This window comes from Cornus florida, unplaced genomic scaffold, assembly GCF_030987335.1.
Source record: "Cornus florida cultivar Cherokee Brave unplaced genomic scaffold, ASM3098733v1 CherokeeBrave_3.0.0_Hap2_Chr05, whole genome shotgun sequence".
In the NCBI taxonomy this organism is placed as follows: Eukaryota; Viridiplantae; Streptophyta; class Magnoliopsida; order Cornales; family Cornaceae; genus Cornus; species Cornus florida.
Window position 1 is genome coordinate 98,724,011 of NW_026775575.1, and position 54,761 is coordinate 98,778,771.

General features: G+C 35.3%; 3 protein-coding genes across 4 annotated transcripts; all 3 read left to right on the plus strand.

Moving 5' to 3' along the window:
- The first annotated feature begins 6,146 nt into the window (after window positions 1-6,146).
- Window positions 6,147-29,960, plus strand: LOC132307882 (ATP-dependent zinc metalloprotease FTSH 12, chloroplastic). Its single transcript, XM_059805753.1, has 19 exons — window positions 6,147-6,760; window positions 7,118-7,302; window positions 7,842-8,068; window positions 12,905-13,182; window positions 16,926-17,003; window positions 17,093-17,335; window positions 17,427-17,567; window positions 17,674-17,841; window positions 19,222-19,334; window positions 20,327-20,543; window positions 22,191-22,262; window positions 23,617-23,736; window positions 23,827-23,943; window positions 24,043-24,219; window positions 25,659-25,778; window positions 25,876-25,950; window positions 26,624-26,731; window positions 28,228-28,308; window positions 29,462-29,960. The coding sequence occupies exons 1-19, from the start codon at window positions 6,326-6,328 to the stop codon at window positions 29,543-29,545; spliced, it is 3,039 nt and encodes a 1,012-aa protein (XP_059661736.1). The 5' UTR covers window positions 6,147-6,325; the 3' UTR covers window positions 29,546-29,960.
- Window positions 29,961-33,505: 3,545 nt separating this feature from the next.
- Window positions 33,506-40,099, plus strand: LOC132307883 (uncharacterized). 2 transcript variants are annotated; one of them, XM_059805755.1, is made up of 5 exons: window positions 33,506-33,722; window positions 34,044-34,301; window positions 34,536-34,667; window positions 34,837-34,953; window positions 39,311-40,099. In XM_059805755.1, exons 2-5 carry the CDS (start codon window positions 34,044-34,046, stop codon window positions 39,656-39,658), a joined length of 855 nt encoding a protein of 284 aa, XP_059661738.1. In that variant the 5' UTR covers window positions 33,506-33,722; the 3' UTR covers window positions 39,659-40,099. The 2 variants fall into 2 exon arrangements, with proteins under 2 accessions (XP_059661738.1, XP_059661737.1); XM_059805754.1 differs by having other exon boundaries at window positions 33,510-33,853.
- A 5,626-nt stretch (window positions 40,100-45,725) lies between these two features.
- Window positions 45,726-47,872, plus strand: LOC132307884 (salutaridine reductase-like). Its single transcript, XM_059805756.1, has 5 exons — window positions 45,726-45,821; window positions 45,916-46,087; window positions 46,393-46,467; window positions 47,132-47,314; window positions 47,441-47,872. The coding sequence occupies exons 1-5, from the start codon at window positions 45,784-45,786 to the stop codon at window positions 47,816-47,818; spliced, it is 846 nt and encodes a 281-aa protein (XP_059661739.1). The 5' UTR covers window positions 45,726-45,783; the 3' UTR covers window positions 47,819-47,872.
- Window positions 47,873-54,761: the final 6,889 nt, after the last annotated feature.

Genomic DNA, 54,761 nt, shown 5'->3' on the forward strand with positions numbered 1-54,761 from the left:
TATAAAGAAAAAAATTTGGGGGCCCTAAAAAAAATAAAGAATAGAAATCTTTATCAACTGTCAAATTTCTCTATGCATTGAAGTTTAATAATTAAATAAAAAACTATAATTGTTTTAGGAAAGTTAGAATATATAAAGAAATAAAAAATTATGGGACCTTCTTATTGGCTGGGGCCTTAGGCAACCGCCTAACTCGCCTAAGGCTCAAGCCCGCCCTATATATATACACACATGATTTATTGGGTTTGAATTAATTTTTGGGTATTTGGCAAATTTAAAATTGTGGGTTTTTGGGTCTCTTAACTCGTAATAGCATATTCAAATTTATGGGTATTTGGTATATTCAAACTTGTGGGTTTTTGCCGATTCAAACTTGCCAATAGCAAGTTCGCAACGGCAGAAGACGATCATAAACAAGCCGCTAGATTGGAGACTCCGACCCCAACCGCGTCAGTAGACTCTTGTGTTACATTAGGCTGGAAGGAGAGAATAATAGAAATAGTAGAAATGATGGGTGAGGTGATAATTTTTATTTTCAGGGCAAAATACACTCACACCCCTCAGGTTGGGTCATATTTCACCTAAATTAACATTTTGATTTTAAATTTCACTTGCATTTGAATTAATGGTTTAACATTTCACTCACGCCCCAAATGTCAATTTTTGGGGGGTCATAGTACTTTTAAGGTGTTAAATGACTATGTTATCCTTTGACCTCCTGTTGATTATTTTTGTGACCAAATTACCCCAACATACATGTTTCATATTCTTCCTCCTCCTCTTCAGACCATCATCATCCCCAATTCACCCCTCCAGTGATCCACCAATCCCACAGGTTCCTCCTTAACTCCACCCATCAATCTTGGTCATCCATCACCTAACTCACCAACACTGCTCTCATTAAAAAACTCTCTTCTTCTCTCATTGTATATATATATACACACACAAGTTGTGCAGATCTGAGACAGAAGATTCAATAGTAGAGGTGAAGAAAAACAAAGATCAAGGTGACCGGACGCAACAGTAGTGGTAAATCTTTAAACAATTTGGATTTGGACGAGTAAAGGGTGAGGGTAAAATTGGGTTTTTGGTATTGGAAAGGTTTGAGGTAGACCTATCAATGGATCGAATTCTGACCGGATCATAGTCGATTCGATCAAAATTCAATAAACATTATACCTGATCCGATCTGATAATCCGACGAATTATTAGTTAATCAATCAATATCCTATTGTTTTGTTTATTGGATGTCCAATCCCTTTTTTTGTTTTTGTTTTTATACACTCCTACATAAATTAAAGAAATTAAAGAGCAATAAAAATAATTAAACAATTACCATCGCAAGGAAAACTTGGGAAAATAAAAAGAAAAATCAATTCTGAAGATGTTTTTCTTAAGGGATGGAAAAAACTAAAAAGAAGTTTAAGCCAAAGAAAAAAAAAAAAAAGTATAATATATTTTATGTACCCTTTGTTCAGTAACTAAAAAAACTTAGGGCTTGAATAATAATTCCGTAATGGTAATTTTAGGAATTGTAAGTAGGAAGAAAAAGAGGGGAAAAGAGAGAAAATCCTGCACAAAGAAGAAGATGGAAAAAGTGAGTTAAATAAGTTTTTTGTACTCTTTGTTTAGTAACTAAAAAAATCTAAGGCTTGTAAGAACTCATTAATGTCAATTTTATGGCATGTAAGGAGAAAAAAGATGATGGAAAAAGTGAAAAAATAAAAATAAAAAATAGGGCTTGTAAGAATAACATAAATTAGGACTTGAAATTTGTAATAGAGAAAAACAAAAGGAAGAATAGAAGAAAAATAAGAATGTAACGACCCAAATCAGGGGTCCGGATCGCTAACCAGGTCCTTACCCGAACCCAACGACATATTAGGGGTAAAATGGTCTTTTTACAATATGAAAGGATAATCCATCCTTAAACTAGTCAAATGAGGTTTAAAACAACCATTCTAGTCATTCCATGATGCTCGATGAGGTTCTACGGTTATCAGACATAAATTCCCAAAAGCGCCCTTACCGGTTTAAGGCAAATTCTGACACTGTTCCACTAAAATAACCATAACTCCCAACATGAATGTAATTTGAGGATGAGGTTGGTCTCATTGAAAAGCTAACTCAAAATCCTTAAAAATAGACTCAAGAATGATCCTATTTGGGTTTGGAACGAATAAGTTATGACCGTCCAAAATCAGGTGATCAAAGCTGGCAAACTGACAAGGCAAAAGTGGGTACTGGAGGTCTTGAACCGGTTCAAGAATCCTGAACCGATTCAAGATGGGCAATATGCCCATACGTGAACTAAATGCACCCCTTGAACCGGTTCAATGGGGCTGAACCGGTTCAAGATGGCTAGACCCTTAAAATCAGCCCAGAAAAGCTTTAAAATGTACACTTGTGCTTATAGGCACCCCTTTGGTCCCTTGGTGACCTTACCTATAGTCTAAACCTGTCCTAAATCATGCAATTAACAGTGTAAAAACTTACTTAAACTCAATACGAGTCCAATACATTATTTAAAGATCGAATTATACAAATTCCATTTTATACAATTTCCAAAGAATCAAATACAAAGAATGAGGCCTCCATGGCCAAACTTACATAACTTTAATACAATAAAAATGAAATGAATTCCTAACTAAATCAATGCCCACGGATGCATATCATTCACCGGCTCATCTCCGAATTCTTGAAATTTTTTAATAATGATAGGGTGAGCTCAACAGTTCAGTGGAAAAAGCCTAAAGTACATTCCTAAAAATCCCGTAAGCCACAACCAAAGAAAGGGAATCAAAGAAAAAGGATCATGGAATTGTGAGGCATATCAATCGTATATGAATTTCACAAATTCACAAACCATACCATTAAACAAGAAATGCAAATGTCCCCTTCTTCCTTTCCAATCCAACCTCACTAAAACCTTTCTAACCATCACCTTAACTTACCATACAAACCACCACCTCATCTTCTAACCTTCTTTCCCACGTCAACCTTCATCCTCTCAACTCAACCCCATGCCAAGAATATACATGTCATACAACCATTCATCAATACACAAGTCATAATTTATATCATAGTTATCATATCAAACATTCAAACATAAAAATTGATCACATAAATCACACTTTCACATTTTCTCATGGAAAAATAGCATACTTGGCTCAAATACAAGAAAAACCATCATATTCTCAACTTAAATAATCAGATCAAAACTATCTCATGCTTAATATCACAACCAAAAATTTACAACTAAGTATGTTTTCACAATATCAAGAGATTCATGTAAGAAAATATATAGAACTCACTAAAATCATAGGAATTTATACTTTAAACTTCCCCTACCTCAAGATAGCAAACCAAACAAGGCCTTAGCAAGCCCTAGCTCCAAGCCCCAAACTCAAATCTCACCAAAAGCTTGTAATACCGGTACCAAAACGTAGTCCTTGCAACGATCTACAATTTGCTAACTCTGGCTTAAACCAAATATTTTTCTAACATGAAGAAATTTTAAAAAGAAGGGAGAGAGTAATATAGAGAGAGAGAAAATGTATAGAGAGAGTGCATATGGTCCGAAAATGAAGGAAAAAGAAAAGGAATGGGCTAAAATGAAGCAACCCTTTTGGTCTCTAGAATTTTCTAGATTGGTCCATGAAACCAAAATGACAAAATGCCCCTTGAATTTCTTTATAACTTCAACCATGCCATAAAATATTACCCTCCATTTAACACCACTAATACAACATATATACATGTATATATACACACATACACATGTGAAATGCCGATGACGCCCCTCACTTAAGATGAGAAAACTGGGAGAACTTCCTGAGTTTGAAAATCATCTCCACTTCTGAAAAATTCTAAAAATGAAACCGTCACTTCTAATTGACTTAAAATAATTAAAATTACACTTCTAAAACACTCGGCTCAAAAAATGACCAAAACACCCCTCGGGGCCCGCGTGACATGCAAAACGAGGCAAGGATTAAAATAATCCAGAAAAATCAAATAAATTCCCGAAATTAGAAAATAGGGAAAATCGGTAACATTACAAAGAGAATAACAAAACTCACCGAAGGGGATTTACGTTATTGGCTAACGATCCAACAATTCACTCTTTGAAGCTTGACCAAACGGTGAAGAGAGTTTTTAAGTTTTTAAAAGCTTGTATGGGTGGAAAGATGCTAACAAGTAACTAAATAATTAACATATATGGTCGGATCGGGTTGCTATCGGATTGGATCATTCTTAATCCATATCCGATTTATTAAGCTAACGGATTATCGGATTCGGATCATTATCAGGTTATTGGATTTTTTATTCATTCCAGTTAGGTCTTGCTTAGTTTGATACATATTTTCTACGTAGTAAGGATGGAGTAAGTGGAATCTAGGCTCCCACACGATTATGCTTTGCGAATTGGACTACCCAACTCACTTCATTGGTTTGAGATTTGAGGCAAAAATCCAAGGAAAAATCAAATCCCAAATCAAATGTGAAAGGAGCTAATGGACCCATTAGCCCCTCTCATATCATACCTTACACACTCGGTTTCAAACTTTTGTCTCGATCTAACTTACCTCGCATTATATTTTGGATATTCAGTTTGTGCGTCATTATCAATCTACTAAGTTAGGACTTGTTTGACAACTATCTCTGTTTTGTATTTTTTTTTTGGAACAATGTACTGTAGCGAAACAAAAGCACGAAGTGTGTTTAGTAACATTTACTGTAATTTGAATAGTACCGAAGTGCTTCTAAAAAAATGTCAAAATCAGAAGCACTCCAGTTGCTTTTGCAATGTAGCAAAAACACTATTCACCCAACAAAATAAAAAGAAAAAAGAAAAAAAAGAGAGAGGGTAAAGTACAATGAAACCTCTTGAGTTTTACCATATTGACATTCATAAAGAGTTGGCTTTTTTTTTTTTTGACAATGACACTTCCTAAAGTTTGAAAAAGTTGACAAAGATATCCATGTAGCCACCTGCCACATATGACACAAGGGGAATTGTTAACTTTATAACTTAATGAATTGGACAAATCTACTCCTCATTAACATTTGATGCAAAAAATTGAAGTGTTAAGTTAGAGAAAAAATCCTGCACAACAATGAATAAAAAATTCATAGAAATTTTGTTTGAAATCGAAACGAAGCAAACAAAAATGGTTTGGAAAGTAGACTCACGGAAGTATAAAACATAAATTTTGGTGATGTTTCGATATCCAGAAAGCTGTCAAATAAATAAATTAAAAACATGATTTCAAAAAAGTGGAAAATACCATACAAAAGCTATTGTCGAATTTTTATAAAAATATCTATTGGGCCAAAAATTACAAAAATTTTCACCGAGTAACTAGACATGCAAAGGAACCTTTGGTAAAAATTTCATTGCAATTGGAATATTACAATACCTTGGAGAAATTAATGAATTTCAACACAATAAATTGACGCCATTTTGTTGATCATATTAACTCAAGGGTTCGACATTTCAACATATATCATATTTTACAATAAAAATGGATTTAATACTAAGGGGTAATTTCACCTTTTTGAACTATCTAAGGTCTTATTTGGATGATAATTTTGATAGGGGGTGTCATTGTCACAAAAATAGACAACATGCATATGATTATCCATATAACAAACATTAGGGGTGTCATTATACTCTACCAAAAAAAAAAAAAAAAAAAAAAATTCTAAAATGACCTTTTTAACAAGTTATTTAATTTTTCAAACTTTAACATTTTTTACCAAACATGCTTTTGCTCCCAAAAATCTTGCAACAAATATACTTTACCAAACAAGTATCGAAATAGTATTGAACACACTCCAAAGTGAAAACATTGTTGTGGTTGCAAAAAATGCCCTTAATTAATCAATATCATTTTTGATGTCGTTTTGATTCTTTGCTGGTCTTATACGTAACACAACAATTTTACATCGTGACCCAACGACTTTACATCATTAATGTAATAATTTTAAATTGACAATAAGACAACTATATAATCAATATAAATTTGTTACATCATTGTTGCATAAGTGTTTTATTTTGTGATGTTAATTTTTTTTTAATGATTACATCATTGTTGCATAACTTAATACCGTATGATTTTCATGTGAAAAGAACAGAAAAATAGAAATATACAGAGTAGATAGTATGTCTTGTCTGGGAGTTAAAGCGATAAACCCCTAAAACCTCCATGGACAAGCCCAAAGACAACTGCTGCTGAAGCAGCAGCCGAGTCGCAATCGTTTCTTCCATTTTTTCTCTTTCAGCACTTTCTTCTTTGAAATTTCTCCGCATTCTCAAAGAATGGCCCTAACAATTCAATACACGCCAAACCCATTTCACTCATCTTCAGGAACACTGTTAGTCAACCAAACACATCCAATTCTTGTTCAATTCAAACCACTCTCAAAACCACCTTCATATCACACACCAAAGCGTACCCTCCGGAAGCGACCCACCATTCGAGCCTTCGCCTCCGCGAACCCGAATGGTCCAGAAGGTTTCTCCTGGCAGAGCCTGTCCCGGTCGATTCGCAGTGGTTCGGAACGATTCTTATCAAGATTCGGTGAGTTGGTGAAGAGAGAAACTGGCTTCGATTTGGAAGATGCTAATGTTAGGGTGTCTGGGTTTGTGGGTCGGGCTCGGGACTTCGCGAAGAAAGGCGAGTCTGAGTTGAACAGGTTCAGGTCTGAGTTGCTTCCCGAGTTCATCAATTGGAATAAATGGGACCGTTGGAAGGTAATTCATTTTATTTTATTTTATTTTATAAATTAATACGTGAATTCAATACGTTTATTATAGCCCTAACTGTTGTACTAGTTTGAGGATTGTTTGGATTTCCACTTAGAATGAAATTGCCTCATTTTGCTTTGTGTGTAGAATTTATGTCATAGTAGGAAACTCAAATTAGACTTGTGATTAATCAAATCGTAATGCCCTCATAAACAAACTGTTGATAAAATGCTATGTAAAGCATCATAGGATGTATTCATTTTTACGACAATGTAGTTTATTGAACAAACTGTAGATAAAAATGCTATGCAAAGCAGTATAGGATGTATTCATTTTTATGACAATGTAGTTTATTGTTCTCAGGACATCAAGAGTTGGGAACCCAAAAGAGTTGGTGCCTTGATACTTTATTTTTTTGTTGTAATATTTTCTTGTCAAAGAGTATATATGGCATTTCGAGCTCCTTTCATAGATCGTCAAAGAAAGGAATTGGCTGAGGCATATATGGAGGCATTGATTCCTGAGCCAACTCCCACTAACATCAGGAAGTGAGTGCATTTCTTATTTCATTTGTTATCGAATCTGTTTTTATATATATAGACACATATATCAATGAATACACACGAGCACATAAGGAATAGTTATCAGGTTTTTTATTGATTTAATATATTTTTATAGAATAATTTTTAGTGCAATATTGTGTTTAAATGGAATAATGGATAGAAAGTTGTGTGCAAGTAATGGTAAACAATGGCATGTAGATATACTTACATTTAGTAATGGTAAACAATGGCATGCAGATACTGACATCCTCATATGATTGCTTAATAATGTTTTAGAAATTCAAGAACTGGTGCCTACTAATTATCACTATTCACCATTTAGTGGGTAGAGAATTGGAAGAAACCCGTCATCATTAGTGTTAAATTGTTGCTCCTTCGTGGTTGATAACCTCATATGTAATCATTATGAGATGATACTGCATTCTATGTTCAGATATGTGATTATCTGTCTAAATCAACCTGGATTAACATTCTATTGGTCCAGAACTTTGGGATTCTATTTAATATTTTCCCTCTTACTGTAGGTTTAAAAAAGGTATGTGGAGGAAGACAACCCCCAAAGGCCTAAAACTGAAGAAGTTTATCAAAGGACCCGATGGAACACTTATTCATGATAGTTCATATGTTGGGGAAGATGCATGGGTTGAGGATCCTGAGCCTCCTCAGGACAATGTAAAAGAAATTATAGAGAGTGATGTAAGATTTAATGCAGAAGAGAAGAAGATTCTGGAAGAAGATTTGGGAGTTTCAGGTTAGTGTCCAGAAATGTGTTTGTTGCGCCTTGCTTTACATACTTGGGTTTTTAGTTTCACAGAGTCAGAAAAACTGTCAGCTGTTTGCATATTCCATTAGCAAAAGTTGTATTGTGGTTGGGACTAGTCATTGGAGATGAAATCACGAGTTGAAGAGTAGATTGTGAGAGTAGTGGATTTTTTGATTGAGAGTAACGGAGATTGTGGTGGATCGCTTGGCGTGAATCTGGGTCAGAGGTAATTAGGGGATTCTTGGGTTAGAATCTAGTTAACCTAATTGTAAACCTTTCTTTAGTTTCTGGATTTGACTTGTTTGGAGCAGGTTTTGTGATTTTTCTTCCTTGGTGTTTTTCACATAAATACTCTTGTATTTGATTTACTTTGCTTTAATTCTTTATGCTTTGGATTATTTGATTATATGACGATTTGCATAATCGTGTTTAATTAATTGGTTTAAAATTGAATTTTAAGTAAAAATTATTAAGGTGTGCGGAAAACTTGTTCCATTCGCTTGTAGGTCTAATTGAAGCAAACAGAAAAAAAGAATAGAAATATTCTTACAGCAGTAACAGAGAATAGGGTTATTCCAATTACCGTTGGAGCGTAGATTACTGAAGGAAAATTTAGAAAAAGCCTTACAGAAGTTTAAAATCTGATAACATCTCAAAAGTATATTGATAAAGTCTTGGTTTCAGCACATAATGAGGGCTGACCTTTTATAATATAACTATTAATGAAACTTCACTTTTTAGACTGACTTTTACGCTACCCACACAGATTAATAACAACTTTTACCATTCCCATGACATCTTCAGATTCCATACCATAATTAATACTTAATAAACTTTGACTAGACACTTTTCACTACACTATTAATTACTTGCATCAAACCCTTCTCCTTGAAGAAAACTCGCCCTCAAGTTTGAAGCAATTTACCATAATCTATTAAAAACCCGAATAAGGGCATCTGTCCTTTCTTTCTTCTTTTCCTTACTCAAAGAAAACAAAATAATCTTCTTTCACCAACAAAGAACACATTTTCACGAACTTCCCGAGCGCTTTCTTTAAATTTAGAAGATTTCTGACACTTGCTTGAACACATATCATGAATCAAAACCTGAATTAATCTGATTTTTGAATCAGAACAACTCCTAGTTATATGTTGCAGCAAGTGTCCATCCCAAATAGGGTCATGAATATGAAATTCATGATTTTCCAGCTCCATGAACAAAGAAGCTTACTTTCTAACCAAATTATTAAGCAATTCAATGGTGTTATCTTCAACATTTCTATCTGTTTGTCTGTCAACAAGCGTAAGTTCTGAAATTTCTATAACTTTGGAATCAACTTGAGATATTTGCTTCAATTTCTTTAACAGTTCCCACTTTCTCACATCAAATCCATGATATGCATACTGAATAATGACAGCTGCCTCAGCTTCTGAGAAGTTCTTGGCTGCTTCTTCAGACTTCTCCTCTTCCGTCTTCTTTTTCCCTTCATATTCCTCTTCATTGTTGTCAAATTTTGGAAGTGATGAAGTTGAATGTACCCCTAAGATTTCATCTTCTTCATCTACACTTCCAAAAGATTCATCAAAAGACGAGTAGGTGTCAACATAATTCCTAAGATCTTCCTCAATCAAGTGTTGTTTTTGGTCGATGATGTGACTGTTTACAACTCTTGGGCACTTGGCAGACTTGTATACTGAATCTCTGTATGTTTAGGACCAAAATTCAGGTTCTATAGTACTTTTTTCCTTTGCTGTCCACGTGGTTTCTATCAAGTTTAACTGATGTGGCATCGCTTTGTTTTGCACTTCTGAATTGCTTATGCCACTTTGTTTTGCACTTCTGAATTGCTTATACTGCTGATTTCTTGCTCTAGCAGGCTGTTCATTCCAATTTTCATTTTTGAACCGTTTATGCTTCTTAATTCTTTCTCTAGTAGGCTATTCTGTCCAATAATCACATTGATATGCATCCATTTGCTGATCCCTTTGTCTCCTACTGTCCAGATTCATTTGGAGAAATGATTCCATACTGTTCTAATATGTTGCTCAGTTGAGAAATTTGATGTTGACCAACGGGCCAGTGGCCTAGCGGTATCAGGCCCTTACCTCTCAAAGGGAGGTTAGGGGTTCCAGCCTCCATGGAGGCATGTGTGTGAGTACCAACTAAGAAGAAGAAAAAAAAAAAAAAAATTGATGTTGCAAATTATCAAAGTATTCTTTTGTGGCTATCTTGCTTCCTTGACTAGCCATAGATTCGCAATAATCACAGATCTTACTGAAAGGCTCTGATACTACTAGAAGCAAAAAAAAAACTTTTTGTAGCAATAAGAAAGAATAGGGCTACTTCAATCACTATTGGAGCCTAGATATCTGGGAAAATCCTTAGAGAAGTTTAAAATCTGATAATATCTCAAAATATATTGATAAAGGCTTGGTTTCAGCATATACTGAGTGCTGACCCTTTTATGATATAACTATTAATGAAACTTCACTTTTTTGGACTGACTTTTAAGCTACCCACAAAGTATTATTAACAACTTTTTACCATTCCCATGAGATCTTTAGATTCCCATACCATAATTGATACTTAATAAACTTTGACTAGACACTTTTCAAGATACTATTAATATTTGCATCACTATTTGAGCATAGCATACTCTGGCACAACAAAGTCTTGGGTAACAGTCTGATTCCTTACACATGTTAGTCTGATTCCTTACACATATTTCTATTTTGAAATGTTTGCTTTTACTGTTGTGCTTGTTTCTGATAGAAACTTGTGCAAAGGAAAGTATGTCGCCCAATATTCTTTATTTTTTTAAATTAATGCTTACCTGTATTCTGTATAATGCTACCAAATTATGATTTCTCGAAGAAAATGGGCAAAATTTGCAATCTAATGGGAGATGAAGGACTACAGATCGTGATCATAAAGATCCAATAAGTTAGAGTACGTACAGTAAACTAGACCTAGAGGAGGGGAGGGGAGAGGAGGGGAGGGGAGGGGAGTTAATTCATTTTACGGACACCAAATTGTAAATACTAACTTTTCAAAATTTTAGCTGGTCGTTCAATTTTTAGTTAGTTTTGTCATTCACTGCCTCAATCACAAACACTTAAACACATCAAATAGTAAATAAAGTAAAAGCAAACCACGTGGCCTATTCCAGCCATGAATAATTCACTATAGATAAGGTTTTACAACTAAGTTAAAACATCTTTACCCCAAGAATCCCCTAGTTAACTTTGAGCCAGATTCACGCCAGATGGTCCTCCACGATATTTGTTGCTGCTAGTCAACAAACTCCCAGGAGCTTTCTCTCCATAGTTATTTGATTTATTTATTCTTAACAAAAATACCCGGTTAATGAATCACACTGATATGCTCCTTGCTTTGCTTTCTCATTCCCGTTTAAGATGGTGTTCTAAATAAATAATAAATCTCAAAGCTTTCTTTCTCTCAAAGTATAAATTCTCTCAACTGTGTAGTGATATATCTAAGAGATGCTGTAGGCTGACTGTAACTCATATTTATAATCAATGAAAGAGTCCTATGTGAAATTGTGAATAGGGAAAAAAAATCCTTTCAAAATTCAGTTTTAAGAGAGTTTCCAAAAATCTTCTATACCTATCAATCAATCAATCGTAGCATTCTGTCCAGTTTTGTTCGATCTAGTCATCAATTGAAACATTTAGTTGACATTTTCGATCGAATGAAAATTTTGATCAATCAAAGCTTCAAGCAAAACTTACTTTTTTTTTTTTGTAAAGTATTTTCTTCAAAATTTCAATCAATCTTTGTACAATTTTAAATATTCAAAAACCATAATTTTGAAAAACAAGTTTAAAACTCAAATATCAAACTTAGGTTATAGATGTTCATTTTTTTTCTAAATTATTTAAAATCTATCTTTTACAATTTTAACTATTCCAAAACCATAATTTTGAAAAACATGTTTAAAACTCAAAGATCAAACTTAGGTTATTGATAGTCACTAAGGTCTCATTTCACTTGGCCTAGATATTACGAAGGTCTCATTTCACCGTAGCCTAGATATGCGATTGAGTTTGTGAGATTTTCGGCATGTTCTTCGCTATTGTTCATCTCCATCATCTTCTTTTGGATATAGACAAAGGATTAATGTCATTTAACACAAGTTAAAACCCTAGTTTTAAGTAGTAAATTGCCATCATGAGTCAATTAATCTAGTATGAGATAGAATGTTCAAATATTTTTGTTGTTCTTTGATATTTCAAACAAAATATACTGTCCTACTTCATTTTACTTTTTGTCTAGTATAAACATTTTAAGCTGCATTTTTTAGGGGGGGACTATGATAAATCACCCAAAGCCTGACCGAAATTTGAATTAAACTTTGTGGAGTAAAAATGAGTTGTTTGTGTGGTATCTCTGATTGAACATCAGTTGATGTAAAAAAGAGAAGTAAGAACCGAAAAAGAATTCCTGGAAGTGAATGTTGCCTTTGCTAAGTCAGAATGTTGAGGAAAAAATATATCTATGTCAAATGTGCATCTATAATAAATATGTACCAAGGCCTGCGGCCTAGTGGTATCTCCTCTCCTTTCAAAATGAAAGGTAGAGGGTTAGAGTCTCCCCAAGAGCATTGTGGGAGTTCTTTGCCAGGACCAAAAGAAAAAAAAAAAAAAAATCTATAATGGATATGTATCAGTATATCTGCATGTTTTTCTGAAGGTTCTTTCTTGAAATACTCAGAAAATACATTATTGGTTATAGAAGCATGCCAACTTTGTTAGCCTATTTTGTTTGTTTCTAACAACCATCTCGTCATATGCTTTTTGGCAGTTGAAAATAAAAAAACTAGAGGAACATGGCGTGATAGGCTTCATACATGGAAGGAAATTCTTAGGAAGGATAAATTAGCTGAGGAATTAGATTCAGTAAATGCTAAATATGCTGTCGAATTTGACATGAAAGAGGTTGAGAACAGTCTTCGCAAGGATGTGGTGGAAAAGGTGACAAATACCCAAGGAACCAGGGCATTGTGGATTTCTAAAAGATGGTGGCGCTATCGTCCAAAACTTCCTTACATCTATTTCCTTCAAAAACTTGATTGCTCTGAGGTAAAGATTATATTAGTTGCTACATGTTTTCTTATTTAGAGTCTTGTGGCCAGGGTCTTTACTTGGTAAAGTGATAAAAAATTAGACTGCATGCAACAGATGTGAATGGCAACAACTCTCTGCAAAATATTTCAAAAAGTAAAATCTGTATTTAGTTTACCCTTTCCCTGCACCTGCATATACTGGACCAGCATTGGTAATAGTTGTTTCTAGGCTAGTGCCCTGTTGCCAGGGCCGGCTTGATACAATTTGAGGCCTAAAGAGAAATCACTAAATTAGGCCTTCTCATATTAACTATATTGATACAATACTAATAATTTTTATTTACAAATTATTTCTCTCCTTAACTTGCAATTGTTAGAGAATATATGTTTTTATTTATTTTTGGTTCTCATGGGTTGGTTTAGTATTTTCTCCTTTACATGGGTAGTTTAGTGTTTTTCCTTTTAGTTTTAGGGCATTTGTATTGTATTCTGCACAATTGGTTTACAATTGAATTATATAGTAGCAGCTTCAAATTTTTCATGGTATAAGAGCTGTTGATGACCTGGTTCAGCCTCATTACGATCACAATCTTCGTTCATCCACTTTGACTGCTTCGCAAACCCTAATTGCAGCATCTTGAATCTCTCTTTAGTCAAATCACAACCCTATTTCGCATCATCGCATCACATATTCTCTTTTCTGTTCATCATTGTAGAGATCAGCAAACCCTAATCAAAATAAATTGGAACAATCACATGGCAACAGCAACCATTGCATCGCAACAGTAATTGACTTTCTTTCTCTTTCAGTTCGACTTACCTTCATCTCTGTTCGCATCTTTCACTCTGTTCAACTACAGCACCCAGCCAATTGTAATACCATCAAACAGTCGTGACGTGACGACATACCAATTCTATTTGATTCTTTACAATCAGTTGACAACATCTCAGTCTTTTTACAGCAGAGTCTGGATTCTCCTTTCTTTTGTTTCTAGACCAGTACAGTTGCTGCTTGGTTGCTTTCGTTCATCTCTGATCATTGATTCTCTTTCAGTTTGATTTTGCACAACATTGTTTTTGTCTTCACCAAACGACATCTTGGACTTCATCGTAACACTGTATCGACTCACATTCACATCACGATCTTGCATCTTCTTCTACAGTGACTCACTGTTCGCAGCAGGACCTTGCAGCTTTGGGACCTTTGCTTAACCGTAGAATAGCAGCGATCTGTTTGGAACCTATTTACATTGACTTTGGGCAGTGATTATACATATTATTGGTTGACTATTTCTTTTTAAGATGGCCAGTGGTAATACAAACTCTCTCCAGGCTATTAGTGTGAAATTGACTGGTGAAAGTTATGTGTATTGGTCATACGTAATGACAAATTTTCTTCTGGGCAAAAACCTGTGGGGTTATTTTGCTGGGTTTGTGACAATTCCGTCTGATAAAAAGGCTGAAAATTATATTGACTTGTTGACTACGTGGGAAGTGAATAATGCCTAGTTAATAACTTGGATAAATAATTCTATGGATTAGTCGATTGGTTTGCATTTAGCCAAATTCTCTACAGCGAAAGAAATATGGGATTATTTGTCCAAGTTATATGTTCAATCCAATTTTTCCAAACGATATCAGTTGGAGCATGAGATTTGGTATGCTAGACGGAGTGGCAATTGTTTGCACTTTGATTGCTGTAGCAGCAGTTCATCGGTGGGGCCTTTCACAGATGGACGTAAAAAATGCCTTCTTGAATGGGGATTTGGCTGATGAAGTTTATATGATTCCTCCCCCTGGTCTTTCTCGTAATTCTGGGGAGGTATGTGAACTTAAGAAGGTGTCATATGGTCTCAAACAAGTTCCAAGGGCTTGGTTTGAGAAATTCTCTACGGTGATATGTGACTCAGGCTTTCATTCCCGTGATCATGATTTAGCTCTCTTTTTTTGTTCTACTTCTGCTGGACGTATCATTCTTCTCTTAAATGTTGATGATTTGATCCTTACCGTTGCCAATAGAATTACTTATTTGAAGTCATAGTTGCAACAGTAATTTGAGATGAAAGATCTTGGTACTCTCGGATATTTTGTTTGGCACTGAAATAGTCTCTTCTCCCAAATACTATCTTCTTTCTCAGTCCAAGTATGCAGTGGAGGTTATTCGCAAAGCTCGTCTCACAGATTCCAGGACAGTTGAGATTCCTCTAGAGATCAATGTTCGGTACACTGCCTTAGATGGTGTTCCCTTGTCTGGTCCTACTTTGTATCAAGTTGTAGTTGGTATTTTAGTGTATCTCATAGTTACACGACCTGATCTTACCTATGCAGTACATATTGTCAGTCAGTTTGTGTCTTTTCGTACTACAAATCACTAGGCTGTCATTCTTTGTATTTTGCATTACCTCCAGGGTAAGTTACATCATAGTTTGCTGTTTTCCTCTACATATCCTTTGGAACTTCGAGCTTTCTCTGGAGACTCAACCGATCGTAAGTCCACTACTGGCTTTTGTGTCTTTCTAGGTGATTCTCTTATGTCCTGGAAAAGCAAGAAGCGGACAGTTCTTTTATGGTGTTCCCCTTTCTGTTCCCACTCCTATGCATTGTGATAACAAGTGTGCCATCCAGATTGCTCATAACTCTTTTTATCATGAGCGTGTTCAACTTGACGCTATCTCTCTATCATATGTCTCTTCTACTATGCAGTTGGCTGACTTCTTCACGAAGTTCCCCACGCTATTATATGTTTTCATTTTTTTCTTAAACTCTGGATGCTTCTCACTGTCACATCGTGAGTGAGATTGGTGTTTTGGGGGGGGTGTGTGTTACATTATTTTTTATTTATTTTGGTTCTCATGGGTAGTTTGGTCTTTTTCCTTTTAGGGCATATAATACTCATGTATTGTATTATGCACAATTGTTATACGATTGAATTATACAGCAGCAGCTTCAAAGTTTTCAGGAATAAGCTCAAGGAAATATAAAAACACTATTTACATTTTTTAGCTTAAGAGAGAGTGATTTAATTGTGTTGGCAATTGATGTGTAAGAGAGTCAAATCAGTCAATTATGATGTTAGACAAGTATTGACATGTAAGAGAATTTTACAATTACAAGAAGTCCAAAAGGTGTGATATTGGTGAGAGAAAAAATGAAGTAATAATGAGGTAAAACTTTTTGGTTAAAGAAACTTGTAGTGACATGTATTTATTGGTAATTAATATAATAAAGAAGCATACTTAATACATTAAAAATATACATAAGTAATATAATGAGATCAATTTTATGGGCCTCTTCTCCCGTTGGGGGCCTTAGGCGGTCACCTTAGTTGCCTTAAGGTTGAGCCACCCGTGCCCATTGCTACTCTAATTTCCAGTCCTCCTAATTTTCAATCGGGGACACTTTAAATGTGTTGGAAAATGCAACCATTAAGAAAGTGCTATGGATATATAATTGTGTTATTCTGTCTTTTAAATTTTAGGGTCTTACAACAGATCCAAAATATGGTTCATAACACAAAAAATTGAGTTGGTACAGTGTTCAAGTTTGGAGCAAAGTGTTTTCTGATTTCCTGCAATTGATGCTATACATGCTTGGAAACAGAATTATTTCAGATGCTCCAAACAGGAAATGAGACTTGGTTCCAATGTTGTTTTAAAGATATTGAAAATACTTAATGTTCAGTAATCTGTAATTCCTTAATGATATATATACCTGTAAGAACTTGCCAGGCAATTTCTAATACCTTGGATTTGTGGTCAGGTTGCTGCTGTTGTCTTTACAGAGGACCTGAAAAGATTGTACGTGACAATGAAAGAAGGGTTCCCATTAGAATATGTTGTAAGCCTGATATCTCAATGTTATATGTGCCAAAACTGAAATGAATGTCTCCTTGATTAAAATTGCTTGATAGTATTTTCATTTTGTAGGTTGATATTCCACTTGACCCTTATTTGTTTGAGGCTATCTCAACTTCTGGAGTTGAAGTAGATCTCCTTCAGAAGCGGCAGATCCATTACTTTCTAAAAGTTGTAATTGCATTGCTACCTGGTATTATGATATTGTGGTTTATAAGGGAAACGTTGATGCTTCTACACATTACTTCGAAGCGTTTTCTTTATAAAAAATATAATCAACTTTTCGATATGGCTTATGCGGAGAACTTTATCCTGGTAATTTATAGGATCCTCAGATTGGAAATATTACTTTCTCGTGTTTACTTAAACTCCTTTCAATCTCAATTGTGTTTCACTTCCTGTTCAGCCAGTTGGAGAAGTTGGTGAAACAAAATCCATGTATAAAGAAGTAGTACTAGGAGGTGATGTCTGGGATCTTCTGGATGAGTTGATGATTTACATGCGAAACCCAATGCAGTACTATGAAAAGAGCGTAAAGTTTGTTCGGGTAATCTTTCTAGATTCATGAAAGAATGAAGCAGTTGTTTTCTTGGAGCCATCCATTGTGCGTTGTAGTGTGTGATTAAATCATTTGATGTTTATGTGCATGACAGGGTGTTCTTCTGTCTGGACCACCAGGAACGGGAAAAACTCTTTTCGCACGGACGCTTGCAAAAGAAAGTGGAATGCCTTTTGTTTTTGCGTCTGGTGCGGAGTTTACTGATAGTGAAAAAAGTGGTGCTGCTCGAATTAATGAGATGTTTTCTATTGCGAGGAGGAATGTAAGGATCCTCCTCTCCTTGGATTTGATAATGCTATGTCTTATAATAAAGAGAGGGTGGGCCTTGGCGCATGGCAAGGGTACTCCATTGTGATCTGTAGGTCATGAGTTCAAAACCAGAAACAGCCTCTCCATGCGGAGGTAAGGCTGCATACATCTGACCCACCCTGGACCCCGCAATGGCAGGAACCTCGTGCACTTGGCTAGCCCTTTAGCCCTTTATATCTTATAATTGTCTACTGGATGTCTCTACTTGTTTCATATATATAATTTTAAATTTAGCTATTTGTTCATTGTAGACTTGAAAAAAACCAGATGCCTTCATCAGTTTCATATGCAATATATCTGATGCTATCAGGAAAATTGCCCTCGTGTGTCTTAGAAAGAAACTGACTCACCAACGGGCAAGTGGCCAAGCGGTACCGAGCCCTTACTTCTTAAAGGGAGGTCAGGGGTTCAAGTCTCAGTGGAGGCATGGGTGTATGAGCACCAAACTAAGAAAAAAAAGGAACCGACTCAGAGCCATATTAGTGCCTGTACTCAGATGGTTGAAGAAGCTAGGAACTTCTTGCTGCCTTCTAGTTGACTTTTCTGATTTGTAGAATTTACCTCTTCCCTTATGTGTATTATTGTTTCAAGAGTTTTAAGCTTCCTTCTTGCTCCTAATTTTTGTGGTGAGTTTCCTGTTGTCCAGTTCTGTGAACTGTGAAACTTGAGAACATTATTTTTATTTTTATTATTATTATTTTCCTTTAGATCTTTGACCTTACCTTTAAGGAGCATAAGATTTTACCCTTCTGATAAGGGACTGAGGAACTAAAATGAGGACAGAAAGATGTTTTTGTTAGAGTAGGAACACAAACCAAGAATAGGCAGATCGATTACTTGTAAAGTGCGAACCTCTTACTGACATAGGAAAACTTGTTCCTGTTACTGGACAAGAAGCTACATCAATGAATTCCTGGTAAGCATGAAGTGGCATCAAGACAGCCAAATATTCAAACCTGATACCAAATTAAATATGTCTTGGAATTTCTATGTACACTTGGATTCAGACATTCTGTCAACCAAAATCCTAGAATTACAGAGCCCTAACTGTAATAAATCATTTTATTCTATCAACAAGAACCCATAGTTCTCCATAAAATTATTGTCTTAATTGTAATGAAGGGCAAACCAGCTGAACCTCACTTGATATCCACATAATAGAAGACTTATAACATGGTATGCCAACTATAACAATTAGTTTGAGCACAGACTGGCGGTGTTATCTGGCTGCAAGTAACTGGAACTTTATGGTAGTAATTTAAATGGATTGAACTCAAATTTTAATTTTAGGGAGAAAATAAATAATAAGAAAACTCACATATCCTCAGTGCAGGCTCCTGCTTTTGTGTTTGTGGATGAAATTGATGCTATTGCTGGAAGACATGCAAGAAAGGATCCACGAAGAAGGGCAACATTTGAAGCTCTCATTTCACAGCTGGATGGAGAGTAAGAATCTTAGTTTTATCCTAGCGTCTTCATACTGCATGAAAGCCTACAATGTGGCTCACATATAACTGTGGCTTTGTATGAAAATTTTCATATTTCTGTAAGACAGCCTTATGGTACAGTTACTTTCTAGAAGATCGAGATTCAGCATACAATAGGGCCTTCATAAAGTATATACATGAAAGTATTATTATGTGGTGATATGATTTTGGATCAGAAGGCTTTACCATGTTACTTTTGAGGATCTTATTTTGAAGGACTTGCTAGCAATCTTAAACGGCAACACTCAAATTTTTTATTTTTATTTTTTTTTTAAAAGAAGGAAAAACTCAAAGAAAAAGAAAATCTTGGACGTCAACACCGTAACTGTTGGTTATCTAGTACATGGCAAAGCAACATGATAATCCTAAACATGTATACTTCGTTGGTTTTTCAACTTTTATTTTTCGATTGAATATCCCAGATATTTATCTTTTTAACATATTCGAGTAGTGCCTGTAAGCCTCTAAAATAGATATCTGAGATCACCAGATGCAATGATAATTTGGGACTGACAATTTATTGATTTGACAGCAATAAACAAATCCCACATGTCCAATCATGGACCCATGGTGTTTAAAAATCTTTACTTTTATAAGTGTCATTTTGTTAGAATACTGAGTAATTCATCAAGAAAAAGGATGGATGTAGTTTCTAACTGATCAGCTTCCTCTTTTGGAAGGGTTAGAGTGAGATAACGACACAAATGAAGCTCTAATGTCAACACAAAACCTAATAAATTTTCGTATCTTCTCCATTTCTTTTCATGTTCTATATTTGATGGTATGTTAGATTGATGTGGTGCAATTTCAAAAATGAGAACTATAGAAGGAAACTACCTTTAGCCGTTACATTTCCATTCGTATTTCAAATCAAAATCACTTGCAGTTGTCCTTCCTTTTTCATAATCTTGTTTTTAAAATGGTTGTTGATATTTAATCTATCATATGTAGGAAAGAGAAAACTGGTGTTGATCGATTTTCACTGAGACAAGCTGTTATATTCATCTGTGCTACGAATAGGCCAGATGAACTGGACCTAGAATTTGTTCGCCCTGGACGTATTGATCGTCGTTTATACATTGGTTTACCTGATGCAAAGCAGCGGGTGCGCATTTTCCAGGTACACAGTTCAGGAAAGCAACTTGCTGAAGATGTTGACTTTGAGAAGGTATCTCTTTGTTCACACGCCCCCCCCCCCCCCGAACCCACCCAAAATGAGTTATCTGTTTTTAGTTTACTGCACTTATTATCATCATTAGTTATATATGGTTGTTAGTATTTTATAGGTTATTTCTTATATATTCTGAATTTTATTTACAAATTCCATATTTCATTATATGCATGTTCTATCATTTGGTTGGCGTGCCTATCTCTGCTTCCTAAGCCAAGTTGTGTCTTGAAATTGTCTGCTTGTTTTAATAAATCTTTTCTTTTTCATAAGAAAATTAAATATTATATTATATCTGCGAGCAAGGGGCCATTGCTTGATATGATGGTACAACTTGGCTAGGAAGTGTGAGAAATGCGGGCATTATCTTAGAATGGCACTTCAAAAGAAATAATACAAAAATGTTAGGTCTGTTTCCAGTCCAACCCTCCTAACGCTTTAACGGACCAAGTCTGGATAATGACACCACCATATATTACATGTTGCCGAAGTGTAGGGGACATGCTTTATTAAAATCTTGCCATGGATGGTGCTTGGTGTTGATGTTGTTTGTTCTTTATAATGAAGGCATTATTTATTTACATAACTATGGTCGTTTTAGAGGTGTGGGTCGGTCCTTCCATTATTGATAACTAGTGGTAGAAAACTACTAGTGAGCTTAGTGAATGTCGATATTGTGTCCTCAAATTGCTCAAGTCTGAGAGACTGAAAGCGCAGTTATACACACTTCTTCAGACTTTTCACTGGAAATGAATAAACCAAAGATCCAACGTATACTGGAGTGGATTTAATTATTATATATTTGAGATTTTCTAGACTCCAGCTTATTAGGTAAAAAGTTAATATTTGAGAATTAAGAGAACACAATAGCATAACTAGAATCACTAAGCTTGTGCATACTGTGTGGGTTGTAGTTGTGCACGCTTTTTTTTTTTTGGTTCCTTTTTCTTTTTCTTTCTGGCCAGATGATAAATATTCAACTTAGATTATGGCATCTAAATGTTGAGCATCAGTGGTTATTGGCTTGTTTTGTTATAGGCTATTCAAGTGGGTTACTTTTTCAGAACTTTCTTTTGGGAAGGTGAGGGTTCAAGTTCCTGTAGGGGCAAATGGGTATTAAATTGAAGCTGAAGACAAGGCAACACTCTGTGTGCGTGTGCGCACGCGCGCGTGTGCGCACGCGCGCGTGTGTTTTTTGCTGCGCAGCAAGCACATAGTCTCTCTTTATAAGTGGGCACTAGAACAGCAACATGCTGTTAAATTGTGACATGGATTTTTATTATCCCTGTTGGGATGAGATAACAGAGATGCCTATGATTAATCACCTTAGTAGTGTTTTCTATGCTGAATTTGGACCGTTTAGAACTCAATTTGAGCTGTGCAGTTTACTCAGATTGATGACAGATTTTCTTGTAAAAATTGTCCTCTATGTGTTCATTTTGCTAATCTTTTAACTATCTTTCAGTGAATGCTATGAAATTGCAGTTGCATTATGCTTTTGTAATTTAATAGTATGTAATTTCTGGCAGTTCCAGTGATCTTTTATTTCTGTTAAAAAGCAAATGTTGAGTTCTTTACATTTATTGCTTATCAATGTATGGTACACTTTAAATCTTTGGGCTTACTGTTATTTTTTCCATTCTACAGTTTGTTTTCCGCACCGTTGGTTACTCGGGGGCAGATATTAGAAATCTTGTCAATGAATCTGCTATAATGTCTGTAAGTTCTTTGTACTCTTTCCCAAAAAGTTGATCCTGTATTTTTTCTGTCATATATTTGTCTTGATTTTGACTCTTAGAGAGCTGTATGCTTATATGGAAGCTTCTTTTGAGAAGGAAAAAAGTGTAAAAAAGTGAATACTTTTTGGCTCTTTAAACATATAGAAAGATTCTTATTCTATCATTCACAATAAAAAATTGCAATTATGAAGTACTTGTATAATGCTTGCCAGATTGCCATTGCAATAATTTTGCTTAAGCATTAAGTAACTGCAATAATAGCAAGGTGCAAAGAAGTTTTTCATCATCAGGATTAGAAGATGCATCATTGGAAGAATCATATACGGACGAAGATACATTTGTTGCTTAAGAAAGTGGGTTTTGCTGCAAAAGGATCCTTTTCGCGTAATTGGAAGAATCATATTCAGACTTAGTTGCATTTCATTGCTTTCGAAAATCGATGTTGACTCCTAAACCCTAACTTTCAAATGCAGTCTTCAACTCTTCATTCGACACTGTTGGATCAAATTGCTGTTTACTATAGATGCAACTTTTCAACCTACTTGTGAGCCAAGTAAAAGTTTTGTATCCTCTTTCACTTTGCAGTTAGCCCTTTTTCTCCAAACACCTTGCTCATTTAATTTTACAAAACTGGCCTTCCTGCAAATGCATGCAGACGCACACTCATACGCATCCCTACAGGCACACAATCAGAAACATCTGTAAAATCTTCTTTATGTTCATATGCATGCACTCTGAAGGTGCTCTAATCCTTAGGGACCCTGAGGATTATGTTGTGCATAATAGAAATTGGGGTTTGCTGCAAAAGGATCCCAGTTTGCATTCTGGCAGAGAGGTGACAAAATCTTCAATGGTGTCTTGCAATATCGTGAAAATGCCTTTTGCAACACATTGAATTTTTTTTGGGCAATACACGCTAGACATCTTGTAATACAGGCTGAGACAACACAGTATCCCTATTTTTTTGTACTAAGCCGTGACCGTCTAAAAGCCTGTGATAATAAAATGAGACTGCTTAGGGTGTGGGGATTTCATTTTCCAAGACTGAAATCCCTGATGCTTTGGTTGTCACTCTTTTTCCCTGACCTGAACACTATGAGTGGGGATTTCATTTTCCAAGAATGTTGAGTTATTTAAGGATTTGTGGATGGTAAAACTTGATATACTAAGGATGGAAATGAAGTTCTGCACATTCATATTTTATACATGTGCTGTTCAGTAATTGTTATTCTCAGGTGGAACTCTAGCTCAGTTGTACCCTATAATAGTTGTTCATGCATTAGAAGTGAATGACTGTGTTGGAGATGTCTTTTACGATTTTCTTGAATATGCAGGTGAGGAAAGGACATTCCAAGATCTATCAGCAAGACATTGTTGATGTGTTAGACAAACAGTTACTTGAGGGCATGGGAGTGCTCCTCACGGAGGAAGAGCAACAAAAATGCGAACAAAGTGTATGCTTTGGCAGTACTTATCAAAGTGAAAAGCTGCTTATTTTTCCTTTTTCTCCCACTGAATATTCAGTTAATGTAATCATATGTTAGGTATCTTTTGAGAAAAAGAGACTTCTGGCAGTACATGAAGCTGGTCACGTATTGCTGGCACACCTGTTTCCTCAATTTGATTGGCACGCGTTTTCTCAGCTCCTGCCTGGTGGCAAGGTACCATATCTGATCGTAGAGATGAATACTAAATGAATTTCGTTGAATCCTATTTGATGGGTTTATCGTCTTAACATGGTTCTTTCCCAACTTTTGTAGGAAACTGCAGTATCGGTTTTTTACCCCAGAGAGGATATGGTAGACCAAGGATATACAACCTTTGGCTACATGAAAATGCAAATGGTGGTAGCTCATGGTGGGCGTTGTGCTGAACGTGTTGTCTTCGGCAATGACATAACTGATGGGGGAAGGGATGATCTTGAAAAGATAACAAAGGTAAGTAGAGTAACCTCAATCTTGCCCTAACTGTAGGATTATTGATCCTGATGCTATCTTTGCTTTGATTTTTTTATCTGAAGCATTAGTGTTTTTGTATGTCAATTTTATCTTCAGTAGGATGGTTTCCTTTTCTTACTTTCCTGTTCTTAAGTGATGCTTGGCAATACAAAGGAGAAGTGGAGGGATATATGAGGCGGAGGTAGAGTGTCATATCAATACCACTCTACATCTTGGAATTGGCCAACTTGTACTAATCTTGTATTGCAAGAGATTGAGATACTCATAGCTGCTTTCCATAACTCTTGTAAGGCTTATGATTTGAAGTGAGCCTGAAGCAAGTCCTAAAAACTAACAGTAGGCACAATCTGGAGATCAAAATCCTGTACTGCTTATGCCTTGGGCATATTCAATGTTTGAGGTTTGTACCTGAAACATTGTCATTGAAACTGGCTAATGGCTACCTTGGAAGTCATCCTTAAATTCTTTTCTTTAATTTGTTCTTGTTAACTTCATATGAATGCAACATTACATTCAAAAGCTCTTTGAGGTTCTATATTATAACGACTTTTGAATAGCAGATTGGGTTCAGCCTTCCAATTTTGTTGTTTATCTTAACTACGTTTGAACTGTCATCACAGTAAATGAATAAATGTGAATTGTGAGTCAACATGGTTATGATATTTATAGTTCTGCTACATGAATTCTATTTCTTTCTTCACTCTATCCAAATCCATATATTCTTTCAAATTATTGAGTCATACTTTTTCTCACAACGTCATCTAGTCTGGTCTTTCTCGTCCTTGGAGTGCTTTCCTTTGAACCATAGTCGTCCCATGTATTCATTGTTATATGCTGGGCAACTAAACCATCTAAGAGACTTCTTCTCATGGTCCCAGTTGTTGCTAACCCCATCTTCTTATAGATCAGTTATATATTTGGTAAAATTATTTTCTTATTTTGCAGTTTCCCCTTGCTGGGTCTTCATTCCCTTGTGCTCATTTTATGGATAGCTTTTGTTATAGCATATTTCTTTGATCAACCACGGAAACTACAATCTTTTTTACTCACCACTGCCCTAAAAGCTGCGCAGGGCACTTGTTAATAGATATAACCAAACTTATTCACTTAAAATTTCTTCTCATTTAAGAATTTGAATTTAAAGAAATGGATGTGTGGCCTTGGTATGCATGAAAGATCGACCTCCTTCATATAAGTACCAACAAGTAACAGCCTCAAAGAAACTGGAGTCCAAGGCATTCTTTGTAAAGTGTAGAATGAAAATTTCAAGTACATCGTATAATTTTCTATATTTTGGAAACATGAGATTTTACCTATCTAACATGTATACCACTTCCTATCAAATTGTGGGTGCAATTGAGTTGTGGATACATTTTAGTTCAGATGCTTGTTCAGGAACTCACTTAAGCTGTATACAGATTGCTCGGGAAATGGTCATAAGCCCAAGAAATTCGAGGTTGGGGCTTACTGCTTTGACAAAAAGAGTTGGACTGATGGATCAACCAGATAGTCCAGATGGTGAGCTGATAAAGTATAAGGTGTATCTTTTTTCTCCTTCGCAACTTTAGTAAATTTGTGTGCCTATGTTGTCATTATCTTTTTGTAACTTAATATTTCTGCCCTATTAATTTTTAGTGGGATGATCCTCATGTGATTCCTGCCAGTATGACACTTGAAGTTTCTGAGCTATTCACTCGAGAATTGACAAGGGTAAGTATATAATTTGCCTTTTATTCACAGTTGTATACCATATAGCAAGGACATTGATGGGTTAGGTGCCTGCAATTTATACATGCCATTGACATTATTAGCAAAAAGTTACAGTTATTGCTATGTCAATAGGTGTCAAATACTTAAATGCACAAGTCTGTTTTAATTGTGTCATCACACATATGAGATCATTATTGACAAGAACACTATTTAAGTATTTATTATCCTTTAAGACTAGCGTTCATAGTTTTCACAAGGAGATGATAATCCTTCTTAATGAAATATTTTCCTTGCGTTAATACTTTTTCCTATTTTCTTAATAAAATCTTAGTTTATTATGCAAAATCTATATATGTATATAATTGTATATACATACACATATCCTTTATGTCCTTCTTGCTAAACTAATAATTGTCTTGTCACCATCAATATTAATTATTATCACGACTGAGTGGGGAGATGAACTAAAGGAAACAGTAAATAAAGGAAGAGGATACCACTCTTACCATTAATATACTGCAAGTGGAATGGGTATAAGAAAAAGAGAATAGTTATCTAGTTTCTAAACAACACATGCTAAAGTTGATTCAGTTTTACTTGGAAATCCCTTTACTCTTACGTTTTCTATAATAATTATATATTCTCATGTGATGAGGTTTGATATTGGTAACAGTACATTGAAGAGACAGAAGAACTTGCAATGAATGGATTGTTCAACAACAGACACATACTGGATATGATTGCAAAAGAATTATTGGAGAAATCCAGGATAACTGGATTGGTATGCATTTACATTTATTATCATGTAATTCAGAGCAAATATTGCATCTTTAAATTGAATTTAATCTTCCTGATATGAAAGTATGTGCTACTAATTGAATAATCCTTACGTCTTTAATTCATATGGTGATGTCTACTGTTATTTATCAATTAATCAAGTGCCACTTGAAATGGTACCATAACATAAGCCATTAGTGCATAGGGTCTTTGTACACTGGCGTTTGCGCATGCAATCTATATATGTCATGAAGTGGAGATTCACTAAATATCGTAAAATAAGGAACTAATTTCTGTAAGTTAGAATAAAAAATTTAAATGGTGATTTGGAAGCAGAATGACTCTGTTATTGCCTGTATCAGATGTCTATGTATATAGATAGACTTACATTATTACATATGTAATACTTTGACTAATACTTTGGAGATAAGAGAGACTGCGGAGAGACAAACACAAGAAATTATGAAGAATTATTTTTATAGGGTTAAAGAAAAAGTGTTTTTTATTTTTTTTTGGGGGGGGGGGGGAGGGGGGGCGCGTGTGGTTGTTTGCAAACACAAGAATTTGGCACCTTGCAAGGTCTTTTCTATATCAGGTCATTATTTACAAGCAGGTCTATCATGCCATCTCATGTTGGTGTGGAGCTGGGCTAATTTTTTGGCCAAATGAATGGTTTGGGTGGGACTCTGCACAACTTAAAGGGAAAATATTATACTCTCTTTGGAACAAAACATGTTCCTTGAAAAGGATGCTGTCTCCATGTATTCTAGTTAAAATTTTGCAGTAATTTTGTCCCTGCATGCTGTATACCTGTTACTACATTAAATCTTAGGACAACTACATAAAAAACAAAGTTTGACCCAACTCCAGGAGCAGTTTACTTAATCTTTTTATTAGAAAGTACCCATTACTAAGTAGAGACGGAATCATACATGTGTACAAGTTCCAAAAGTCCAAACCATACGAAATGGAAAGGCAAAAATGGCCTCAAAAAATGGTGGAATAACATTTATACGAATGTTTACATATATAATATATGTGTATGTATATATCAAGATTGTCGGATGTTGCTTCTCTTAGATACGTTTGTGTTATATATGGCTTGTGTTGGCCTAATGTTCGGGATTCTTGTCAAGTGTCTGGAATATGTCATCTAAGCTCTAAATTATGGACATGTCCATGTAGTGTCGGACATGCATCTATGAGTGTCTGGGAAGTTTGATGTCTGACATGTGTCCAACAATGTCATGACACCTTCATAGAACCGTGCTTTGTAGGTTTGCTGTTAGATTGTGCTACTTGACAATATTATGCAAGTTTCAAGTTTTTGTGCTACTTGACTATATTCTGTAAGTTTCAAGTTTTTTGATAGGTTTGTCAAAAATGTCTTATCTAGTAGATTGCAATTGGGCCTCATTTTATTTGATTATTTCTTCAACTATTGCAAGTTCTATTATGGAACTTGGGACTAAGTCATGCACCTTTGCCATTTCCTTTTAGGAAGTTGAAGAGAGAATTAAAGGACTTTCTCCAGTTATGTTTGAAGATTTTGTGAAGCCTTTCCAGATAAACTTGGAAGAGGTATTCTGCTTAGCTTTCTCTCTTACTCCTTCTTATTTTATTTTATTTATTTATATTTTGACCACTAATATGATCCAAATATATGAATGCAAAAGCAAATTAGAGCATTACCATGATTGAGTCGAAATATGTTTAAAGTAATTTCCAAATGGAATGGTCTTCTATATGCTGGTATATTAAGATTTTTTGTAGACATCAACCGTCTGAATGCTCCTTGTGATTCCTTTATTGGTTTTGTCACACTTTAAAGTTTCCTTTGCGGATAATTCACAAATGTTATGTTAATGGTTTCCGCTTAGTTTCTGCATTGTTGAACTAGTAATGATCCAAATCTTACAGAATTGTCTACCTTCTAACTACTTTGTGCTTAGTTTAGACTTCTTTAGTTGCCGGTAACTCTTTATTTATTTATTTACTAAGCAGATTATTTTGCTGGGCACTCAGTTTGGATGTCCTACATGTATTTACTTTTCTTGAACATGAGAATTTGAGGTATAGTGTACATTCAACAGACTTAACGCCAGACATTAACTGCATATCTGTCTTGAAGATAACACTGTAAATATTGAAGTGTGAAGCGGAAGCCATGATCGTGGCCTGAGCTTGGCACCATATTCAATGTAAAGTCGAGCACATGATTTGTCTAGCTTTTGTGGACAGCTATCCATCTGTCGAGTAATTATTTTTTGAAGACTTCGGCCAAGCATTGGATGCATTTGGTGGGACACGGAAAGTGGATCCCACCATATGCATCATACTGATGATGTGTGGCTCGGCCAACGTCTTCAGTTGAAGACTTTGGCGAGAATAGCATTGTTCATGTGTCACAATAAATAGCAACTTTGGAAAATGCATTATCCAGCACATGTTGAAACTATTTCCAATGGTGGAGTGTCTCTATGAGTGAATAGATATTCACTTGCAATCCTGGAATTTCTACGGTGGTACAAACACTGATTGCACACATGCACGTGCTTAAATTTGTTGGAAGGCTGTACCTTGAGTTGAAAACAGGATAATTGTCCTGAATGCATTTGCATTTGGCTATGGTTATCTTGGTCAACTATAAACATCTTCTTTTCTAAATATTGCTGTGAAGAAATTTGCCTGGCTTTCTTGTTGAATCCGAGTTTTGTATTTTGAATTCTTTAAGGTGGGAGATGGACCGTTGCCTCACAATGACCGCTTGCGTTATCAGCCACTGGACATATATCCTGCACCATTGCACAGATGTTAAGACACCCTCTTTTGATTTCCTTGCTGAATTTTTGTTCCCCAAAAGGGGTATATTATGGTTGCTTTGGTTGCCACGCATCAGTGAAGAAAGATGATCTCGTTTCGGCAATGAGCCAACCAACCAGATTGCTTACAGTGACGGTTGAGTTGTTATGGTTGAAGCTTGTTCATACCTGAAGGGCGGCTAATGTGATGAGGCTAAGGAAGTATGCTTGTTTTTTTTCTTGAAATATAAAATTAAAAAATCTGATGTTGTATTATAACTTTGATATAAGAAGTAAAGGTTTCATTTTTCTTCTGTTTCTTTCTTAGAGGTACTGTCTTCATATTTATATACAGATTTCATGGCTTGTATTATACTTTCTTCATGAATGCACCAACAAATAATAATAACTCAACTCAATTCAAGCAAATAATTATAACTATTTGGAGTTTGTTATGTCATACTTGTGCAACGGAGTCTCTGTGACACGCAAAATTAAGTATCTTTTACATGTTTTTTTTTTTTTTCGGTTTGGAAGAAACTCACATTCCCACATACCCTTGTGTTAAATCCTAGACCTCTCACTCTGGGAGATAGATGAAGTATTATTAGGTTATAAATATTTTTCGCACGTGAGATTAAAAAAAAAAAAAAAAAATCAATGACCTGGGGGTAATAAGCAACGTTCGCACGGTTGAGGGGCTGATTTACATCATTCAATAGTTCACGAGTTTTTTTTAAAGAATTGCATAGGACGATTTCACACCCACAAGAACTAATCAATTAGTAAGTTTTTTATACATCAACTGTCAAAACATAGCTAACTTTTGGGCTTGGATTTTGGGCAAAAGTTGTATCATCTATAAATCACCATTAACTTCCAGGCATTCACCATTAACTTTACTTTTGGGCTTGGATTTTGGGCAAAAGTTGTATCATCTATAAATCACCATTAACTTCCAGGCATTCACCATTAACTTTTCTGTAAATAACACACACGGTAAAATGCCAAAAAAAAAAAAAAAACATTAATGATGGGGGTTTTGCAATTAACTCTCCTGAACTATAAGAAATCCTCCTCAACTATGAATTTGTTACAATTTACCCACTCAAGTAAGCGGAAAAGTAAAAAGATAAAGCCGCCCTTCCAATAAAACGACTCAGTTTGGCAAACAAATATCAAACCAACTACAGACTTCTTCCTATTTGCAATTTTGCAGACCCAAAAACACCCTCTCTCTACTCATCTATGCCCAGCCGTGTGCTACCACCCAATTTCATCGTCTCACCAACAGCAACTTCGTCATTAAATCAAACCTTGAACCCCCTCCACGTCATCTCTCGTCCCCCTCTCTTTTCCCAAATTACAGACACTGATGGTGAGCTTGGTTTTGGAGTCGACGAATTCGGCCATGGACTCGGCCAATCGAGAGAAGTCTCCGGCGTCCAATCTGAAGCGAATCATCCTCGAGGTTGCGGGAGCGGTTGGAGAGGTGATGAAGCGATTGAGGAGTTGGATGTTGAGGTAGATGATCCCGGATTCAGATCGGGATTGGAGGTTGAGGAGGTTGGTGACTCGGTCCGAGTCCAACTCGGAAGTGATGGTGTTGAAGAGAGTGGTGAGAGTTATGAGGAGGAAGATGAGATGGGTGACAGACGATTGCAGATATGTGAGAGTGCGGAGAGAGAAACTCGGTTACTGTCGTCCCGGCCGAATCCGGCCATTCAAGAGTCCAGCACTGGGTCAGTCGAGACTCACTGGAACTAGATGAACGGAGCTAGCTGCTGGGTCAGTCCAGGCTCACATCGGATTTCATGTAAGTCAAAGCCCAAAGCTCTCGCCGGTTTTCATCGACGTCGAAGCTCAGAGCTCGCCGGAACAACACGTTAATTTGGGTCCTTGAAAATTCGCCGGTGAAGTTGCTTAAACTCTTAGTCAATCTGGTTGTTGATGCTCAAGCTTCTCGCCTATCTACCAACAATCTTCCTCCTATCCAAGAAATTTATCCATCTCTCTAATCCCCTTCCCCTTTCTCTCTTTCTGTTTTTCTTTTTTTCTTTTTTTTTTTTTTTCCCTCCCAAAGAACTGTCTATATTAGACAGGTATGGTATACTGATTAAGAAAAATCAGACCTTCTATATGTATTTTAACTGATTAAGAAAGAATTATATTCCAATTTGAAATATGGGATATTGATTTGTTCTTAGTCCAATTTAGGCGCCCCGGTCATCTGTCTCCATTGACGAAACCCTTACCAAGATGCACAACTGATTGGCACGAAAGCACGATGGCTGATTGAAAACGAAGACAAACCCTAGCAGTGACAGAGTCGTTGAGTTGGGAAAATTCTGATAAAAGGCGAGTTTGTGTTGGTGTTCCATTTGAAGAAATTGGAAATTAAGGGCATTATTATCTTTTTATGCTTTTATGGGTAATATGGTTATTTAAATTTAACAAACCAATTTTAACGGTCATATATATCACTAGAACTTGGACGTACGGAGCCTACAATAATTTTGCATAGTTCAGGGAGAATATTTTTTAAAATTAAGGGGTTAGTTGCAGGTTTCTCCGGGCTTCTTGCGTTTCACCCTAGCACACAAGGTCGTCCATTGCCAAGAAGTTGTATTATGCACTCATATAGACATATACATATATATATATATACATACATACATATTAGTAAAATTGTACAGAGCAAAATCTAATTTAAAATTAATATTTAACAAAATAATTAAATAATTATAAATTTTAAAATATTCATTAACATAAAATTGACACGAGGTAAAAGATTGAAATTTACAATTTATTGATAGGTGTATTTTCAAATTCTTAAAATAATATTAAAATCAAGACTATTTTTTTATTACAATTTATTAATATTTTATTTATTTATATATTATAAAATTATTTATAAAATTAGAAAAGATGTGGAGACTAAATATACTAAATTATTTATATTTTTTTATATATCTCCTTGTCTAATTAGAAAGACTAAATTGTTTATTTTCATTATATATTTCTTAATCTAATTAAATTTCATTTTATTAAAAAAAACTCATAATAAATAAGTAATTTGAGCTTGAAAAAAACTCTTCTAAACAGCTTATATTAATTTTAAAATAAAAATAAATAATAAATAGGTAATTTGTGTTATTTCAGAAGGAAACATAATTTGTGTTATTTTAGAAGGAAACATACATACGGGACATATACATTTATTATTAAAAAATAATATACTGAAACACATTAATGTACTGAAACTACTTTTAATAATAGTATAGATATAGATATATCATATATATAGAGGATGTGTTGTATATGTTTGTTTTGCTGTAATTTTTAATGGGCTTCGAGCTTGGCTCGAATAGCTCCTGAATGACTTTGAGGCGAGCTTGAACATTATATTGTGAGCTCGGCGCCTCGGCTTAAGGCCAGCTCAAACACAAATTTCTAATAGTTAAGCCTAAACAACTATTCAACTCGGCTTGTTCAGATGATGTATCATTGTCTTTTTTATTTTTTTTTTATTTTTTTTTTATTTTAAAGGGTAAAGTGAGAAAAACAACAATGTTTACATTTTGAACAAATAACACCCATATCCTTTATGTTGTGTATATTTATTAATTCGGAAAAAATGAGCAAATAAAGGCGTTAAGTTTGAAAAATGAGCAAAGGAAGATTTGAAGTTTAAAATATAAAATTTTAAAAATACTTTTATCTCTTCTAATAATGCCCTTATATATTATATTAGGGAATTTTTAGAAGAATAATTTAGTTATTTCATATTTAATTAATTTTTTTTGACCTTTTTAATTCAAATTATTCAAGTCCTTGTTCAAGGAGTATACCCTATATGCGTGCCTGATGTTTTTCGCCTGCCGATCTTTTTAAAATCAGTTTCGTATCCTTGGGACCTCTTCACTCTTCTTCGACTGAGTTATCGAGAAACCCAACAACTGCTTTTTACGGTAATTCGTTGTAATTGTTACCCAGCAACAACTTTTTACTGCTTAAATTGCCAAAATAAAAAAAGAAAAAAGAAAAAAAGAATGGGTCGCAAGGGTAGTAGTTCAGCATAAGTAATAATTGGGAGGGCTCTCTAGTTAAAGTCAAAATCTAGGGAGCGAGGAGAGAGAGACGGAGAGAGAATCCAAACCCTAGCGAGCGAACGAACGAAATCCATTGGAGCAGGTTGATTGACTTTTCTTCTTCCCATGTGATTGAACTTTTGTATCATATATGCATATGTATATGTGCGTATATGCATCATAATCTACGTTCGACTTCTTAGCTTATCGATTTGCCTTTTGATTTCCATAAAGGTTTGATTCTTGATTTCTGATCCTTTGTTTTATGTCATTACCCGATCTTATTCCATAAAAAGTTAGCAAACTCATAAAATTAGGGTAGAGAATTGGAATTCTATGCCTTTTGTTTTGATTACAGATATGCTAGTTTTTGTTTGGGCTGCAATTTTGGGTATAGACTATTGAGAAGGTTGTGTTTGTTCAGATGGGTTCATTGCAAGAGAGTTTGAACAGATTCAAGAAGCAACAAGAGAAGTGTCAGTCAACCCTAACCAGCATTGCACCCAGAGCAGGGACTTCTTCAAAGCAAGCAGTACCAAATTACAAGTCCACACCGGCCAAATCTCCTGCCCCTGCAGCTGTCAAATTCTCAAACGATACAGAGAGGCTTCAACACATTAACAGCATACGCAAAGCCCCGGTCGGAGCTCAGATCAAGCGTGTTATAGACTTGCTCCTAGAGGTATCTATTTCACTTCTCAATGTAGTGATGAGAAGGAAAATTTCATACAATGAAGTCAATTTTGGTTGGATATGCCTATTTTGAGTGGACATATGTATTATTGCCTCTGTCTCTCTTCTTCCCTTGTTAGATTTTAGAGGTGAATGTGCATCCAATATATGCCAATGGAATTATTGTAGTCCCAGTTGTGATGTTCTGATATTTGTTGTGCAACTTATTTCTCTGTGTCTGCAGACAAGGCAAGCTTTCACACCAGAGCAAATAAATGAAACATGCTATGTTGATGTGAAATCCAATAAGGGTGTCTTTGACAGTTTGAGGAATAACCCCAAAGTGTATTATGACGGAAAGCGCTTCTCTTACAAGGTAATCTTTTATCTTGCTCTTGTGGAATCAATCAGACGCAGACATCTAGTTTTTTAGCGGTGTGAAAATTTATGTATAATAACATAAGGCCTTTACATTTTTTCTTTTTTTTTTTTCCCTGTGACTTTCTTCTTGTTGGGGTAGTTACTTGTTTTTTAATTTGTTACAGTCCAAGCATGATTTGAAGGACAAGAATCAACTGCTTGTCTTAGTACGGAAGTTTCCAGAAGGCATTGCTGTCATTGATCTCAAGGATGCATACCCAACTGTCATGGAGGACTTACAGGTATATTCAATTTGATATATTAGTTTTTTTCTGCAAGAAATGAATTTGGAGAAAGTTTTAAAAAAATTTAACTTTGCAAATAAATATGCCATTGACCTTTACTATGTAACTTTGTTCATTGGGTTACATTGCAAGAAACATGATTAACAATTGGGGTTTGATAAGCATGTCTGGTTTTAGTTTTCTAGTTTTCAACAGTCCAAACCTCAGTAATGAATGCATGTGGGGCAGTAGTGACTAAGGCTAAGAGAATTGTTTTCATTTGAATCTCTAATGTAGTTAGAGAATTTTTGACCCTTTTTGGATGGGGTTAATCCTAATTAATTATGATAAGGAAAAAGCAATGATCTGGTAGTCTGATAGATTGATGCTTTCTCTATCAAATCCTACCCCAACAGTCCAATTCGATTGGAGATTTTGGGAAATTGTTAGAAATGCAATAATCAGTATTGGACATAGGTAATTCCCATATGATCATTTAGCAACACAAATTATAGTAACCCAAGATTTTAGTGCAATGCCACCATGACTCCATTGTGCTTGCAACCTGATCATTCTCTCATTGTGCATATTACTACATGAAATTGTATAACAATATGAGAGAAATGACAATCAGAGAGAACCCTTGCTTTGATCTCTCATCATGCATATTAATAAATGAAATTGTATTACAATATGAGACACCCAGCCGGAATCCTTAAATTTTTAACAAGAATGGGTTGTAGGTAGAGGGTTGAGGTAGAATGAATGAAGGAATGAGAGGGAGGGAGAGGGAGAGGGAGAGGGAGAGGGAGAGAGGAATACTGAAATGACCATCAGAGAGAAACCCTTGTTTTGAACTACAGTGCACTCACACACACACAAATGGCTTGTACATTCTACTCTCTAGTTAATAATAGGTAAATTACCTTGACCTCCTCTGTGGTTTTGTGAAATCACTATCAGGTGAAGCTTTGCAATAAATTACATTGACACCCCTTCCAAGTCAGAAACCCTTTCCAAAACGTGGTATATCCATTTTGTGATTTTACCCTTACTAAATCATCATATTTTCTTTCTTGTACCCTTTTCTTTCCCATTCTAAATTTTTTCTCCACCACCGTTCCTCTCTCTAAATTTATACTTTTCTCCATCTTCCACCTCTCTCCCTCTCTCTCTCTCTCTCTCTCACACACACACACACACACACACACTCTCAATCTTAAACTGCTAACTCCATACCTCCACCACCACTGCCACCAGTCAGCAAATCCCTCTACGGATTCCTCTACCTAAATCCCTGTTTACCATATATATTATATATATATACATTTGTGTGTTTGTACGTGTGTATACGTGTGCATGTGTATTGATGTATATATTTGTCTATTAGTATGTGCATCTATGGTGTTATGTGTATATGAGAGGGTGTGTGTCCATTGGTGGTTTGTGTACGTGTGCGTACTAGAGTTTGTGTTTATATACAGAGAATGAGTAATTACATCAATTTTACCTTATGATCAATTTCAATTCTTGACCTGGTCAACTGTTGACATAAATTACGGGGCGGTGAAATATCGGCTATGGTGTATGTGTATAAAGTGTGGTGCAAGTTCCCTCAATTTCCCTCTCTCTAGGATGAATTTTTGGTACCCAGTTGGATTGATTGCTTAGAGAAACTGGGTCAGTCTTAGTAAAATTTTGCGTACCAAATTGTTTGACTATATTGGTAAGAATGTGGGAGAAATAGAGAGGATAGAGAGAGAGCCAAAGGTGCGAAAATATATAGTTGAGTAGGTGGGCTGGTGGGAGAAATAGAGGGGAGAGAGATCCAAAGTGGTGGAAAGAGAGCTGAGATGGTGGTAGTGGCTATGGAAGGAGGCAGCAGCGTGTAATTAGTGGTGGTTCTTTTATACATATATATATATTTGTGTAATATACATATATTATTGTTATATATATAAGTTAAATGTGTTTAAAAGGCATTTTTGGTATATAGAGAAAATTTGTTAAGCTGACTTAATGTTTGTTAACTGATTGGGGAATCTGTATTTTCACTTAAACTTTAGGGGAGATTGACCATTTTCTACCAATTTTCGTTTGTTGGAAATTTCTCAAAACTACAGGGGAGGTCTGGAAATTACCCTATGATTAAATATTTAATCATAGGATTTATTAGGTAATAAAAAATTTCAGCTATGATGATCAAAGCTTTTTTAGCTTTATAAATATGAAAAAATTATCGGAGGAATAAAAAAGAATCACATTGCAATTTTATCTGTTAAATGTAAAATAACAACTTAACATTAGGGAGAAGATATATAGATTACAAATTAATACGGAAGTGAATCACGATACTCAATCATGAACCAATCTATAAGAATCCTTTTTCTTTTTATGTTAAAAAATAATATAATAATAAAAGGCGTATGCAAGTAAAAGACTACTAAACAAAAATAAAGCAGCAGTACCACCCTCTTGATCTTGATAGAACAAGAAATTGGTTATTGCTCCTTTACTTTCAAGAACTCTCGAGGAAAGAGTATTCCTTATTTCTATTTTCAAATAATTCCACATTTTTGTAATAATATGTATCATATGTGAAATAAATCTATTCAAAGGTAAAGGGAAAAAATATGTATATTATTATATAAATTTATTAACTTAAATGTTATCTACCAAAACCCTAATAATAAAAAAAAAAGAAAGAAAAAATAAAAATAAACGAAAAGAAGAAAAAAGAGGTTTAGTGAAGAAGGAATTTGGGGAGAAAATCTGTATTTCAGTTTTCGATAATATCAATGTATCATCAAACTGTAAAAGCCAAATATTATGGTTTGATAATTGATTGATATTATTGAGTATTAGAATTTGGATTTTCTGCCCCACATTTTTTTTTGCTAATCTTCTCCTCTTTCTTCTTTCTTCTCTTAGGGTTTTTCATCAAGTGGTATCAGAACACTGCATGTTCTACATTAGGTTACATGTATGTCCTGCATCAGTACGTGCTTACATTATTATTATGTATTTATATTCTAATACTTAGTAACACAATAGGTTTTTTTGTTTCATCAGCCTACTAATATGATACGTAAGCAAAGTATAATTATATACATAGCTTTCGAAATTTCTACACAAATTATGATCCAGTTGAGGTTGTTTCTCTAACATGTACTCAAACCCATTGTTGAAAACTACCAATTGGAATATGGAAGTGATGCTTGCATCCTCTGTATTACTGCGGCCGCTGGCACAGAGTTAGCCGTAATGGGGAAGAGGACCGAAACATAGGCCAACTACTATCATTAAACCGACTTATTAGGAGATTAATAGATCACTTTTAAATGACATACCTTCTTAGGGATGGCTACTTCAAGATGCTGAACAACAAAGTTTGATTTTGGAAAAATACCATCATTATGAGAATGTACATGCAGTGGAATAATTGCATCAGTCCATAAGTTATGGTATCCTATTTAACTTTTGAATGACTGACCCTTCTAATCCAGTCCACATAATGTTTAATCTGGGAGTGAGAAAATGCATCTTATATATATATGTGTGTGTGTGTGTGTGTGTGTATATATATATATATATTTGTATTAAGTATTAAATAAAGTTATTAGTTATTCATTATAGATCCATGTTGGTTATTCTAAATTTTTTATTTGTAAGTGTTACTGAGTTATTAATATTAATTTTTTGAGGGGTTAAGTTGGTTAACTTTACTTGAAATGGAAAACCAAAAGTCTTAGTTTTTATATCTAATGTTGCCACAGTTAAATTACTAAAGATCTACTGTGGATGTCAGATATACATATAATATGATATGTAGTATTATATAAAGCATAATTGGGTTGGATCATAGTTAATCCGAAACCTGAATTTAGTTAATGAATTGACCAATTCGGGATTACAATCGTATTATTGGAAAGTTCCTTTTTGCCAAATCCGAAAAAGAGGATTGGATGCGGAACAAAGTTAGCCATATTTAAAGACCTACCCGCTTTCTTATACATATTGTTTTGAAAAATATGAAATAGTAGTATGTATACTTCTCTTTTATTCTATGTTATCTTTTATGCATCTCTTTTATTTATTTTCCTAGTTGGTACTCTCATCTGGATGCTATGTTTAGGTCAGACAGCATATCCGTGGTTGTACGTGAGAGTACGTTTTTTCTGAAGTGTTATTTTCTTGGGATACATAATGTATTTCATGTGGTGACAATCAAATCAATCACGTTTCCAACTTGCGTTATTTGTTTGAACACAAATATAGACGAAAAAGTTGAAAGTCATCATAGAATGAGCATCTCAAATTATTATTTATATATCTCCAGAATTTTGTGTTAATGTGTATCTATATATTTTTGTAGGCTCTTAAAGCTGCCGGTCAAGTCTGGCTGCTGTCTAATTTTGACTCGCAGGAAGACATAGCCTATCCAAATGACCCCAGAATACCCATCAAGGTTGATGATGACCTAAAACAGCTCTTCCGGGGAATTGAACTACCACGTGATATGATTGACATTGAGAAGGATCTACAAAAGAATGGGATGAAGCCTGCCACGAACACTGCCAAGAGGAGGGCCATGGCTCAGGTTCATGGTATTGGCTCCAAGGCCAAACCCAAGAAGAAGAAGCATGAAATCAGCAAGAGGACCAAGTTGACCAATGCCCACCTTCCAGAGCTCTTCCGGAACCTTAATGTTCCTGGTTCCTGATGGGGGATTTAGCTGTGACACAGTGCTCTCGCTTTATGTTGCTCGAATGTTGCTGCAATTTCCCTTTAAATATATATATTCTCGTGATCTGGCAACGATTATTGCCCTCGTAGTTCTTCATTCCTTAAAGCCTACAGCTGATCAGAGGAACTTCACCTTATTATGGGTAATGAGAAAGAGCCCCAACTACTCCCCTATGAAGATATACAGTGGGATCATATTGACCCGTCCATTTTACTTTGGTGGAGTTATGCTACTGTGTGTCACCATCCAATGTGTTTTTGGTTGTGTAGTATAAATAGCTTATTCGCAAACAATGTGTTATTCATGGGATGGTATACTATGTGATGTGTGTAACATATACATGATCAAATATTTCAAATAATTATAGATTGGGATGCTTAAATTGGACAATCTCTAATCTTCCTTTTTTTTTGGTCCCCCCGGCAAGTCACATACTCATTTTGGAGTTTTCAATAATGATAACCATCTGGTCTTGTGCTCTTTATACGTGCTTCTCTTCCAACATTACCTGATTTGATTGCTGTGTTTTTTGTTTTTTGGGTGAAGTAATTTGATTGCTCTGTTGTGTTGTGAATCACAACACAATATTAGAGACTGATTAAATGCTGTAGATATTGTATTCTTTGGCATAGAATCTACTGTCAAAATTTTCTTCTAATTTTATGTGAGTGGAGACTAATATCATGATGGTGTTACGAACATTAATGGTATCATGATATCATGATGATGTCAACCTCCATTGTTCAACTTTTAGGCTCCAAATCTATTCACTTTTCTATGAATATGTATGAGAGATAGATCTTGGAACCCTTTGTTTGACCATTTGGATTAAAAAAAATCCTTGGTACTGTCTGTAATGAATGTGACAAACCAAAATTATGCCCCACTATGTTGTCTGGTAGTAAAATAATATGACTTGAAAAGGCCTGCAATATAAAAGGATAGATGTTATCATGTTGGTTGGTTGTTCATTTGTTTGCCTGACTTCTCTGTCATCCATAACAGTACTTTCAATGTTTGCACACCTTTACTCATGACTTCATTGGTTGTTATTCTAATTCAATTCATTGTTTTCCGCACCATTTTCTGACCTTTTGTCTTCAACTCTTTGCTGCCCATAATTTATTTATTTATTTTTTTCACGCCTATAATTTATTTACCATTAAGTAATTCAATTATTTAGATTTGGTGTAATGCGTAGTTACTCATCTAGTATCGGACTTCGGATCATATGAGGCTCTGCCAAAAATAGGAAAACTCTGGCAATATAGATCACTAATCTTCTTGTATTTCCCCAATTATAGACATTCACAAACACACACATGAATATACCTTTTTCATTATTCAATCAAGTACAACTATGAGTTTTGGATATGTACAATCTGATAATCTATTTCAATTGTATTTATCATACATCTTTGATCAGCAGAGAAACAAAGGAAAGAAAAAGACCACACACTATATACTGCAAAATTTTGCATAACTAAAACATACCATAAAAGTTAAGACACTAACTAATTGTGAAGAGGGTTTGGTCCTCCTGGAACTGTTCGGTATGACACTCCGAATATCGGTTCCATCTCATCATTTCTGGATTTCTCTGGAGCTGCTGCTGCTGAGAAATGCCTAGAAAACCTGGAATTGGACTCAACTTTCAACCTCTTCTCTGTTCCTTCACTGATAATTCTCTGCATATGATGGCAACTGGAGAGCTGGCTGACCGTGAGCATCGCGACGATGATCAGAAATGGGACCCCGTTATATTGAATTCCCATGAAACTAATAGCTCTCTATGTGGTGTGTGTGTGTGTGTGTAACAGAAACAGATGAAGCAGGTGAAGTTGAGTTTGTTCAGTAATGCAGATGTGAAGTCTTTTAATACTGGGGTCAGCCAACTTGTGTTTTCAAGATAAGAGCCAAATTTTTCTTGACTTGTTCTGCTACAATGGCGAAAATGCCCACGTCTTTTTTGTATTATTGCAATCATGTTATTGACTGCCTAGATTCTCCAAACTTCTCTGAGAGGACTCTTTAGTACTTTCCAAGCTTAGTTTTTATTTTTTTTATTTTTCCCTTAAAACAAAAAAAAAAAAACCCTTTTTATATGTATCTGATTCAACTGTTCTAATGGGTTTGATAATCTACTTCTATGCATATACCATAGTTTTTGATGAATATTGGTAAGTCTTGACAACAATTATGTATAAGAAGAGGCTTTTAAGGGCTAAGATGGTCAAATACATATGTAATGGAGTGCCAATTTGAAAAACCGTTTGCTCAAGACTAGTGAGCATTGACTTGCACCAATTATACATCTTTACCTTGCCTATACCTTTTGAACTTTGAACTTTGGATAAATTGACATGGTTTAATAATTATTGTAAGAAACCAACACCTGTCACTAGAGGAGGGCCAACAGGTATCTCACACCATAAAATTGTGCTTCACACAAGTGAAATAAAGCGATAACGCACGACACGTTACGAGAGAAGATCAGTTCTCTCTCTGTCTAATACAAGTGAAATAGAGCTCACCTTAAATGGTCAATTCATTTTTTAGTCAAGATTTCATTATTGGGCTGATGACTTGTCGGGAGCTAATTGGCTAGTGAACAATCTCGAGCAATATATATTAGGGTAAGTTGCTTACAATTTTGGCACCATTTTGCTGCCACACCAGCTGAATAGTTTCACGACTCTTAACAGAGTCGTCAAAGTTTTTGATATAAGCAATGTCTAATTCAGGGAAACGACAATGAGGTGGTTTTGAAGACTATTTTAGTTGGAGATGGCGTGTTTGGGCAATGGGAAAAACCAATTGAAAACATTGTCATTTTCTAGGATTTCTTCATAACCAAGTCGATATGCACCCACCCACTTAATTGTGGTCTTGTCAATGTTTTCAGACAAATATGGACTTGAGTGAACTAAACGATTGTCTTTTGTGACTAAATAAAGAAGCTGAAGTAAGCTTTTAGTAGGCAATTAAACTATATTGGTTTATGTTCAGTTTGGTAAGGAATGAAAAAGTTGGCTGAAGGAATGGCATGAATACAATTTTGGCAATAAGAGTTAATGTCATGTTTGGTACGGTGGAAAAGAAAAATAGGAGGAAAAAGAAAAGAAAGAAAAGTTGATGTTACTATCTTATTGAATTTCTTCTTTTCCTCAATTTTCTTTCTTTTCTTTCCCATATTTTACGCCAAACACAAAATCCCATCTCCCTCTGTTAACTTTTATTTCTTTTCCTTCGATTTCTTTCCAACCAAACTAGCCTTTGTTTTATTTTATTTTTTTTCATTACCAAACATAGAATTAAATAATCACTCCGTCTCAATTTAAGTGTAGCTTATTGGGAGTAGTAATTTTTAAGGGAACATATGGAACATGCATTGTCTGTCTAAAAAGTTACTAACTTGCTATTTTAAGTTTTGAATTTTTTAGTTTGAAATTTTAAACTCAAATGACATATATGGAAAGATGTGAAATATATTGTCTGAAAAAAAAAAAGAAAAAAAAGTGGACTATTATTTTAGAACAGATAAAAAAGAAAAGTATGACACTTATTTGGGGACGGAGGGAGTTATTTTCTTGGGTCTCTTGGCAAAATCAGCAACAGATAGTTAATCAAGTTGGTATAAAAGATTTGAACAATGATGCTAAAATTAAATTGTCAAAAATGTTGAAATTTAGATGAACTAAATGGTAAATAGTTGATAATTTAGATGTGCCTTGCACCAACAGGCACTGTAAAATTATGGAAGTCAACCTAGTAAAACTTCAATAAGTGACTTTGAGTGGAATAACTACTAAAGATGATTATTTATTTATTAATTATTATTTTTAACTTTTACACTATGTTTGTTTCAACATAAGATGTTTCTTTACTCAACCTTAACGTAAGACATTGAAAATGTCTTGAGCTTAATTATAAGACAACGTAAACTATTTATACTCGATCTTACCGTAAGACATTGAAAAATGTCTTGAACTTATTATAACAAGTCAGTGCTGTCATTTTGTTTGCTTTGGGCCCTTCACAAACAACTTGTCACCCGCTCCCAATTTTGTCTGTGAAATTCAAAATTTTGTGCCTCTTTTTCTTTCTTATACAATCCTTGTGTCTTTTGGAAAATTAAAAATTCAATTCTCATCGAATCCGTCGTTTCAAACACATAAGTTTTTTTAAAAATTTTATAAATACGATGTTATTTTATTGACATGACATGATATTACTAATTAATTAATTTTTAGGGTAAAGTGCATTAAAAACCCTCCTGAATTATTGGAGTATGTGCAAGAAACTCCCCTGAATTATAAAAGTTGCAAAAAAACCCCTAAACTATTGGAGTATGTGCAAGAAATCCCCCTGAACTATAAAAGTTGCAAAAAATCCCCTGAACTATTGGGGTATGTGCAAGAAACCCCATTGAATTATAAAAGTTGCAAAAAACCCCCCTAAACTATTGGGGTATGTGCAAGAAACCCCCCTGAATTATATATATTTTTTTTACAATTTACCCCATCTGCACGAATTAATTGACTGAAAGGGACAATGAAGCCGAGGAATTTGTTGCTGGGATCGGTGGGTCTCCTGTCATAGCTCCATCATAGCCGTTGCACCACCTGCTAGATCCATCGGCCATATATATCGCACTTCTCTGCACCGTTGCGTCAGCCCATCGGCGTCACCGCCTTGCCCGCCGTTCAGTTCACCTTGCTCGCCGGTCCATTCCACCGTCCATTCCAAGCTCGCCGGCCCATTCCGCCATCTCTATAACCGAGCACACCGCCGTCCGTATTTCCAGCACACAGCCGTCCATAGTTCATGGCCAAGCCCCCTTGAGCTCGCTGCCCCCTCCACAGTTTACGGCCGAGTCAACCGAGCTCTCATCATAGCTGAGTCCTCCGCTCACAAGCCGCCATCATCCGAGACCGAGCCATCCCGCCGACCTCGGATTTCTTTGGTCTCTTCTCTCTCTCTCTCTAGCTCTCTGTTTTGGGTTGTGTTGGGTGAAAAGTATCTTTTGGCAGAAAAAAAAAATTGTAAAAAGTATATAAGTTAAAACGACGCAGTGTGTTATAAGGGTAAACTGGTCTTTCAAAATTTTCGGTGCCGGAAGCTAATGTCATGGGGTAAATTGCAACAAAATCATAGTTCAGGGGGTTTTTTTTGTAGTTCAAGGGGGTTTCTTGCAAATGACCAATAGTTCAAGGGGGTAAATTGCAACAAAATCATAGTTCAGAGGGGGTTTTTTGTAGTTCAGGGAGGTTTCTTGCAAATGACCAATAGTTCAAGGGGATAAATTGCAACAAAATCATAGTTCGGGGGGGGGGGGGGGTGTTTTGTAGTTCAGGGGGGTTTCTTGCAAACGACTAATAGTTCAAGGAGGTTTAATGCACTTTACCCTAATTTTTATTTATAGTATAAAATAAAATTCATGTAACCAACTAACTTGTATTATGTGTAGTGTCACTCCTTCACATAACCAACTACTTGTTATATTATTTGGATTAAATGTCATGCAACCAACTATTTGTATTATAAATATGACACACAAGCCTACAAAACTCACCGAGTTGACTCGATCATGAGTTTTGTGAGCTTTGTATCATATATTCATAAGTTGATACTTATATGATGTGATTAATTGGTAATTTTTTCCTTCAAGAAGTTATAAATTAGATTTATTTTTATTTTTATTTTTATTGAAGAAGATACAAATTAGATTACATCACATAATGTAAGTTGGCAACAATATAATGTGGGTGCCCAATCCCAGATTAGGAAGTGCCGACCAAACTCACCTCATTATAATTTATTAATTTATTATTATTATTATTAATATTATTTATGAAACAGAAGAATCTGTAAAGATTAATTTAAAATATGTTGAATAAATAAAATAAGAATAGGGAATCAAAAAAGGGCATCAAATGTAGAAGAAAAGGCGAAAGAACAGACAGCTATAGAATATATGAACAATGGCGGCCTTGATGGTGCTTAGGTTGAAAGCAGATTCTCACAAAGTGAACATTCTTTCAACATCAACTTGCAACAAGTCACTAACATTGATCAACTACTCTAGTTCTTCATCAGAAATGGAAGAGACCACCAACAGTACTTCAACAGCGAAAAGGTATCACAACACTCATTTTTTCACAATATGTAAATACAAATTATTCACAACAGCATTTATATGTATAATCTTCAGCTGATCACTGTTAATCTAGGTATGCTGTGGTTACAGGAGCCAACAAAGGAATTGGACTCGAGATATGCCGACAGCTAGCATCTAATGGAATTGCAGTAATATTAACAGCCAGAGATGAGAAGAAGGGTGTTGAAGCTATAGACAATCTCAAAGTTTCTGGCCTCTCAGATATGTTTTTTCATCAACTTGACGTAAAAGATCCTGCCAGTATTGCTTCATTCACGAAATATGTACAAACACATTTCAAAAAACATGATATCCTGGGGAGAATTTAGAAACAAATATGAATTGATAAGTGGCTTGGCTATTGCTATTATAACAAGAAAAAAATTTATACCAACATACATACACAATGGCTTAGCATGATGCATTCAATTTGATAACATACAAAGAAATGAAAAGGAGTTGAATAACACTACTTTCTGATGTGTTAAGGAATATCAGGTTACCAGATTAATTGCTTATAGGTGTTCTGTGGAATAAACTTTATTTACAGGTCAATAATGCAGGAATTCTTGGACTTACTACGGATCATGAAGCATATAGAGACTACAGACAAGGAGGGGGGATCGTAAGTATTACAAATAGCTTCCCTGTCAGAGTTCTTATCGAATAATTACTATGTTTTTCATGGGTATAGAATATATGTTTAACACTGAGGTGGTTGTTACGAAGCAGAAAATCCAGGAAATTGTTTCTAAGTATACTCCCACAGCATTAGTCTTTACATTGCAGAACAATATGATCAATATCTGGATATCTGGTTGGGTAAAAAATCATGAAAAAATATAACCAAGAAAGTTGCAGAAAAATACAGATGCCAAATTTTCAGTAGCAGCAAATGCCCACCTTGTTCTGTCTTTTAAAATGCCAAACTTTAATTCTGCTGCTCTGGTGCTTGGAGGGAAAGCGTTAAACATTTTGACATTAATTTATAGTGTGACTGCTCTCAAGATCGAACCATTGTCCTCATGCTTATTGAATTTAGCAGTGTAACAATGATTATCTAACAAAGGAAAAAAGGAGCCTTCAAGTGCACTGACTGCAATTAGGGAAACATATATATTTGTTCCCGATATTAAAGCAATTCATTTTAGAGCTAGTTCTTTTTTTAAAAAAAAAAAAAAAATTAATAATTAAGCTTATTGCAATCCTGAGTTCATAAAAAAAAATCAGAATTTCTGAAAGTAACCCACAATTTGGCTAGCAGGGCTGAGACTTTATGATGTATGCAGGTGAGCGATGAGGATGCTCACTTGTTGGACAAACTCATGAAGCAAACTTATGAGATGACACAAGAGTGTCTCAAGACAAATTATTATGGAACCAAAGGAGTAACTGAAGCACTTCTTCCTCTCCTGCAACTCTCCAATTCAGCAAGAATAGTGAACGTTTCCTCTGTTAATGGACAACTAAGTGTAAGCAGACACACCAGTTTCATGCATGATTAGCATGTCTGGTGAAGGAAGAGAAAAAATGCAATAAGCTCTAACTATTTCCTCTCTCTTTTTATTTTTATTTATTTTTGTTTTGTTTTGTTTCAGTTTATCAACAACGAGAAGGTCAAAGAAGAGTTGCAGAATGTCGACAGCTTAACAGAAGAGAAAATAGACAAGATTTTGCTGTGGTTTCTAATGGATTTTAAGGAGTATAAGTTGCAGGCTAATGGGTGGCCCCTTATAGTGTCTGCTTATAAAGTTTCCAAAGCTGCCATAAATGCCTATACTAAACTTGTAGCAAGGAAATTCCCTGATTTTCGTGTAAATTGTGTTCATCCTGGATATGTCAAAACAGATATGAATGATAACACAGGAAACTTGACTCCAGAGGAAGGTGCTAGAGCACCTGTAATGCTGGCTTTGTTGCCTGATAATGGTCCTTCTGGCTCCTACTATGATGAGATGCATGCATCCATCTTCTGATCTAAAAATAATCTGCATATATGTGAATGATAATGGCTAGTTATACTTGTGGTATTTGAAGGGTTTGGTATAACATAAACAAATTTATTTTAATTGTTAAGTTCTATTAGTTTTTATATTTTTCTCTACCATGTGTTATTAAAACATTAATGGCAATTCGTGTTTGCGGATCGTAATTGTGTCGTTTCAACTTAAGTTATTATACTAAACATCTTAATCCAAACATCACCTGTTTAATAATCGTGTCAGGAACTCTCAACACTAACCCGAATTCAATCTGTTTATTAAATGGTTTACATGTGTAACTCGTTTTGTCACGATCCGAATTTTCTAATATACAATCCTCGATTTATTCAACTCAAATACATCACAATACACCAAGATCAAAAAAAAAAAAAAAATGCCTACTTTATACAAAGTCAATTTCCTCAAAAATATACAAAAATTCTCCAAATAAATAAATTAAATCCTGCAACACCAACTCTTCAATCCTAAGCCCAAATCTAGCAATCCCCGTTCACCTTCGGTACTATTGTAATATTTTCATTTTTATGTGGGTCTCATATAGTTGGTATATATTTATTTGTGTGGTGTAAAGAAAATGAAAAGAGATAAAAAAAAATAAAAGAAAATGGTGGGACCCACATGCCTTTTAAAAATAAGGCCAAGAGGCCATTTTGATCACACAATCTCTTTCTCTTTTCTCTCTCCCGCAACCCTTTTCCTCTCTTTTCCTCTCTTTCTTTTTCTAGATTTTTCTTTTTTCTTTTTGTCTCAAACTTTCAAATTTGATTTCTCTTTTAATACTTGGAATTTTTGAGTGCCGTTTGCGGCAAATTGAAGCTCACGACAAAATCTACAAGTTGATCGGAGCAATTTCTAGTTCGGTGCACTCCTTGATTTTTGAAATTTAGGGCATCAATTTGGGGGTTTTGCATAATCTTGAAGTAGGGGTTCTTAATTCCCAATTTCTTGTTCCCTTGTGAATTTCCTTTAATTATTTGTTATCAAGCATGCTTTATTTGAATTGATTGTTTTAAAAAATGATATAGTTGTTGTATTTGAAGCCTATGCTTATATGTGTTGATAAAATTATGTGAAAACATGCTTAGATGTTAATTTTCATGCCTACGTTGTTTATTAATTCTCTAGAAATTGCTATGAAGGAGCATGTTAAATTGTGTAGTGTGAATTTTTCTTATTCTCATATTATTGAAAAAAAAATATATACAAAAATAAAAATATGTGACATGCATTCATAGCATTAGGCATGAATGAAAAGGGCAAAGTGTTTTGAAATGAAAGTGAAAGGGGATTTTTAGGAAATTTTTTGATTAAAGTGGTTTTGTGAAAACCCGGCCGCCTAAGAGTTGCCTAGGGACCGTGGGGTTAATGTGACCTAAAGGGAATTAGGGAGACTGTCCTAGCATGGTTGAGTTAATTGGGCCCCAAATGACGTCCTTGAGTTGCCTTGTGGTCAGGGACAGTTAGCCAATCCTTCTTTCATGCCGCCATGAAGCTGTCAAGGGACGGGTTGCATTAACGGTTCAGAAATGATGGCAGAAATAGTTTTGTAAAATGGGGAGTGACATTGCCATCCATTACACATCATAATTTAATTATGACTTGGATTGTCAAATTTGTTACTCTGTTTACCCCGGTGTGGTATGATCCCGCTTCTTTATTTTTCTATTCATTGTGTGGATTTACGTGGTCACAAGAGGTGTGTCTTAAGCACCACCTACTGAGCAATTTGTTCACTCCTTATATTTAAGATTTTTTAGGACATGGAAGGAAAATGGCGGACGACGCTCCTCCACAGGGTTCAATGGGTTAGTAGACCGTTTTGACATACTTTGTAACTATACTATACGTGTCATTCCAGGGTTTATACTCGGTTAGCGATTTCGGACCCTTGGGTTCGGGTCGTTACAAAATTGGTATCAGAGCTTGTACCCAACCGGAAGTGTGAGTATAGTGATGATGTAAACGGGTGTGAGTGGGCGAGTGTGTAGCACTGGTGAGCTACCACTTGTAACTGGGTGTGTGTGGGTGGATGGCGTTCACCGACAGCTACTGGGATGGTTGGTTAGTGTGTTGGACAGGTAGCCCAGATTTGTTATTGTTTATTTTTTTTAGTGGGCAGGTGACACATCGACTAGCTACCACAACGGTTATGAAGTGTGTGGGTGGGTGACTAGCACTAACAGCTACCATAACGTCCTACATATCACTGTATCTCACATCGCCTAGGGTAGGGATTTTGGTTTTGTGGTTATTGGTGTTTTTGGGTATACGAAGACTGTTAGATCTAAATTTTCGGGGCTGACACGTTTAATGACCTATTTAGAATATATATATATTATTTAAATTATTAATAATACTCAATAAAATAATAAATACTAAAAAAAAATATAAATTTTAATCAACCAAATTACTAAATAATTTTTAGTTTACAAAAGATTAAATTATAAGACATTAGTTTATATAGTAATTTTAGAACTTAAATAGAAAATTATTTACGACATATATAGTTAAACGTGTAAAAATGAGTTACACGGGTTGAACCGTCAACCCAAACACGACATGACAAATTAAACGGGTTAATCGTGTCGAGCCGATTATGACTCGAACCCATTTAAGGTCAACCCAAACCCGTTTAACTGGTGTCGTGTTCGAGTCATATTGACGGGTAGTGTCAACCTTTGTCACCCCTAAAAAACATGAAAGAATCTACATGATTAGTGTCTAGAATTTCAGATAGAAAAAACTTGACACAAATGTCAATTATTCAGATAGAGAGCCTCCGGGGACAATGCCAGCACTTGAAATAACAGAAACCAAACATGGTTATCAACTATGGCTGTGTTTCATATAACAAGAGGGAAAAGGAAAAAAATATAAAATTAGTTATGAGGAAAAAATAGTAATAATAATAAGAAGAAGAGAAAGATAGTGCTAACCTCCTGTCAAGTTTGGTTAACTAACTAGGGAAAAGAAAGAAAGTGATAGTCCTTATTGTAATACTGATTAAGAATAGATTTTATCGTAGTAGCTCCTAAGAAGATGCTTCACAAAAAAGATGGCATTATCGGCAAAAAGAAAATGGGTAATTGGGTTAACAAGAGGGGCCATAGGAATACCATTGAGGTCTTTGGACATTGTTGCTTGGGCAAAGGAGGAAAAGGCATTCTTACAGAAGAGAAATAAGTAAGGAGATAGAGGGTTGCCGTAAACAGAAACCGCGGGAATGATGAATAAGCGTTCCAACTTCGCAGTTAATATTAACTGAATCCGATATTGTAGAGGCACACTGCATTAGAAATTTAATACAGCGAGTGTTGAAGCCGAGAGCATTTTTTTCAATGAAATCCTATTGGACCTGATCAAATGGCCTTGCCGAGTTGGATGGATATGAAGCATTTTTTTCCCATTCTTCTTAGTTTTCATGTGATGCATCGCCTCATGGACGATCATGATGTTCTTGTGGATCAATCGGCCAGGGACAGAAACTCTGAAACGGACTGATAAAATTATTAAGAACAGGTTTCAAACGGTTCACAAGAGCTTTTGAGTAGATATTGTACAGCACATTACAAAGGGCTAGAGGCCTGAATTGAGTAACCGAGATGGGATTTCTGGTTTTGGGAATGAGAAATATTGGTGTGATTTAGACTTTTGAGAAGATTGCTTGTGGAGAGGAAGTGATTGAAACCGCATACAATATCTTCTTGAATGTTGTTCCAATATGTTTGATAGATAAGTGGCGTAAAGCCATTCGGGCCTGGAGCTTTGAAGGAGCTCATGTTCTTAATCACAATTCTCAATTCTTCTGTTCTTCGGGCGAAGAAGAGATCTGTTCATTTCACAAGTGGTGACAGGAGAAATAAGATGCCAAAATGAGCTGTCAATGCTACATATATTCGAGGTATAAAGTGGAGAAGAACTGCTCCACAACCAACCTGATTTCTTGGTTTTGCACCAACCCCCTATTCGATTGACGAATGGAGGCTTTTCTATGGAGAAAGCTGTATTTTTTTTTCTCTGTTCTGAAGCCAGGAGATTTGAGATTTCTGTTTCCAGAATATCTCCTCATTTCTCCAAGTGTGACTTTACTCTTTTTTGAGGTTTGGAAGCATTGATCTGTTGAGAGGAGTGGTTTCCTTGATGACTGCAATCTGATCTTGAAGGAATTTGATATGGGTGCTGGACTTGTAATTTCGAGCCTTACTCCACTTCCACAAGTCAGTCTTGCAAGTTTTGATTTTACTTGATAAAGGGCAGAACCTGCAGAGGAGAATTGCGGCAATTGCCATGATTGCCTGATAATATTCATTGCTTGCTTACTCTCAGTTAACAAGGCATCCATCTCTAGGTTTCTTTAGCATCTATCAGTAAATAGTCCACAGAGCTTATGGTCAAAATGGGTGCATACATACCTTATCAGAAACAGAAGCATAATGGTATGAAAAGATACCACAAAACTGCACATGGAATTGGAGGAAATTGCTACAATAGAGGCATATCATTGCAAAGCTAATCAAACACATGGTGGGTAATGGAAAGAACACTCACTTTTGGTATGATAACCGGACCAATTGGGTCATCTGCATCACAGGTTCAGCTTTGCTGCAATTGAATTGTCTGAAATTGACAGATTTGCTAAAGTTGAGCATTTCATTTCTGGTAAGTCTTGGTCCTTTCCCCATTCATCCTCAACCTTATACCATCTCTAGCAAACAGCCCATTACCCAATTCTTCAATCGATGACACCATTATTTGGATTCCATCTGTTGGGAAACGTGCTAGTTTTAAAAACCTTTCAAGGGATTTTAATTCATAGATCTTGATTCATTACATAAAGACAAGTTTTATGCAAAAATAAAACATGATGTATCATTCAATTAAAAGATTGAATACTTACATCAAGGTTTGAGTAAACCTTAGATCTCTTCTCTAAAGTGAATGTTTTCACTTATTGTAGATCCCTTTTTGCTAGACACCTTTTCCATGGATCTTCATCTTCTTGGTAATGGTCTTGCCTTTAGGAATCACTCATAAGCCTCCATGAATGACCTTGAAAACTAGGCTTGTGGGAGCCTCCATTAGATGAGAACATAAACCCTAATTTTCTAGAGAGAGAAAATAAATTCCTTTTTCCTTCTTCTAAAAATCATCCCCAAAATATATATAGACCATGTATATTTATAGGCAATATAAAAATAAAGAAAAGGAAACAACAAATCCTTTTCAATTTCTAATTCATATGTCTCAAATCTAATATGATTCCAATATTAAGTTGGGCTATTAGTGAGAATCCATTGGGCTTATTATTTTATTGGCTACAATGAATTAATAATTGGCCCGGTCCATGGACTCAATTCAATTAATTCATAAATTAATTTCTAATCCACTAAAAGAAATTAATTGAACTCCAATTAAATAATAAATAATCTCTAAGTCAATATTGCACTTTGACCCCTCTATGCTTAATTAGTTATCGGATAAATAAAGCCATTAATCCAACTACTTAATTGATATATTTATTTTGGTACCATTGATTATTTTTGGCTTGATCACAATAAAACATTTGTTTGACAAAAATAATAATTTAAATAAATAAATATATAATAAATCATTTTGTCTAAAAACACACGAAGGCCTTCGAATTTACTTTGTGATCAACCATAATCAATACAAAATAAATACAAGTAGCAATGATGCAAATATTGAAAATATAACCCTCTAACTATTAATTACATAACTACCCAAAGTGTCGGTTTAAGGATCCCGAAGAATCCACCGAACAAATCAAAGTAATTATTAATTAATAAAAGAGTTTATATTTTTCTCATACTTAAGGGTCAAATGCCATGACAGTGATAGGGAGTAATTGCATACGACGGCTTTCGCAATATATCTCAACCTAACGCGGATCCAGTTCAAGTCTTAATTAATTATGAGTCCATCCATAATTACCGACTATGAACAATTTATGATTACTATTTATATATCATACATTGATCGCCATCACATATATATATAAATATCTCTTGTAATCAAATGGACACTATCAATTCTATAATGAATCGAAACATAATACATTGAATTCACCAATTGTATAAAGCACAAATATTTCAGAAACGTCAGGAACATATGTCACTATAATCCAGATAGGAATTTGCTATGCCAGGGCATATAAATCCCAACACATCACCAACAGGTATCTACTCTCTCAAACACACTATTTCATTATTTTTGGCCAATACACCACTCGTTGGTTGGGATCACCTTGTTTGGGGTTCGCCATCCATCCCAAAACATAGCTTTATATGTTGCCTCGCTGTCCACAATAGGCTTCCAAGATTAAAAAAAAAAAATTCATGGCCTTTCTTAGATCACAGAACTCCTGCCCTCTCTGCAAATCAGCTCCTGAAAACCACAACCACCTATTCTTCGCATGTGAATTTTCACAACTCATTTGTTCATTTATTCGAACACTATGTGGGTCATATTGCTTCTCCCAATGAACTATAACTCCTTTCTTAATTGGACTTCCTGCCACTGAAAATCAAAGGTTAATCACTTCATCTCCAAGTTTGCATTTCGAGCTTCAGCCTATCATATCTGGTGTGAACGGACTTCTAGGCTCTTCAAAGGAATTTAATCCACACAATCCCAGGTTCTTCACCAAATCTAAAGTGTTGTCAAGGGAAGAAGCTCCTCTCGATGCAGCTGAGAGACACTGCAGCAATAGAAAGAATCCTTTAGGAATGGAAACTCCCAATTTCCTGCCTCCAACCACCCCCACGACCACCAGACGTTAGGAACTAGAGCGGTCAAATGTATGGCTCAAACTGTCAGCATCGGATTTGTATAGCCGTTATACCAACGCTTAATTTAATTTGAATCTTCAACGCTTAATTATGGGTCATTGACAAGT

What these genes read in the sequence shown, in the direction of transcription:
- LOC132307882 (XM_059805753.1), top strand. Translation starts at nt 6,326, where the DNA reads ATGGCCCTAACAATTCAATACACGCCAAACCCATTTCACTCATCTTCA. An exon ending in ATGAATCTGCTATAATGTCT is followed by an intron (nt 22,263 to 23,616) that starts GTAAGTTCTTTG and finishes TTGAATATGCAG; the next exon opens with GTGAGGAAAGGACATTCCAA. An exon ending in AGCTCCTGCCTGGTGGCAAG is followed by an intron (nt 23,944 to 24,042) that starts GTACCATATCTG and finishes CAACTTTTGTAG; the next exon opens with GAAACTGCAGTATCGGTTTT.
- LOC132307883 (XM_059805755.1), top strand. Translation starts at nt 34,044, where the DNA reads ATGGGTTCATTGCAAGAGAGTTTGAACAGATTCAAGAAGCAACAAGAG. An exon ending in GAAAGCGCTTCTCTTACAAG is followed by an intron (nt 34,668 to 34,836) that starts GTAATCTTTTAT and finishes AATTTGTTACAG; the next exon opens with TCCAAGCATGATTTGAAGGA. An exon ending in CTGTCATGGAGGACTTACAG is followed by an intron (nt 34,954 to 39,310) that starts GTATATTCAATT and finishes ATATTTTTGTAG; the next exon opens with GCTCTTAAAGCTGCCGGTCA.
- LOC132307884 (XM_059805756.1), top strand. Translation starts at nt 45,784, where the DNA reads ATGGAAGAGACCACCAACAGTACTTCAACAGCGAAAAG. An exon ending in TGTTTTTTCATCAACTTGAC is followed by an intron (nt 46,088 to 46,392) that starts GTAAAAGATCCT and finishes CTTTATTTACAG; the next exon opens with GTCAATAATGCAGGAATTCT. An exon ending in ACAGACAAGGAGGGGGGATC is followed by an intron (nt 46,468 to 47,131) that starts GTAAGTATTACA and finishes TGATGTATGCAG; the next exon opens with GTGAGCGATGAGGATGCTCA.